The following is a 72,089-nucleotide window of genomic DNA, read 5'->3' as shown; positions in this document are numbered from 1 at the left end:
TCACATATTTCACTTGGAAGACATTGTCAAATCATGTTTTTGAGGACCTTCGGAAGCCGAAGGCCCCCAACACATACATATCATCAGACAAAATATAGATCAATATTGGTCACATGACAAACACATTCATTGACATAGTTCACAAAAACTTCACATTACAACCACATAATCAATTCACACATCACAAACTTCACATCACCAACATAGCTTACATAACCATTTCAAATAGCAATAACAAGATAAGTTAAAGTGTTTAGTTTACGAAAACAGCGTGCATGAGTTAAGAAACAAAGACGACCAAGCACCATACTCAGGGATAACCACCACTTGGATGGTTAGAGCTTTGACCGCTGCCACCACCAGGAGGAGGGTACGCGAAGAGGGACTCAACAAATCCAGTTCCTGTGGGTTCACACCCACTCCCACCCGCTTCAGGCCTAACATATGCAAGGATGCAAGTATCAACAAGTTTAATGCGAATATCAACAAGTTAAATACAAACATCAACAAGTTATGTATACAAGTGTATAAAACCATCGAGAGTTATCAAACGTACCATATCTTCAGGTGCAGGTATATGTGTCGGAGGGGTGTTGAACTATTGAGTCTCCAGTCCCTATTTAATAAATATTCAACAAGTTAAGTATACGGTTCATGTTTTGCTACTACACTAACAAGATGAATTGCTAGTTTAGAGAATGTTATTAAGAGAATTTGCTAAGATTAACGTACCGGAGCTGGTGTGGATGCAAACTGGCTCCATTGTGGTGGCGGTGGCATTGTTTGGTGTCATGCCCCGTTGCTACATTAACTGTTAAACATATGTGTTACTATTGAAGATGTTCTATTGAAATATAAGAATTTAGAGTTCGGATTATCTATACTTGCTTGATACATTGCTTGGTTATGTGCATTGCAAGCCTCCATAAATTCCCGTTGTTGTCTCATCTCCTCATGCAACCTCATAATCTCCAACTCCTGCTCGTTCGGTCGATGAGAGCACGAGCTACATGAAGACGAACCCGTCCTCTGAGATCTCATCGACGACGAGTCAATAAATCCGTCGAAGAGTGTGTATCTATAAGTGATTCGAAAATTGTGATTCTTGCATGATCAAATTAGTATCAACCATGTAATTTCATAAGTTAGAGCTTACTGTCCATGTGATTTTCCCCCACCACTTGCGTACACCACCGAGGGATCCACCTATTCATGTCGCCAGTCGAAGTTAGGGCCATGGCACCGAACCATCTCCTCCCCATATGCCACCTATACATCATTCACAAACTTACAAATGCAGAAATTTCTATACTTTGAACGTTTGTAATTTTGGTCCAAAACTCACCAGCCAATCTGTGGTCGTCTGGCTGCAGAGCTGGTGAGGTTTGTTAGGGTCTAGTCCTTTGTGGCCCTCCTGGTAGACCTCAATGTCGCTAGGATTTTGGCCATGTAGCTTCCTGTATAAACAAAAAACATTCATAAGCAATCATACTATTTGGTGATCGACATAGCTAGATCAAACTTACCATTCTTTTAGCTTTTTGGAGCATGTCGTCGCTGCCAAACTTGTGGTTAGAATTGGTTCCTCGACATTGCCTGTGATGTGTCGATGCTTTCTGGAAGCCTTCGGAAGCCCAATGTCGACACCAAGCATAGTATGCATCAGGCACGAGCGCCATCCATGGAACCATCACCTGCACACACAAGGTTACATATTGTATCAATTGCAACAATTAACAAAAAGAGTAAACAAATTGAATACTAACCTCACGATATTGATCCTCAGTCAAATATTTCTTTGAGGACCCTTCCTTTTTGTTCAAGGAGCCTGCTTCTTCCAGATGATTTTGAAAATACAAATTTGTAGCCTGAATTCTCACATAGTATATGGAATCCTTCACCATCTTCTCTACATTGTTTTGGAACACACGTTCAGCGTGCCCCATGTAATCCTCTCCGTCAGGAAACCGATAACGAAGCTACAACATAAAGAATACAAATACAATGGTATAAGTCATAGAATTAAAATATTAAGAAATAGAACAAAAACAATAAAGAATTCATACCCAAAAGTCATGATGCACATGTCCCCGTCTGTCGTTGTGGTCTCGTTCCTTTTTTAACTTGTACTCGTCCTAGGTACTGACGAGCACCTCATCCACGCTATCTCCATCTGACACCTTCACTATACCAGGGTAGTGAAGGCGACAAAGAGAACCCAATGTAAGGTTAACCTGAGTGTGGTGTCCCTTGTCATCAAATGATAGATCCTCAAAATTCATGCATTACACAAAAACATTAACAATACACATAATAGTTATATGAGACAAGTTAATATATTACACTCACCGATCTCCATGAGGCATGATTAAGATCCTATCAGTCTCTCGCTCTGTCGCGAGATGAGGCTTTACAGAGTGACTCTTTCTAGAGCGATGTGTGCGTGTCACTAAAGAGCCTCCTGAGGCATCATCTATCGGGTTGTCAGCCCACTAGGCCTGTTGGGCCCAATCGTCCCACACCTGTTGCTGCTCTCTGGTGGTCCCACTAGTCCAAGGGCTGGTGCTGCTTCACAGCCTGGTCCCATGTCGCGTGTTGTACCTTCTCATGGTGCTCCTCCTCCTCATTGTGCCGCTCCTCCTAACAGTGTTGCACCTCCTCATTGTGCTGCTCCTTAGTGTGCTGCTCATCCTGGTATATACAACTCAAAATTTAGATAAAGGTAAATATGTAAACAAATTTATTAGTACAAAATATGTTACCTCATCTCCATGTGTAGCGCTCAACAGCTCTCTACGTCTGCTGCTGCTCAAAGAACTACCCTGAAATTGGCTCAAGCCCTTAAACAACCCCTTCACCAACTTCTTCGATTTTGGCGGCATCCTACATCAGAATAAGAAATTATTCATTAGTGCAAAGTTTAGATGACATAATCCTTAAAAATTAAAAACAAATGAAAGAAAAAAAATAATTTACTTGTCAAATATCATCAAAATCAGGATCTATTTGTTCTCTTCTATGCAGAGGTCGCCATGTAACTTTTCTCCTAACAGGTTGTCTTCTCCGTCTCTCGGAAAAAGTTAAGTCGTTAATGTCTGCAACTAGTGAATCTAATGTTGGGGTAGGATCAATATGAAAACTAGTTGGCAAATCTTCTTCTTGAAACACCTCATCAACCTACTCAAGGTGCCCATATTGATATTCATCCTCACCAGGAGTGTATAGGCGTTCGCGGGGATTTACATTGTACACAACCCTCCATGTAGACAACTTTTTGCATGGATATGTCGAGAAATAAACTTGGTCTACTTGATGGGCAAGGATATATGTGTCGTGTCCTTGAAGCAATTTTTCAGGTTGGATCTGTGTCATCCCAAATCGGTCCTATAATACTTTGGGTCATACCATTTACACTCGAAGAAAACTAGCGCTAAAGGCTTATTTCCAGTAAATGTAATCTCGATTATATTTTTGATCTTTCCATAATAGCAGGCTTCATGTCCTTCTATGTAGGTTGCCCTAGTAACGACTCCACTATTTTGAGTGTCAGTCATAGGATGACTAGATTCAAAAATGCTTGAACGACATAGCTAGGGCGACCTAAACAAGGAAGCGATGATAGGTTTCTTCCAAATTAACCTAGCTACCGTACGTGTCGTCGTCCTTGTAGTTGTACTCTCCTTGAACTTAACTTCTCTCGTTACTTCCAACCAATTAAGGATTTGTATAAATCTTCACGACAGCCACGCCATTGCAATGCAAGAGAGTGCATTACTGGGATAGCATCTCAATCATCCAAGCCACGCGTACACAAATGGCCAAGGTCTCCCCTCGAGCTCGAGCTCTGGCCGTGGCAATAACCCTAGTCCTCCGTGTCGTCACCCTAGGCCTCCTCGCAGCGTCTCTCGCCGTCATAGCGACCAGAGATAGAACTCACTACGACCCGATCTATGTGCTTGGTACAGACCTTGGCCTCCTACCTCTTTATTCTGATGATGGTGTATATTCTGGCGGCCCGGCATATGACGTCAGCTTCCAAGATCTTTACACGTTTTGGTGAGGGTTTAATTTAATTTGCAGCAGCAATATGTTTGGGAAAATGTAATATAATTAATGAAACATATGGAAAAACACTTGCTTATTATTTTAGGCGTTATTCACATTCTATGTTGATCGATTAGGTCGGATTGAGTCGATTTAATTCCATAGCAAGTCAAAATACATCTCAATCTCACTCAGACCTTATTCATTTACACCAATCCAGGTCTAGATTAGCATGAATTGGAATTAAATCCATGTCACAATCTATACCCCCAAAATATTCTAAGTCTACTCAAAAAAAATTTACAATCCAAGGGTTTTTGATAATTTTTTAAACTATAGAAGGCATGCATGCATGGATTCTATCAATAGCTCATTATGTATAAAATAAATCCATAAAAATATTGCATAAATTTATATTAGAATCCATGATAAAAAAATAATTAGTTTAAAAAAATACATAAATTCAATGATAGATTTAATCATACCATGGGATTGAGTGTAAGGTATGGATTTACCTGATCTAGATCCGGATTAAATATTTTATCTCTTGTAACCGTACAAGGTCTCAATCCACTTCAATCTATACGAGATCCTTAATTAGACGACAATGGTTTCAGGTATGTCCTGTCCGTGGCTGCCATTGGCTGCGCCTGCACTCTGCTGGCGTTGATTTTTGTGGCCGCAATTGCTGTCGTCCAAGGCCGCCAGGGAATTGGAGGCACCAGTGTCGTAAGGATCCTCGTTTTCATCGACGTTGTAAGCCTTCCCTATACTTTTGTTCTTCCGAATTCGTACGTCATCGAGATATATATAATTCTTCTGCAAATAGTAGAATTAATTCATCATTACCATTTTTTGAATTCCTTGAAAAATGGAGTTGCCCTTTACTGTTTCTACGTAGTACCTGATATATAGATGAATGTGTCGTTGTTCAGGTACTTTGCGCGCTACTAACCTCGGGAGGTGCCGCCGGGCTCGGTCTTGTCGTGGACAACCAGCGAATCAACGGGAAATCCTTCGACTCTGCTCACAGAAAATTCTACGCTGCCTTCGACGCCTCGTGTGGTTTGCTCCTAGCCGCCGCCGTCTGCACCGTGATCATGGTCATGCTTTCAGTTTCTTCTTCCAAGTAGCTGGCAGAGGTTTGCACGTACGGTCATGTGGCATGGATAATTTTTGTTTCTCTTTATTATTTTATGCGTCCTGCTTTATGATGAGGATCGACAGGCCGGACAGAAACTATAATATATATGTTGTGTGTTGTCCGCGTGGACCCAAGGATCATGGATGGTCCTTAGGAAAATAAGATGGTTTTTAGTGCTTCGATCGGTTACAGCAATATATACTAATATATATTGTGGATTTGAGTTTAGAATTGTACGGGCGTTAAGGATGAAAACGGTCAGAAAATTCCGGTAATTTTTCGGTACCGTTTACCGGATTTTCCGTCCATTTTCAGATTTATCGGAATATATGAAAAACGGTACGAAAACGGAACAGTAAATGGTGAGATGTCTTTGCCTGCCGTTTTCGGATTTTTTCAGGAAAATCCGGTAAATACACGTATTTCCCGTATTCTGGGAAATCTTGTAATTTATCATATTTTCCTTTTTTAGAAACATCTGGTAATTTCTCATATTTGGTAAAATCATCTTATTGTTCACAAGTAAATAATTAATGTTAGTATGATTATCTTAATAGTCATTTCTTAAACCACATATCTCATAACTGATTGTATTTAAACATAATGTAATTTAAATAATTTGCATTGAAACACTTTTCATTTGTAAACATCATGTAATTTAACTTATGTATCATGTGCTTAAGACTTATGTATTGTATGGTTAGAACTTTTGAGTGGACATGTATGATCAATTGTGTGTGGTCAAGACTATGTATTGTGTATTTGTGTGATTGGGACTTGTACGTGGATATAATCGAATAATCGTGTGCTTAAGACTTATATATTGTGTAGTTAAAACTTATGAGTGAACATGTATGCTCAATAACCACTAGTTTTTCCATTGTCTCCTGGGTCGGATAAGTTTTAACCAACTCGTACCAGAAACAACTAGGTAAGTATCGAAGTACACATAACAGCCGTATTAAGTAAACGCAGTTAGTGTTTATGAACGGGTAATGACCACGACATTCGTATGGATAAGACTATGTATTATGCATTTATATTGAGACTTGTTTGTGGATGTAAATGAACAATTTTGTGTGGTTAAAACTCATTCAGTGTGAGTTTTTCTGATTTAAGTTATCATTTTCCGATCAATTCCGAGATATTTTGTCTAGATTTATATGTTTTCGGTATACCAGAATTTACCGATCATAATCCGTTTCCGACTTTCTCGTTTTCTGATTTCGACCGAACAAAAATTATACGGGTGAAATGGCGAGAGGGTTTTTCCGACTGTTACCAACCTTTTTCACCCTTAGTACGGGTCAAGTTGTTTGCGCTTATTGTTTAATTCGAGTATTTCATTGTATATGCATTGTGCTCATATTTGCTATGCCACTTGTAACACAAGTGGTTCTGGACCAATATATATCAAAGATCCTAGTTCTTCCTCCAATTCGATGTCTGTGCTTTTTTCACAACTCTCTCACCTCTCAACTGGGCTTGAGCTATGCTTGGAGAACTGGCCCGAGGCACAAGCCCATCTAATAGTGTTGTGGCTCGGCTCGGCTCGGCATTTAAAATCGGGTCCATGTCGAGCCTCCTGGCCACAACAGGAATTCAGGTAATTCCTGTCGGCTCAAAACCGATAGGAATTACTAATTCCCATCGGTATAAGGCCGGGCCAACGGGAATTAATGGTCGGGGTTTAGGCCGTCGGTAATTAACGTGTTAATTCTCGTTGGCATCTTAATTTCTGTCGGCGACTTAATTCCCGTCGGCTAACTCTGGCCCATGGGAATAATTGGAATAATTCCAGTCGGCCAACCCTGGCCCATGGGAATTATTCGAATAATTTCTGTCGGTCGCGCTTGGCCGATGAGAATTAATTGGCCCATGGGAATTATTCGAATAATTTCCATCGGCCGCGCTTGGCCGATGGGAATTAAGTGGCCCATGAGAATTATTCGAATAATTCCCGTCGGCTATGGGCAAGTCGACGGGAATTAACTGGCCCGTGGGGATTAGTTGTCAATTCTCGTCGGCTATGGTCAAGCAGTCTGGAATTAACCTTTCCTGCTGCAAACAAGCAACCAATGAGGCCTTTATTTCTCCATAATATTGTACACAACAACACATATAACATACTGTTGGGGACTTGTTCTCAAATGCTAAGAGTTAAGAACAAGGCAACATAAAATGTGTTAAATATAAAGGTCCTTCGTCCTTCAAGACATTATGTCCCTTCGGATATAATGTATTTCGGACGAAGGTCATGAAGGAAAAATCCTTCGTAAGCACCATAGATAATAAGGAGTTCATATGCAAAATATGAAGAGTAATATAAATATCATTATCAATTTATTCTTATTTGCGTTATCATATCCAGAATAACAAGCTATAAATGTACCTTCGGTTTGACGGAAAGTAAAGATACAAGACGTGATGCAAAAAGCGAATGCCAAGTCAGCGTGAACAGTACGGGAGCACTGTTCATCTATTTATAGGCACGGGACGCAGCCCATGTAAAATTACACCCATGCCCTTTACATTTGCTAATGACTCTATAGTAACCTATTGAGGTCTGAATAGCCTTTTCATCTTTAAGTCGGTTCCCCTTTTCTGCTGCCATGCCGAAGCTTCTCTGCACATAGCTTCGTGATCATCTTATCCTTCGTCATAATCGCCTTCCGTCTTACTCATGCTTCGTCCTGACCATACTTTTGTATACTCATAACCCGATTCCGAAGATACCTGTTCACATATTTCACTTGGAAGACATTGTCAAATCATGTTTTTGAGGACCTTCGGAAGCCGAAGGCCCCCAACAGTAGCCCCTCGCAATATTAATTTGCTGGAATGATAAATTCATATTGCGACATGGACGAAGGCTTTAAGCCGAAGGTCCGAAAAAAACACCTTCCCTTTGCTAGAATAGCAACAGTCATTGACAAGCGGGACCCTCCAGTTTTCAACGCACTAGGTGTATAAATAAGAGCTCACCACGAGTTTATTTGGCACGCTTTCTTGCCATCTGCTCTTGCTCACTCAACTTTTAGCCTGTGCGCAACAACACTTGCTTGGCTTTTTAAATTTTTAAGCTTCGGTTTCGAGAGCACTTTCCCAGTGTTTGCGAAGATGTCTGAGGATAAGAAAGCTGTTGGTGATTCGAAGCTGAGCCTTTCTGAGGAGATGCATCTGGGCTTTCTTCAATCAATATCAAAGACCAATACAGAGATGATTACTAGGGAGATTTTGGAGGGTTTATCTGAAGATACTGGTGACAGTGACAGTTATGATGTGGATAGTGGTGGTGAAGACTCCGAAGATCGACCTTGGCGACCAAGCCATGTTGTTTTTGGTAAATCAAGTATTAAAGAAAGCCATCTTGTCAATATGAGGGGCAGATATTTTCGGGACTTGTCTATTGTGAGGGCTGACGAAGGAGAGAAGACTTGTCCGACTCCCGAGGAAAATGAAGTCGTGATATTCCGAAGCTTCTTAAAGGCTGGACTGTGATTTCCCTTGAGCAGTTTTGTCGTGGAAATACTGAAGATATTTGAAATCTACCTTCACCAACTTACTCCCGAAGCAATCATAAGGATGGGCATCTTTGTGTGGGCCGTGAGGAGCCAAGGTTTAGAACCAAACGCAAAAAGTTTCTGCAACATACATGAGCTATTGTACGAGACGAAACCCTAGGGTAAAGAGCAGTATCACAACAATTTTGGCTGCTACAGCTTCGGCGCCCGATCTGGGTCATGCTGTCACGTGCCAACCTTTCGAAAGAAGTGACCCAGCGACTGGATGACAGAATGGTTTTATGTGAAGAATGACTTGAAAACACGGGAAGATATTAAAGATATCATTATGCGCCCTACCTGGCAACGCTTCGGTCTCCGGAGGACGAAGGTGGAAATGAATGAAGCAGCCGAAGAATGCCAAAGAGCCTTCGGCGTGGTTTGCTCTTTTATTGGGACAAGGGATTTGGTCCAAGAACACATTGCCTTCAGAGTATGGCCACTTGTAGAAAAGTGGGAAATGCCGAAGGAGACCATTAAAGAAACTGACGAAGGTGGATTAGTTAAGCTAAAATACACATTCCAATATGAAGATAAATTCGTCGAGCCAGATGACGACTTGGCTAAAAAGCATTGAGGCCATAAGTGATGAATTGCTTGGAGTATACTCAAAGGCCGAAGATACTGCATTATCAGCGGCCTTCAGAGGCCGAAAGAAAAAGAGACTCAACCGAGTATTTGATGTAATTGGGTTTGTCTACCCCGACTACCGTTATCCAACGCGGGGTCAAAAAAGAAAGAATACATCTTATGCGAAGGAAGTTGCTTCAGCCGCTCCTAGCGAGCCGATGCCGAAGAGGAAAAGGGTAAAGGTTCTCACACACCGGCCACGTTATATTGAACCGGCCACAGTGCCTGATTTTGTCGGTGAGACCTCTTCGGACCACCGAAGCTAAAGAACCAACTCCCCTGCCGACTATTGAAGGGCCGACCGAAGTGCCGGTGTCGGTGTTTTGGGTCCGACCGCACACCCGGGGTTGCCCCTCAAGGTGTTTTAGGAGTAGGACGGTGTCGCCGACTGTAGCTAAATGGTTCGTGCCAGATGCACGAGGAACAATGGACAGTGTTTATAGGTTCGAGCCGCTTTGAGATGTGTAACACCCTACGTCCTGGCGAGTATGCTTTATGTAATGGGTTACAAGGGAGCTCTCTAAAGCTAGAACGTAGAGAGTTGGGGTGGATGGCTGAGTAGTGGGATCGATCGTCTTGAAGGGGTGCCCCCTAGGCCTTATATATTCGACCGTGAGGCAATACATGTGGATGAGATAACAAACTGCACCTAAGAGATAGTGAACTGATTGAGTCTATCTTCCTATAGTTCTGCCGACTTATCTTCGCCTGGTTCCGTTGTACGGGGCTCCAGCGCGGGAAAGTCGGATCTTCTGTTGTGGTTGCTTGCTCAACGTTGTGGGGCCGTCCGGGCTTGCACCGATCCGGCCTTATGGCAATCTGCTTTACTGATTGTTCCTCCCCAGGCCCATGAAGGAGTGACCTTACGATCTATTGGGCCCTTGGGCCTTTCGTGAGGTCTTTTATCCTTCCAGTGGACCCGGGGGATATCTGTCCCCCACAAGCCCCCGATCTTTGGGTTGATTTTGAGATAATCGGCCCAAAGATCCTAGGTCCAAGCTTGTGGTCTTTGTTTATGACAAGAAATGCTTTCCGGGCAGTTTGGTAAAAATGATTTCTTACTGTCTCCTTCTGCTTTGATCACTCGAAAACTGGAGCTTTGTCTCATACTCATGCCTTGGAGATCGTCATTTCGTATTGTAGGACCCTGAACTTCATTGGGTGCACCGGAGGTGCACCCAATGGGTGTAGCCCCCGAGCTTCGAGTGGATTTTGGAAAATAATCCACTCGAAGGTCTTCATCAGAAATCATTTTTATTTTCCACTTGCACTTTGGTTGGAGGTCAGCCTTGTCTTTAATCTTGCCTTATGCCTTAGAAGTTGGCATTGTCTTGACTTGAAATGGTGATTCATGGGGTGCACCGAAGGTGCACACAATGGGTGTAGCCCCCGAGCTTTGAGTGGGTTTTTGAAAATAATCCACTCGAATGTCTTCATTTCGTGTCCTTTTGCTGAGAGTCATCTTTTCTTTTTTCGAATGCCTTAGAAGTCAGCATTATGTCATCGATATTATGCTTTAGAGGTCAGCATTATGTCATCGATATTATGCTTTAGAGGTCAGCATTATGTCATCGATATTATGCTTTAGAGGTCAGCATTATGTCATCGATATTATGCTTTAGAGGTCAGCATGTATTTTGTCTTTTGCGGCCGAGTTCGTGATCCTCCCATATCTTGCTAGGTGGTGCAATTTATTTGCTCTGCGACTGATTGGACGTTTGATGGACGTTCCCTGGCTAGTCTTCACGTCGCTTCTGTCGGTCAGATTTTGTACTTCACCGGCTATATTTGGCTTTCCTTTGATCCTTACTGATATCTCATTTTTGTCTTGAGGTATTCATTGCATGCCCTGCACGGATGTGATAGTTTTGAAAAATATACTGATAATTCCTGGGCATCCCCCCCCAATGGGTGTGGGCAAGGGACGGCTTGGTATGCTGAGTGTTTTAGTCGGCTGCTTCTGAGTAGTAATGTGATGTGATGGTGGGTGTAATCATATCGCCCGTGCAGTTGACTGGAGTCCCAATTGGTGTTGCGTTGCGTGAAACGGCGTCAGCCGCCTGACGTATCTTCAGACGGGTTGTTCAGTATATTGAATATTTTGCGACTGTTCAGTGACCGTGGTACGAGGTGAGCGGTTGCCTTCTTCTTCTATAAATAGTGCATTTGCCCCTCTGGTTTTTTCACATCTCTTGCTGTTCTCCGCTGCTTGCTTTCTTCCTCTCCTTTCATTTCCACCATGGGCAAGAGCAACAAACGCAAGCGCGAGCCGACTCCTCCATCAGAGGACTTCGGCGACTCGGAATACTCGGAGGAGGAGTTCTCCTCCGAGTCCGAGGGGTCTCCGGCTCCCGTCTCTCCCCCGGTGTCGTCTGACGATTCAGACGACTCCCAGGGGCTTGTCGCGGAGGTCTGGACTTATATCCGGGTCCGTCGAGCGCTCCGGGCTCGAGGGCTCGGATGAGTCGGAGTACTCCTCGGACGAGGAGGACTCGTCCGAGGAGGGCGGTGGCGGCGATGGCGGAGACGACGACGACGACGACGGAGGCGACGGTGACGACGGTGACAGTGACGGTGACGGCGGCAGCAGGGGCGGCAGCAAGGGCGGCAACGGCGGCAGCAGCAGGGGCAGCAACGGCGACGGCGGGCAGCAAGGGCAGTAACAAGGCCAGTGGCTAGATGCCACTGGTCTTTAGATGTTAGTATAGGTTAGAAGTAGTATAATGAAATAATGTAGTAGTATTTAGTAGTGTAGAGTAGTATAGTGTAGCGTAGTAGTAGTAGTAGTAGCAGTAGGGAAGTATCAACTCATAATGAGTTGATTTGTAAGTACTGTAACTTCCCTTAATGAAGAATGATTTCGTTTCCTCCTGTGTCGATTATTTTGCTTCGTAGTCAGTTGATCTCTGTCGTGATATTTATTGCCCGTGATGTTCTCTATCTGTTATGTTTGTGGCATAACTTAGAGTTCTTGAATCATTCCTCTGTTTGCCTTATTTGTGAAATTGATTCCTCTGGAATAGTAACTGAGTAACTCAGGCGTCATATCGTCGCTTTTAGGGGTGATGGCCGAGCTATTATTGTCAACATCTACGCTTTTGAAATAGCGTCCGGGTGATGACGAAACCACGCCAGCGTCGGGATTGATTGATGACCACGTCGGCGCACTTAGAGGTAACAGCCGAGTGACTTATGACGACGTTGGCGTTTTAGAGGTAACTACCAAGCGACTGAAAATGACGTCGGCGTTTTAGAGGTAACTGCCGAGCGACTGAAGACGACATCAGCGTTTTAGAGATAACTGCCGAGTGACTAAAGACGACGTCAGCGTTTTAGAGATAACTGCCGAGCGACTGGTGGTAACGTCGGTGTTTTAGAAATAACAGCCGAGTTAGAACGGGCTGCGTCGGCCACTTTGAGGATAATAGCCGAGTGATGATGTGGCATACCAGTGTTTTAGATGTAACCGCCGGGTGATGACATGGCACGCCGGTGTTTTATAAGTAACTGCCGGGTGCTGACTGGGCGCTTTTTGGAAACAATATCTGACTCGGGAATATCCCATAAGTACTGCGCTTTCAGCCGCCTCTGCTTTCCGCGCCCTAGTTCTTGCTTTCCTGCCTCCAGATCCTCTCTGCAATTCGGCTCCCGATCTGTTCGCCAGTGGAGTTGAGATGGCGCCCAAGCGAAAGGCCTCGAGTTCATCCGCTGCGGTGATTCCCCCCATCGACCCCAACAGCCAGTTGCCTTTCGCAAGTAACCATATGTCTGTTGTCTCCGAGCCTGACCTTCTTCATCTCGTGTCCATCGGGGTCCTTCCCCCGAGGGAGCTCTGTTCTTGGCGGATTTGCCACGGGGTCACTGTTCCGACAGAGGATACCCACGAATCCGTGATTTATGTTCCTTTTCTTCTCTGCGGTCTCGCTCTTCCTATTTCTCCCTTTTTCCGCGGCCTCCTTGATTTCTATCGTCTTAATTTGACCCATCTGAATCCCAATTCCATTCTGCAAATTTCCATTTACGTTCATTTATGCGAAGCTTTTCTTGGCGTCCTGCCACATTTTGGACTGTGGAAGTACTTGTATCACTGTTGCCCTGGGATGGCCGGGGGGCAGCATCAGCTGGTTGGGGGTGCTAGTTTGGAGATGCGCCGTGGGAGGAAGACTGACTATCTTGAAATCCCTCTCAAGGATAGTATCAAGGGATGGCGCTTGGAGTGGTTTATTGTTGAGAACCACGGAAGTTCTCTTCCCCCACGGTCGGGGAGACAGCCGGATGTTCGCACTCCGAGTTGGACCGAGTCCCCCACGGATCAGGAAGGTGGCTGAGGCAGGGGCTTTGCTAGCTGAAGTTGGACTGCTGAAGGAGAGGGGTCTGACTGCAGAGGCTGCGGTTGCTGATTTTGTCTTCAAGAACATTCAGCCGTTGAAGGACAGGGCATACCTGGCTTATCTGTACCGAGGTCTAGCTGACTCAACTCGGGTTACCAACAGAAGAATTCCCGTTGTAGATTTGGTGAACCGACTTGAAATGATTCTTAGAGGCAAGGTATCAAATGTTGGTGCCCCAGTGGCATACTCAGCCTGGAACCTACCTCCTTCCAAGGCCTTCACTCTTTTTGTGTCGAATCCACCTATCGCTGATGGCGGTTTGGGCCTTAGAGTGCGACCCTCTGCCGAAGAAGTTAGCGCTTTGGTTGCCTCGCTCGGGGAAATTCCTGATGATGAACGACAGGTCCTCTTTGAGGTGCCTTTGGATCCTAGTGATGCAGAGATAAGTGCTATGCTTGATATGCTGGCTGAGGACTCTTCTGATGCTGCTCCTGCTGGGACATTGGTGGTGGTGCCTCTCCCAGAAGCTGGTACAACCTTGGATATTTAGAGACCTGTCAGTGTTCGCCCGAGACGCCCTTGCCGAGCCAATCAACTTGATTCTCCTGCTGATGAGCAGAAAAAGAAAAAGAGACATCTTCGGCGAGTATCTAGTTTGGATCGGGACGTTGGTCCTTCGGTTCCTGCTGCTGAGGAAGTGCCTGTGCCTGAATTTACTGACGCTGACCCCAATGGGTGTGCTCCATCTGCTGCTGATCCCAATGGGGGTGCTCCATCTACTGCTGATCCCAATGGGGGTGTTGTTTGTGTTGCTGATGAAAACGACGGGGAGGAAGAAGATGAGGTCCCTTTGACTCGGAAGAACAGTCGGCAGTATGTCGCCAGTGGGGAAAGTAGTGGAGTTCCTTCTCCTGCTCTGTCTGCCCTCATTGGTCTACAAGAATTGTCCCTGGCGAACTTTGATCAGACTCTTGAAGATATGGTTCCAGAGGATCTGTTATCAGAGCCAGCGGATGATGGTGCGACGGATGTTTGTGCTGATGTGCTCGACGCCGGGTTGGGGTCATCCCGGGCAGTGTCCCGCGCCTCATCGACCTTATAGCGCGGTCTTGAGGGTCAGGAAACTGACTTGGATCGTCTTGTTCCCATGGAAGTAACTGAGGGACCCTCAGCCTTAGAGGCGGCTACTCCAGAGAATTTGGTCCTCAAGGATGGTGTTGACACTTACCCAGCCCCCGAGGGTGTTGCCGGGGATGATTCGGCTCGGGTGGGAAGCGTAAGCCACTGCCCAGCCCCCGAGGGTACTGCCGGAGATGATCCGGCTCAAGTGGGTAGCGCAAACTATGGCCTAGCCCCCGAGGGTGTCCGAGTGGGGTCTCCCTCTTGTACTTCCATGGATGTTCACGCAGGATCTCCTCCACACTCTAGTTGCATGGTGGTAGCCCAAGCTTTGGGATAGGGAGTCGCTTTAGAGGCTAGCGTTCCCGCCGACCAAGTTTTGGGCTCTGTTGATGGCACTGAGTTGGTTCCTGCTGGTTCATTGCGAGCTGCTTCGGGTGGTGACCCTATGCCAAGTCATCAATTGATCTCTCACGATTTGGGAGTCCCTTCGTTCTTCTCCAATCCTCCAGGTACTTGTGATATATTCTAGCCTGACTTTACACCGTATGAACTGCTGTCATTACACTCATCTATTCTCCATATCAGGCATTGGTGGACGGGATGGCTAGTCAGCTGAGGTTGCAAGGTGCTTCTGTTCCAGAAGGAGCTTCGTCTCTGGCACGTTGGAATCCGGTGTTGCTTCAACATCGTGTCTCTGACTTGGAGGCGACAAATGCTGGTTAGTGCTCTTTTGCTTCTCTTCGTCTACCTTATTGAACTGCTTTACACTTTGACCCTTTTTGCTTGATTGTCTCTCGCTAGATATGGCTCGGCAGATTTCCGTTCTTGAAGAAAAACATTCTCAAGGGCAGGCCGAACTGGTCCGGCGGTGTTTCTGATTTTGAGGAAAAGTATTCTCAAAGCCAGACTGAGCTGGCCCTAGGTCTCTGCTGCTCTGAGTGACGCTAACACGGTGAACTCTACTCTTCGCGCTCAGCTTGATTCTGAAAAGGTGATTTATGAAACTGTGCCTTGTATTGCTTGTGTTCCTATTGCTTGCTTGATGTTTGAAGGAGCTGATTCTTGTTTGTAGGAAGAAAAACGTGCCCTTGTTGCTTCTCGCGACAATCTTGACAGACTATATCGTGACTCTAGCAACTCGTTGACCATCCTAGAGAGGAGCCATCACTTTACCATGGAGGAGTTAGACAATCATCGTTGTAAGCTGCAGGAATCCACGGGTGACGTGATCCGTCTCAGGCAGTTGATATCGGCTAAGGATGCTGCTATCAAAGAACTGCGCGCTTCCAAGAAGTCCATCGCCCAGGAGCTAGAGACCGCTCAGTTGGCTGCCAAATTTGCTGAAGAAACTTCCATTACTCTGAGTGGCCAGCGCGACAGAGCCATGGATAAAGCCATTCGCGCGGGGCGAATCTTGATGAGGAGACCCAGCGTGGTTGTTCCCGACGATATAAGGGCCGACGTGAACGCTGCTCCTGATTCCTCAAGTCGCCCTTCTTCGTCGGTTGCTCCTGAGAAAGATATTGCAAAATAGAGAAATATTTGCGTGCTTTGAGCGCGCGGTTATCATGATCGGATATCTGTTAGCGGACACCAGTTCGGCATTTGAATGATATTGTTACTCTCCTATTGTTTTAGAATTCGGCAGTACGTAAATTTGCTGGAGTAAAATGCTGTGTGATGATTTTGAAACTTGTTTACGGGATATAGAGGTCACCCCTATATGAGTAACCGTAAGCATGTGAAATCGCCTTAAGTCGTTGTTGACTTAAATCGATTGCTTTTGTTAATAGGGCATAGTGGTCATCCCAAGTTAAGTAAGCGTGAGCATGTTGCACCGTCTTAAGTCGTTGCCGACTTAAGCCGATTGCTCCGTTAGCTGGGTATAGTGGTCACCCCGAGTTAAGTAAGCGCGAGCATGTCGCACCGTCTTAAGTCGTTGCCGACTTAAGCCGATTGCTCCGTTAGCAGGGCATAGTGGTCACCCCGAGTTAAGTAAGCGCGAGCATGCTTGCACCGTCTTAAGTCGTTGCCGACTTAAGCCGATTGCTCCGTTAGCAGGGCATAGTGGTCACCCCGAGTTAAGTAAGCGCGAGCATGTTGCACCGTCTTAAGTCGTTGCCGACTTAAGCCGATTGCTCTGTTAGCAGGGCATAGTGGTCACCCTGAGTTAAGTAAGCGTGAGCATGTTGCACCGTCTTAATTCGTTGCCGACTTAAGCCGATTGCTCCGTTAGCAGGGCATAGTGGTCACCCCGAGTTAAGTAAGCGCGAGCATGTTGCACCGTCTTAAGTCGTTGCCGACTTAAGCCGATTGCTCCGTTAGCAGGGCATAGTGGTCACCCCTGAGTTAAGTAAGCGCGAGCATGTTGCACCGTCTTAAGTCGTTGCCGACTTAAGCCGATTGCTCCGTTAGCAGGGCATAGTGGTCACCCCGAGTTAAGTAAGCGCGAGCATGTTGCAACATCTTAAGTCGTTGCCGACTTAAGCCGATTGCTCCGTTAGCAGGGCATAGTGGTCACCCCGAGTTAAGTAAGCGCGAGCATGTTGCACCCGTCTTAAGTCGTTGCCGACTTAAGCCGATTGCTCCGTTAGCAGGGCATAGTGGTCACCCTGAGTTAAGTAAGCGCGAGCATGTTGCACCGTCTTAAGTCGTTGCCGACTTAAGTCGATTGCTCCGTTAGCAGGGCATAGTGGTCACCCCGAGTTAAGTAAGCGCGAGCATGTTGCACCGTCTTAAGTCGTTGCCGACTTAAGCCGATTGCTCCGTTAGCAGGGCATAGTGGTCACCCCGAGTTAAGTAAGCGCGAGCATGTTGCACTGTCTTAAGTCGTTGCCGACTTAAGCTGATTGCTTCGTTAGCAGGGCATAGTGGTCACCCCGAGTTAAATAAGAATGCCGGTCAATCATGAACAAACTGAGTATTCTTGAAGCCCTTTTTTATTGATGACATATTTCCCATTTTACAGAGTACATTATCGTCCCGATAGCTTTTGAAATACAGCTAGGGGTAAAACTTCCTGAGGTGTTCTATATTCCAGGAGTTCCTAATTTCTATGCCGTCCATTTGAGTGAGACGATATGATCCCGGCCGAGTGACTTCTGCTACTATGAATGGTCCTTCCCATGAGGGTGACAACTTGTGTTGTCCCTCCCCCGTTAGAATTCGGCGGAGGACGAGATCTCCCACTGAAAAGGATCGAAATTCGATGTCATGAGATCCCAGTTCACAGGCCCACTTGGCTATTCGGCCAATGGCTTCCTTGTTGTGAAGAATATCCCCTATCGAAAAACCAGTGACTACTATGACTTTGTGGTCGTCAAAGTAGTGACGTAGCTTGCGGGCAGTTAGAAGTACTGCATATAATAGCTTCTGAACTTGAGGATACTTTTTCTTTGAGGGACCCAGAACTTCACTGATGAAATAAACAGGGTGTTGCACTAGGTAGGCATGTCCTTCTTCGGCTCGCTCGACTACCAACACGGTGCTCACCACGTGAGTCGTGCAAGAGATATACAGCAGCAAGTCTTAGCTGGTTGAGTTGACGTGGTTCGCCGCGGCGGCTTCAGCACTGGTGGTGTCGTCAAGAATTTTTTCAGTGCCTCTAGGGCTTCCTGTGCTTCTGAAGTCCACTGAAACTTATCCACTTTCTTGAGCAGCTTGTAAAATGGTAAACCTTTTTCTCCCAGCCTGGATATGAATCTGCTCAGGGCTGCCATACATCCGGTAAGTCGCTGAACTTTCTTTTGTGATCGTGGTGCCTCCATTTTCATGATAGCTTCAATCTTATCCGGATTAGCTTCAATTCCCCGGTGGCTGACAATAAATCCGAGTAGCTTTCCTGTTGGTACCCCAAAGACATATTTTTCGGGATTAAGCTTCCATCGATATCGCCGTAGGCTGTTGAAAACCAGCTGTAAGTCTTCGATGAAGTTTTCCGAGTTCTCCGTTTTGATTACCACATCATCTACATAGGCTTCCACACGCCTGCCCCAGTGATCGGCTAAGCATGTTTGAATGGCTCTCTGATAAGTCGCCCCAGCGTTTTTGAGGCCAAACGACATGGAGGTATAGCAGAAAGCACCGAACGGAGTGATGAACGCTGTTTTTTCCTCGTCTTCCTTTGCCAAGCTAATCTGATGATATCCGGAATAGCAGTCCAGGAAAGACAGCACAGAACATCCAGCGGTGGAGTCTACCACCTGATCTATCCTAGGGAGCCCGAAGGGATCCTTTGGACAATGTTTGTTGAGATCCGTATAGTCGACGCACATGCACCAATCCACTTTATTCTTTTTTAGTACAAGAACAGGGTTGGCTAACCACTCGGGATGTAACACCTCTCTAATAAACCCAGCCTCGACCAAGCGAGCCAGCTCAGCGCGAATGGCCTCTCTCTTGTCGGGCGTGAAGCGACGTAGTTTTTGCCGGATCGGCCTCGCCTGGGGATAGACCTTCAGTTTGTGCTCGGCCAGTTCTCTCGGGACTCCCGGCATATCCGCAGGTTGCCATGCGAATACGTCTCGGTTATCTTGCAGAAACTGGACGAGCGCGCCTTCCTATTTATCGTCCAGGCTGGAGCTGATGATGGCAGTCTTGCGTTCATCAGCGAACCCCAGGTTGATCCTTTTGGTTTCTTCAGTCGGCCGCATAGAGGTTGCGGCTTGAGCTTCATTTGCCGGTGGCGCAAGGTCTTCCTCAGGCTTAGAGTTTGCCGACGTTGAAGAAGTTGCCGACGGTTTGGTGGTGAGGGCCGCCTGGATGGCCAGTCAGAAACATTCTACGGCGCCTTGGAAGTCAGCGTGCACAGTTATGATTCCTTGTGGTCCTGGCATCTTCAATATCATGTACGTGTAATGCGGAATGGCCATGAATTTTGCCAATCCCGGCCTCCCGATAATGGCGTTGTACCCGCAGTCGAAGTTCGCCACTTCGAACCTCAGGAACTCGGTTCTGTAGTTCTCCGGAGTTCCGAAGGTGACGGGCATGTAGATGTGGCCCAGCGGGTATTCCCCTTCAGTCGGCACGATGCCGAAGAAAGGAGTATCTGACTCGTGGAGCTCTTTGAGGTGAACTCCCAAGCCTTGGAGTGTCCGGGGGAAGGTGACGTTGATGCTGCTCCCCCCGTCCACTAACACCTTCTTCACCCTGCTCTCTCGGATCACCGGATCGACGAGGAGCGGATATTTGCCTGGGTGGTCGAAGTTGAGCCATTAGTGAAGGTGATCGGGTACTCCGACCATCGGTACGGAGCAGGAGGACCGGTAGTCGCCACCAATATCTGGCGATCGTTGAGCTTTTGTTGTCTTCTGTTCTCCTGCGATCCGTGTTCGCCGAAGATGACGTTGACCTCCCTGTCAACGCGCGAGGAAGGCTCCACCTCCTCCCTCCTCCTGCTGCTGGGGTTGTCGTGGTTCTTCGGGTCCTCCTCGCGGCGGAGGAGGAGGTAGAGGTTGGAAGGGTCGGTCGTGCCCGACGGAGTGCTTGAAGTCCCTGCAGTTCCGAAGGGTGTGGCGCATGTCCTTGTGGTACGGGCACTGGGCGTCGAGGATGTCGTCCAGCATGCGCTCGCCTCCGCGAGGTCCTCCCCGGGCGCGAGAGGCAGGTGGTCCGGTGGCGTGCACTTCTTTGCGAGGTCTCTTCTCCCAGCGTTTGTCGGGTTGCTGGTTCGCGTCGCGTCGTGGTGTTGCCGGTGCGGACTTCGCTCCCCCGATGAGGTCCTGAGCTCGCTCGTCGGCGGTGATGTAGAGGTCGGCTTCCCGGAACAGCTGCTCGGAGGTAGTCGGCGCCTTCTGCAATATGGCTCGGACGAAGGCCGAGTCATTGGATCCTCTGTAGAAGTCCTCGATCACGGCCGCCTCCGTGACCTTGGGGATACGATTTCTCATGGTCTGGAACCTTTTGAGGTACGACCGGAGAGTTTCGTCCCCCCGGCGCTTGATGGATTTGAGGTCCCATGGTTGCGCTGGTTTGTCGGAGAGGGACTGAAAGTTGGCGGTGAAGCGTCGACTGAAGTCGCTCCAGTCGTCGATGCAGTGTCGGGGTAGATGTCGCAGCCATCGTAGTGCATCTTGCCCGAGGACAATGGGTAAGTATGCAGTCATCACGTCCTCGGACGCTCCGGCGGCTCGAGCGGGTGGTGGTGTAGACGGCCAGCCAGCCCCCTGGATCCTGCTTAGGTTCATATTTGTCGACATTGGATACCTTGAAGTTAGGGGGCCATTGAATGGCCCTAAGGCGTGGAGTAAGGGCAGACACTCCACACGTGTCTTCCTGTCGTCGGGGATGATGTCTGTCCCGGGGAGGGGAGTAGTTGTTGTGGTTCCTCGACCGTCCCCGGGTAGTACCGCCAGTCGAGGCCGTCGCTGACTCGGTTCTGGTGGCCTGACTCCGAGCTGGGATGCCATGATCCCTGTCGTACTCCATCCCGGCGGCGGATCTCGTTCTCATGTCGTCGTTCACGCGAAGCATTGATGGAGCTTTCGCGCGTCCCGGCGACTATTGATGGCGTGTCGCAGATCGTTCGGCGGGTGAGCAAGAGGTAGAAGATGGTTGGCTGCTTGGGTGAACAGTCGTCGATAGCCCTCGGCTGTCGGGAGTCCTGAGGGAGTCCATCAGCTATCCGAGCTAGTACCCCTCCGACTTCACTCGACGTTGTTCATGGCTCGAGCGAAGTCGGGATTCAGGTTACGCCCGAAGAGTGGATTTTCCCGGCATTGCCTCGCATCCTGCTCGGCTTGTTCCTAAACTCGTCGGCGATCACGCCATCTGGAGTTCCTTCGTTCTCTGAAGACGCGTTCCTCCGGAGTTTCTCCTATCTCTGAGACCTCGTCCCGCGAGACAGGCTGCTCTGGATCCCGCTCTCCGGCCTCGTGATGTCGCCGGATGTTTCGGCGCCGATTTCTTCGTCGACGGGACTCCCGCTGAGGTGGTTCTTCTCCGGGCGCGGTCGGCTCATCGTCGGAGACGGGGGGCGACTCCACTCTCCCGATGAAAAGAACGTCGGGGTAGAATGGTGCGGCTGTCGTGGTGATCTTCTTTCCGTTCTCCTTTGAGGGCGGAGGCATGGAAAGAACGACTTGCTTCCTCCTGGTCTCTTTCTTCCTTGCGATTGTGTCCATTCTTTCGTCGGGGAAGTAGACAGTGGAGTTCTCCGGGTCAGCAGGCCCTCGGCCCCTGGCTTGCTGAAGGCGATCTTTTTTCGGAGCGCTGGAGGCTGCGCTTTTTCTTTCCTTACTCCGATATTCTCGGAGTTTGTTGGAGGAGACTTCTTCTTTGGCGGATCTGCAATGCGTTGTAGAGTTCCCTCTTCATCTGCTACAGATGAGATTGTTCCAAAGCAGAATACAGATCCGGGACGGAGGGTGATCTTGCGGTGGAAGGTGACGGCCATTGAGCTAGCTTAGATCGGCGACACACCCCCTACCTGGCGCGCCAGCTGTCGGTGTTTTGGGTCCGACCGCACACCCGGGGTTGCCCCTCAAGGTGTTTTAGGAGTAGGACGGTGTCGCCGACTGTAGCTAAATGGTTCGTGCCAGATGCACGAGGAACAATAGACAGTGTTTACAGGTTCGGGCCGCTTTGAGATGCGTAACACCCTACGTCCTGGCGAGTATGCTTTATGTAATGGGTTACAAGGGAGCTCTCTAAAGCTAGAACGTAGAGAGTTGGGGTGGATGGCTGAGTAGTGGGATTGATCGTCTTGAAGGGGTGCCCCCTAGGCCTTATATATTGGACCGTGAGGCAATACATGCGGATGAGATAACAAACTGCACCTAAGAGATAGTGAACTGATTGAGTCTATCTTCCTATAGTTCTGCCGACTTACCTTCGCCTGGTTCCGTTGTACGGGGCTCCAGCGCGGGAAAGTCGGATCTTCTGTTGTGGTTGCTTGCTCAACGTTGTGGGGCCGTCCGGGCTTGCACCGATCCGGCCTTATGTCAATCTGCTTTACTGATTGTTCCTCCCCAGGCCCATGAAGGAGTGACCTTACGATCTATTGGGCCCTTGGGCCTTTCGTGAGATCTTTTATCCTTCCAGTGGACCCAGGGGATATCTGTCCCCCACAGCCGGCGACAGAGAAAATAGAAGAACCGAGGGCTGAAGATCCAAAAACATCGGAAGTTCTAAGTCCTTCAGCAGAAATTGGGGCAGCAATAAGCCAAAAGGGGCCAGCAGTGACCCCCAAAAGAAAAAGGATGGTTAACGTGCTGGATGTTTTGGAGACAATAAAGTCTTCAAGCACAACTCCGAAGAAAACTGTTGAATCTTCTGAAGTGCATATTGAAGCACCTGATGTCCGAAGTTTTCAAAACATCAATCTGAGACTGAAGCTGGGCCTTCAAAGCCTACCAAGGTGAAATCCTTGGAGGCAGAAGAAACAGAAATAACAGAACAAATTTCGGCTAAAGAAACTGGTACTGCCGCCCCCGAAGCTCCTTTCGAAGCCTTCGATTATATTTTACGTCATGCTTCGGGGAAAAAATTATCTGAAAAAGAAAAGCAAGAGGCCCAGTTTTACACCCAAAATTGAAATATCCGAAGGGGGCGTTGATTTTTGACGGCAGTGGGGAAGAAGACTTTTTGTATTGTCTCCCTGACAGCAAGGAGATTTCTGTCTGTCAGGAGATGAGCAAGAGCTTCGGATTCCCAACACTGGAAAACGGGCTCTCGATATTATCAAAAGACGAGCTAGCCGATAGCCTGGCGTATAATAGCTTAAAGGTGCGAAAATGAGGTCTTTGTATTATTTCTTGAAATCAAAATTTTTCATTTATTTAACTTATTGAAACCAAACTTTTTGCAGGGTCTTATACTTAGCAACGCCCTCAGGGCTCAGAAAGATGCTGAAGACGAAGGGTGCGTTATGGCCCTGAGCAACCTTCGTTCCGAAGTTATTGAACTAAGGAACGAAAGTCTTGAAAAAGATAAAATATTATATTCATTGATAAATAGAATAAAGGAAGACAAAGCTACTTTTAATGCTCAAGCTGAGGCTCAGAAGCGTGAATTGAAGATCTTCGAAAGCAACTAGCTAGAGCTAAAGAGGAGCGCACACTTGAAGAAGCAAAACGAGAAATCAGTGAACAATGGGCAAATCATTTGGAGAAAAATGTTGAAGAGCTTCGTGCATCTAAGAAAAGATGCTACGACAAATCTATGGAATGTGTTAAAAAAGTAAAAACCAGCTTCGCCAGCGTTGGCGCTTTTTCAAGTGAAGAGAAATTCATAAGGGGTGACCCCGAAGGTCCAATCGAATGGATCAGCCACGAAGCTGAGGCCTTTGAAGAAATTTTGAATAGTCGCGGAGACATATGCGCCTTTTCAGGTGCCAGGGGGATTGCTACCACTTTGGAGAGGAAAGGCTGTGAGCATGTGAAATTTTTTGGCACAATCCGAAGTTGCCTATCCTCGAAGATATAAAAGACCCCTCGGCCGAAGCAAGCCTGGTCGCTGGGAATTTTTTCACCGACATCTGGGATAATGGTGGCCGGGAAATGGCCCAAGAAATTATTCGAAAAAGCGAAAAAGGCATTCAAGATGCTAGAAAAATAGCCGAGGCTGCTGAAAAAAGTGCAGAGCCCGAAGGGCAAATAGGTATAGACTAGTGGTTTTTGATTCTTTGTTGTAATTTTTTGATTTCGAACTTGTTCATGGTTTGTAATATTCACAGTTTGTAATAGTAATATAGTCGTATCTTCTCCTCCCTCAGAACCTGCCGAGCCATCTGCGGACTCCCCACGCGAAGGGGGACGACGAAATTAGGAAAATGGCCGAAGCCATCATGGATAAAGTTGTTGATCAACTACTGAACAAAGCTGCAGAGATAGTTCTAAGGGAAGATTAGCTGTTATTGTAAAAAACATTGAGAATGTAACATTTGTTGTGTGTAATATTTTGTAACTTTGAATGTAATATATTATCTGTTTATATTTCTATTCTTTACGATGCATGAAACATCATATACATACCGTTTTTGAGCCTTCGGCGAAAAAAACACCTTCCCTTCTTTTCATGCTTCGTAAATAATATCTGTGTTCTCATGAAATCAGTAACCAATCCTCGTAAAATCAATAATCAATAAATCTTTCCATTTCAGAGTTTGAGGAAGGTATAACTCTTTAATAGCTATTTTTTGTGCCTTGTCACTATGTCTTCAAAACAATCTTCGAATATCAATATCGAGACTCCCTTCTTGCGTTGTTGATGCAATATGATGTATGATGTTATGCTATGCAAATGATGTAATGATGTGATGTTATGCAAAATGATATTTGCCGAAGGTCGATGTTTTTTCACTGCAAGCCTCCCTTAGGAGCTTCTTCGCCTTTTACTTCAGCGGAATCAGCGTTTTATTTTCGTTGTAAGCCTCCCTTAGGAGCTTCTTCGCCTTTTACTTTCAGCGGAATCAGCGTTTATTTTTCATTGTAAGCCTCCCTTAGGAGCTTCTTCGCCTTTTACTTTCAGCAGGAATTCAGCGTTTATTTTTCCGCTGTAAGCCTCCCTTAGGAGCTTCTTCGCCTTTTACTTTAAGCGGAATCAGCGTTTATTTTTCGCTGTAAGCTCTGCATTCCCTTCGGAATGACTTTGGAGCAGAAAACTTACACTGCGCTCCCTTAGGAACGACTTTTGCTGCTTCAAAGAAATTACGCTGCATTCCTTAGAACAAAATTTTTGATAATTCGAAGGTCCTTCTTGCCACCATTAAATTCTTATGCTTCGGCAACTTAAGCCTATGGAGAAGATATATTTTCATTATGGTAAAAAGCGAAACTATTACAAGAGATTAAAAAACGACAAAAAACACTTAAGCCTCCCATAATTGTTCCTTATTAAAAAGAAATAATACTGAATGCGAAAAACTGATGTCCGGGGTAGGATATCTGTCAGTAAATGTGCTTCGACTCTGGCACTAGTGCTATTGACTGTGCGAGCTTCGGACTCTTCTCTGAAAGTCCCGTTGAAGGTTGAGTGTGCTGACTCCCTTCTGGCTGCTGGCCTCGTTGCATTGGTGGTGGAGGTGGAGGTTGTTGCCAAGATGCTTGGGGGTTGGCTTGCCGAAGCAACAGAAGCTGCAGGGTGGTTGCCTACATATTCTGGAATATAAGGTGAATGGTACGAAGCAGTATGCATGACTTGCTTCGGCTGATTCTGCTGCGCTGCAGCTTCTGCTATCTCCTTTTGCTTCTGGATGGTAACAAGGGCACATCCTGGTGGTATGGCCCTTGTCCTCACCACAGAATAGACAATAAATTTTCCTTGGCTGATCCCCAAATCTTCCTCCGAAGCCCCTGGACGCCTCTGCCCCTTGGATGCTGGCGGGCGGAAAAGAGCTTTGCTGCTGCCCCGAAGCTTGCGAGGAGTACTGTGGCCTTTGCTATTGACTCCCTCTATCATCACTCTGAGCAGAGTTGTGAATTGACCTGACGTGCCTTGGATGGAATCTTCATCCGAAGCCCCTGGTCATTTCAGAGAAACCTGTATGCTTCCTCCCTTCTTTGGCGGAAGTCATTATCAGCTCGAATATACTCGTCCATCTTCTGGAGCAGCTTCTCCAAAGTTTGAGGAGGCTTCCTGGCAAAGTACTGAGCTGAAGGTCTCGGCCGAAGCCCCTTAATCATGGCCTCAATGACAATTTCATTGGGCACTGTTGGTGCCTGTGCCCTCATACGCAGGAACCTTCGGACATACGCCTGAAGGTATTCTTCGTGGTCCTGGGTGCACTGGAATAAAGCTTGAGCAGTGACTGGCTTCGTTTGACACCCTTGGAAGCTGGTTATCAACATGTCCTTCAGCTTTTGCCATGAGGTGATTGTTCCTGGCCGAAGAGAGGAGTACCAGGTTTGTGCAACACTCTTGACAGCCATGACGAAAGACTTTGCCATGACTGCAGTGTTACCACCATACGAAGATATGGTTGCTTCATAGCTCATCAAGAATTGCTTCGGGTCTGAATGACCGTCGTACATGGGAGCTGGGGTGGCTTGTAAGACTGGGGCCAAGGTGTAGCTGCAGTTCTGTTGACAGAGGAGAAGTATCATCAAAGCAAAATTTTCATGATGGAAATCTTCATACCAGTCGTCCTCATTGTAGAAGCCCTCCTGATGAAGCTCTTTGCGCGGAGGCCTTCGGTTTCTGGTCATCTTGAGCAAGATGACGAACTTCTTCAGAGGCTTCGTCTATCTGCCTTTGTAGGTCAGCTAGACGAGCCATCTTTTTCCTTCTTCCGTTGGACCTGTTGATGGAGCATCTCCAAGTTTTGGATTTCTTGATCCAAGTCGTCCTCCAGAGGCATTGGACTAGTGGCCTTCCTCTTCTGGCTTCGAGGCCTCCCTAAGAGAAAGGACATCCTGATTGGGATCCAGCGGCTGCAGAGTGGCAGCCCCTGTGGCTGAAGCTTTCTTCGGCGGCATGACGAAGGTGATGCCTTGCCGAAGGTGTTCAAAACTCAAAAAATGGACGTGAGTTCACCCCACGGTGGGCGCCAATGTTGGGGACTTGTTCTCAAATGCTAAGAGTTAAGAACAAGGCAACATAAAATGTGTTAAATATAAAGGTCCTTCGTCCTTCAAGACATTATGTCCCTTCGGATATAATGTATTTCGGACGAAGGTCATGAAGGAAAATCCTTCGTAAGCACCATAGATAATAAGGAGGAGTTCATATGCAAAATATGAAGAGTAATATAAATATCATTATCAATTTATTCTTATTTGCGTTATCATATCCAGAATAACAGCTATAAATGTACCTTCGGTTTGACGGTAAGTAAAGATACAAGACGTGATGCAAAAAGCGAATGCCAAGTCAGTCGTGAACAGTACGGGAGCACTGTTCATCTATTTATAGGCACGGGACACAGCCCATGTAAAATTACACCCATGCCCTTTACATTTGCTAATGACTCTATAGTAACCCATTGAGGTCTGAATAGCCTTTTCATCTTTAAGTCGGTTCCCCTTTTCTGTGGCCATGCCGAACCTTCTCTGCACATAGCTTCGTGATCATCTTATCCTTCATCATAATCGCCTTCCGTCTTACTCAAGCTTCGTCCTGACCATACTTTTGTATACTCATAACCGATTCCAAAGATACCTGTCACATATTTCACTTGGAAGACATTGTCAAATCATGTTTTTGAGGACCTTCGGAAGCCGAAGGCCCCCAACACATACATATCATCAGACAAAATATAGATCAATATTGGTCACATGACAAACACATTCATTGACATAGTCACAAAAACTTCACATTACAACCACATAATCAATTCACACATCACAAACTTCACATCACCAAACATAGCTTACATAACCATTTCAAATAGCAATAACAAGATAAGTTAAAGTGTTAGTTTACGAAAACAGCGTGCATGAGTTAAGAAACAAAGACGACCAAGCACCATACTCAGGGATAACCACCACTTGGATGGTTAGAGCTTTGACCGCTGCCACCCCAGGAGGAGGGTACGCGAAGAGGGACTCAACAAATCCAGTTCCTGTGGGTTCACACCCACTCCCACCCGCTTCAGGCCTAACATATGCAAGGATGCAAGTATCAACAAGTTTAATGCGAATATCAACAAGTAAATACAAACATCAACAAGTTATGTATACAAGTGTATAAAACCATCGAGAGTTATCAAACGTACCATATCTTCAGGTGCAGGTATATGTGTCGGAGGGGTGTTGAACTATTGAGTCCAGTCCCTATTTAATAAATATTCAACAAGTTAAGTATACGGTTCATGTTTTGCTACTACACTAACAAGATGAATGCTAGTTTAGAGAATGTTATTAAGAGAATTTGCTAAGATTAACGTACCGGAGCTGGTGTGGATGCAAACTGGCTCCATTGTGGTGGCGGTGGCATGTTTGGTGTCATGCCCGTTGCTACATTAACTGTTAAACATATGTGTTACTATTGAAGATGTTCTATTAAATATAAGAATTTAGAGTTCGGATTATCTATACTTGCTGATACATGCTTGGTTATGTGCATTGCAAGCCTCCATAAATTCCCGTTGTTGTCTCATTCCTCATGCAACCTCATAATCTCCAACCTGCTCGTTCGGTCGATGAGAGCACGAGCTACATGAAGACGAACCCGTCCCTGAGATCTCATCGACGACGAGTCAATAAATCCGTCGAAGAGTGTATCTATAAGTGATTCGAAAATTGTGATTCTTGCATGATCAAATTAGTATCAACCATGTAATTTCATAAGTTAGAGCTTACTGTCCATGTGATTTTCCCCCACCACTGCGTACACCACCGAGGGATCCACTATTCATGTCGCAGTCGAAGTTAGGGCCATGGCACCGAACCATCTCCTCCCCATATGCCACCTATACATCATTCACAAACTTACAAATGCAGAAATTTCTATACTTTGAACGTTTGTAATTTTGGTCCAAAACTCACCAGCCAATCTGTGGTCGTCTGGCTGCAGAGCTGGTGAGGTTTGTTAGGTCTAGTCCTTTGTGGCCCTCCTGGTAGACCTCAATGTCGCTAGGATTTTGGCCATGTAGCTTCACTGTATAAACAAAAAACATTCATAAGCAATCATACTATTTGGTGATCGACATAGCTAGATCAAACTTACCATTCTTTTAGCTTTTTGGAGCATGTCGTCGCTGCCAAACTTGTGGTTAGAATTGGTTCCTCGACATTGCCTGTGATGTGTCGATGCTTTCTGGAAGCCTTCGGAAGCCCAATGCGACCCAAGCATAGTATGCATCAGGCACGAGCGCCATCCATGGAACCATCACCTGCACACACAAGGTTACATATTGTACAATTGCAACAATTAACAAAAAGAGTAAAAAATTGATACTAACCTCACGATATGATCCTCAGTCAAATATTTCTTGAGGACCCTTCCTTTTTGTTCAAGGAGCTGCTTCTTCCAGATGATTTTGAAAATACAAATTGTAGCCTGAATTCTCACATAGTATATGGAATCCTTCACCATCTTCTCTACATTGTTTGGAACACACGTTCAGCGTGCCCATGTAATCCTCTCCGTCAGGAAACCGATAACGAAGCTACAACATAAAGAATACAAATACAATGGTATAAGTCATAGAATTAAAATATTAAGAAATAGAACAAAAACAATAAAGAATTCATACCCAAAAGTCATGATGCACATGTCCCGTTGTCGTTGTGGTCTCGTTCCTTTTTAACTGTACTCGTCCTAGTACTGACGAGCACCTCATCCACGCTATCTCCATCTGACACCTTCACTATACCAGGGTAGTGAAGGCGACAAAGAGAACCAATGTAAGGTTACCTGAGTGTGGTGTCCCTTGTCATCAAATGATAGATCCTCAAAATTCATGCATTACACAAAAACATTAACAATACACATAATAGTTATATGAGACAAGTTAAATTACACTCACGATCTCCATGAGGCATGATAAGATCCTATCAGTCTCTCGCTCTGTCGCGAGATGAGGCTTTACAGAGTGACTCTTTCTAGAGCGATGTGTGCGTGTCACTAAAGAGCCTCCTGAGGCACTATATTACAAATTGGTAAGTATAAATTATATGAGAGGTTATTCTATAAATAATTATCTCCACTTTAATCTAAGTTATAAATTGATCATTGATCATTTTCTATTACAATGATAAGCAGATTAACAAGACTAACCAACGTAAGTTAAATAAAGATCTAATTATTAAAGAATGAAACATGGTATACTAAATATTGTTATTGCATAGTAAATGTTTATACGAGACTAATGCAACTTGAGCGGATCAAATCAGAGTTACGGATTGTGAGTTATGAATTTCCGAAGGTTTTATGTGCCTAACATAAGATTAATTAAGAGATCAATTTTAATACAATTTTCATGTTAAAACAATATTACATAGTTATAGACAATATTAGTACAAAATTATTGGAACTGGAATGGACCAATTTGGACCTAATATGAATTTTCTAGGAATTATACAAGTTCTAGTAATTATTTTACATTAACAATCATTTTAGAAATGAATTTCTCAGATTTTACTATTGGATGTACTGCGCACCAAATAAACAGAAACCCAGGGTTAGCGCCGAAAAAGTCCCCCTGACTCAGATTGCGCCAGCCCTGGACCGCAGGTTGATTAGTCCAAAAAGCAAGGGTTCTTATGCAAAACCCCCTAGCCAAAAGGGTACGGTTAACACTGGCCGTGCGATTAAGTGTGGACGTGTGAGATTAGATCTAGCCTATCCCAAACCGGTACGCTTACTTGTCCACAGGATCTAAAATCAACGGCGCTGATTTAAATCGATGTTGAGCCACTAGGATCGCTCATTCGCGGATCAGTGGCTCGGATTAAAAATGCCCAACCGGTATCCTACTTCTAATCACGACCGTCGATTTTGAATCAAATGGCCCACCGTCATCGTTCCTGTGCGACCGAGCTGAACGGCGGCGCCGCCCGATCCGCGACGGCGCCCTCACCGGCGAGTAATTACCAGGTGACCCTAACCCTATTCTCCAATCCAGCAGGGTCTACACGATGGTTACAACCTAGTGAACTGGAAAAACCGAGATTTACCGGTAATTACTTGACGTTGAGGGCCGGCCACGGCGCGCGCCGGATCTTGGTGTCGCTGCGTCCGCGGTGAGGAATTCCCGAAGCTCCACTTCACCACCGCGCCCAATGTCGCTGTGTGTCGGTCCTCTGTGACCTACGCGAGGTCCGGCGTCGATGGCGACGGTCTGGCTAGTAGAAGATGACCCAGACCACCGACAGCAGTGTGGTGGACACGAGGGTACGCTGGTGTGGCTGACCGATGGGGCCACGGTGTCGGCGCCGGGTCGCTGCGGAAGGCTGGGCCATGGAGGAGGGAGTGAGGTGAGATGGGCCGATGAGGAAATAAGATAGTTGGGCCGCGATGAAGGACTCGGCCCAAGCACGGACTTATGATTTTTCCTATTTCTGTTTTGCATTTTCTTTTCTATTTTCTCTTTCAAATCCCACTCTAATTCAAACACATGTCTTGAACTTCAAATTTTCCAAGTTTCCAAATAATTCCTAATGTGAATATAAACTCTATTGTATACAATACTTCTTTTATTCTTTTCCCTATTATGTATTTATGAAAGGAATAAATGGTTTCATTAAAAATTCCCTTCTATTTTCTATTTCCTTTTGATTTACAAAAAAAATTAAAATCCAAGATAAAGTTTAGGAAAGAAAATTTTAATACATACTCAAAATCAATTATGAAGCAATATGTATATTTATTTTAATTGATTTATTAGTTTGGTTGATGTTTGAAATATGAAATCTCTCATTTTGTTTTCTTTCTTTTTAGAAAAAATAGCATTTTGAATGTGGGATAAGAAGTAAAAGTTACTTCAAAATTAAATATTCTTGCAAATAGATGCTTATGATGCACCATTTAATGTTATGTATCATCACTTAGTTGAATAGAAAACTTTTCTGTTACTTATTTTCTAAGATAATTCTTGGTTTCAAAATTCAGTCCTCAAATTTCAACACTCTAGTATAATTTGAGATATCTGAATTTGCTACTTTATTTCTTCATATATTTATTTTATTATTTTTTTCACACAAATTTTGGGCCTTACACGTACAGTAAGGAAAGATATGCATCTAAAATGAACCTTATTAAGGGTCTTTCCTCTCAGTCTACCACTAGCTTGTTTCACCATTCTAATTCACGGGATCTCCGATCACATAGAACAGGTTACCACTATGATAAACTTTAGGTGGGTCTCAGGCCCATCTCACTCGATGCACTATCTATCACACTACGTGATAGCCCCTTAGTAAATTGATCTGCCAGATTTTTAGACATATGGACATAGTCCAAAGCTATTACTCCGGAGTTTCTCAATTTCCTGACAGATTTTAAATGCCTCTTTATGTGCCTTGTCGACTTCATATTATCCTTAGAACTGTTTATCTTGATTATCACAGTTCATAGAAATAGCCGGCACAGGTTTTTCAACCACCGATAAATCCATAAAGAGTTCACAAAGCCACTTAGCCTCAACTGAAGCGGTATCTAATGCTGTGAGTTCTGCTTCCATAGTCGACCTCGTTAAGATGGTCTGTTTGCAAGACTTCCATGAAACAATGCCACCTCCAAGTGAAAACACATATCCACTTGTGGCATATATCTCATCAGCATCAGATATCTAATTTGCATCACAATAACCCTCTAGTACTGTTGGGTACCCGGTACAATGGATGCCTAAACTCATAATACCTTTTAGATAGCGCAGAACTCTCTCAAGAGCATGCCAGTGATCATCTCCCGGATTTGAAACAAACCGGCTAAGTTTGCTCGCAGCAAACGAGATGTCAGGCCTCGTAGCGCTAGTTAAGTACATGAGTGAACCAATTATTTGAGAATATCTCAATTGATCCCTGGATATCCTTCGATTTTTCTTCAAAAGCTTACTAGGATCATAAGGTGTTGGAGCAGGTTCACATTCCCTATAACCAAAGCAACTTAAAACCTTTTCCATATAGTGGGGTTGCAAAAGTGTGACCGCACCATTGCCTTCTCTTAGTAGCTTAATGTTAAGAATAACATCAGCTTCTCCCAAATCTTTCATTTCAAAATTATTGGACAGGAAGTCTTTTGTCTCTCTAATCACATCAAGGCTCGTCCCCAAGATTAGAATGTCATCACATACAGACATAAGATTACTCCCTCGCCCCCACCATACCGATAATATACACATTTGTCTGCTTCGTTCACAACAAAGCCGACAGATGTCAAAGTTCTATCGAACTTTCATGCCATTGCTTAGGTGCTTGTTTTAGGCCATATAAAGATTTCAATAACTTACACACCATGCCTTCTTGACCGTTTGCTACAAACCCAGCTGGTTGATCCATGTAGATTTCTTCATCTAGCTTTCCATTTAGGAATGTTGTCTTAACATCCATTTGATGGACGATAAGACCATGAGAGGCAGCCAGAGAAAGTAGCACATGAATTGTGGTCAATCGGGCCACGGGTGAATAAGTATCAAAGAAATCCTCACCTTCTTTCTGTGAATAGCTTTTAATTACAAGCCTCGCCTTGTACCTTTCAATAGTACCATCAGGCCTAAGCTTTTTCTTGAACACCCATTTACTCCCAATCGACTTGCACCCATAAGGACGCTCAACGACTTCCCAAGTTTCATTAGACATAATAGAATCCATCTAACTCCTTATTGCTTCCTTCCAAAAGTTAGCATCAGGAGAGGAATATGCCTCTTCAATAGTACTTGGGGTGTCATCCACAAGATATACAATGTAATCATCACCAAAGGACTTTGCAATCCTTGGTCTCTTACTCTTTTGAGTTGATACATTGTCATCTTCCACATGATTATGTATATGGGATTCCTCGGTGTGTTCTACCGGAATAAAATGCTCATGGGGTATCGTTGGTTCATCACTAGACGTATTATGTGTAGCTTTCATGGGAAATTCGTCCTTAAAGAACGTAGAATCTCTGGACTCCATAATAGTACCAACCAACATGTCCGATACTCCAGAGTTTATAATTAATAGTTTTCGATCCTAATTTGCGCTTCTAATTTGCGCTTATAATTAATAGTTTTCGATCCTAATTTGCGCTTCTTGTTAATTGGCACATTCACTTTAGCCAAATAACCCCAGGTGCGCAAATAGGAGATATTTAATTTCCTCTTTTTCCATTCCTCGAATGGTGTGATTTCTTTGTTCTTTGTGGGAACTTTATTTAGGACATGACACACTGTCAAGATCGCCTCACCCCACCATTTCTTAGATAGTCCCGAAGTCTCTAACATGGCGTTAACCAAATCAGTTAGAGTACGGTTCTATCTCAGCAACACCATTGGATTGTGGTGAGTATGGCGGTGTCCTCTTATGAATAATACCATGTTCCACACAAAAATCAGAAAAAATCACCTGAAAAATATTCTCCACCACGATCAGACCTTAACCGTTTAATTTTCCTCTCGAGTTGATTTTCCACTTCAGCTTTGTAGGTCTTAAAATAATGAAAAGCTTCGTCTTTTGACTTTAAGAGATACACATAACAAAATCTAGTAGAATCATCGATAAAAGTAATAAAATATCGTTTACCTCCCTTAGTCAATATTCCGTTCATCTTACATAAATCGGAATGTATTAAGTCTAGTGGTGCTAAGTTCCTCCCCTCTGTAGCCTTATAAGGCTTGCGAGGTTGCTTAGATTGCACGCACACCTGGCACTTAGAACCTCTGACTAAATCAAATTTAGGGATTAAATTTAAATTTGCTAACTGCGACACATAACCTAAATTGATGTGACAAAGTCGTGAATGCCAAATATACGACTCGTTCGAAATCACATTGTTCACAGACTTATTACAAACATCATGCAAAGATAAGCGGAACAAGCCTCCACTCTCATAGCCTTTTCCAACAAATGACCCATACTTTGACAGTATACATTTATTGGACTTGAACAAAAGTTTATAGCCATCTCGACATAGAAACGAGCCACTAACAAGATTCTTTTTAATGAAGGGGACATGCTACACGTTCTTCAATAGCACCGTCTTTCCTGAAGTAAACTTTAGAATGATTGTACCAACACTAAGAACATGCACATGTGATCCGTTCCCCATCGCAAGGCTCCAGCCCCTTTGCACTGATAAGAAGAAAACAAAGAAATATCAGCACTCACATGAATGTTAGCACCAGTGTCAGCCCACCACTTAGGGGATTGACACACTGAAAGAACAGTAGGTAAAATATTACCATACCCCGATGTTCCTTCCGCGGTCTCGCTAACAACCATATTTGTTGTTTTCTTCTCTTGAGCTGGTTATTTCTCTTGCTTGAATTTGTGGTCTGGACAAGCGCTAGCCCAGTGATCAGTACTCCCACAAACAAAGCAACCAACTCCTTTATTCTTCTTTTTAAATGAGGCTGCCTGCTTGGGCTTCGTGGCATTCTGCTGCTTGTTCTTCCTTTTATTATTATGTGACACATTGGAGTTCTTCTTTTGTACCATATTGGCACTAGTGTCTTTTGCTCTCGCCCTCTCCTCAACATCAAGAGACCCAATAAGCTTAGCCACGCTAAACTCTTGTCTCTTATGTTTTAGAGTGGTAGCAAAATCCGTCCAAGAAGGTGGCAACTTAGCGATAATACCGCCAGCCACGATCTTGTCAGGCAAGACACATGGGAACTGTTCGAGTTCCTTAGCCAATGCATGTATTTTATGAGCCTGTTCAACTACAGGACGGTTCTCAACCATCTTGTAGTCAAACAACTGCTCCATGATGTACAACTCGCTACCAGCATCAGAAACACCGAACTTCTCATCTAATGCATCCCATCACTCTTTTGCAGATGTGCACGTTAGATAAGAATCAACATACTTGTTGGCAAGAGCGCCAATCACGGCGCCTCAAAACAGGTTATCGGCAACGTCGAACATTCTCTCCTCAGGAGTGAACTGTTCGGGTTTCCCCTGTGCGACGTGATAGCAGTTCATTGCAGTCAACCACAGTATCATCTTACTATGCCACCTCTTGTAAAATGTCCCATCAAAAGGTTCACTTGGTTTTAACGCAACAACAAAACCACTAACAAAAAATGTCTAATATCAGGTTTTTGAATTGTTAGAGAAATTGGCATTTTCAGTTTTAATTTAATCCAGAAAATCACAGTGATGTATGTGACGACATGTATGTGCATATGTTTATTACTACTCACATAAGCAGTAAACAACAATAAAATATGCACAAATATAAAGAACATATTGTACCCTGCGGAGGGACCGATGCTCAAGGCATCAGTGGCTCCATTCACATGAGACATCTCGTGTGTATGTTCGATGTAGTCGTACACAGTCGACGCAGAGAGATGTACGTAGTGCAGTCCCTCGAACGGCACCAGCGACAAGGAACCTGATCAGCACTGGATGAGCGAATGAAGCGAGCAGTCGCGAGTACGCTCCCCAAAAACCTGATCGCCCGCACACCCGTGCAAGTGTCTCTCTGTGGACAGCGATTTCAGAGGCATGCTCTCCCACACTGTCTGTGCTCTCAGAAGGTGGGATGGGGATGGGTTGGACGCAATGTGTCTGAGAATGTCGTGTGTTCTCTCGTACTGTTGTCGTGACCAGAAGCAGCCTCCCCTCCTCGTATATATACACGTGTAGAGGGAGGCCAACAGACAATAATGGTCGCCATCAGTGATGTCCCTTAATAGCTACCATCAATGACAGTAATGGTCGCCATCAGTGATGTTCGTTAATAGCTGCCAACAATGACTGTAACGGTCGCGATCAGTGACGTCCGTTAATAGCTATCATTAATGACAGTAACGATCGCCAGCAGTGACGTTCGTTAATAGCTGCCATCAATGACAGTAACGGTCGCCATCAGTGACATCCGTTACTCTAGGCAAAATGTGCAACGGTTAGGAAGGAATATTCGGACCAAGGTCCGATCTACCATGGCCTTGGCCCGGCCTGGCCGGCGGCGCGCGCGCGTTTGGCAGTCCTTCATCATTTTCTCAGTTTCTCAATAAATGTACCAATAGTCCACCTATTTAAGTTGAGTGAATTGTCCCTTGAACTTCTGGTATGGTACTAAAGTACTAGTACATTGTAGCATTAAAGTGGGCCTCTAGCATTGACTATTAATGAATATTAATATGGGCCAGGCCCACATTAATTCAACACATACATCTATGCATTCTTCGATCAACTTTAGTGTATTTATGGCCCACCCTCAACTCCAAACCAATGCTTCCTGACAAGCAAACCAGAGTTGCAATGGTTAGATGAGGGGAGCATGTACTCAGGCGGCTAGGGTTTAATCCCTGTAATGTTTTTACAGTAAACTTTGCTTAATGTAATAAAGTTCCTAGAACCTAGTTCAAAATGTGTCTTCAAAAAATATTTTGCTGATGTGGTCAAAGACTCTCTAATAAAAGGTGTTAATCGAGAGCCTATTCGTATGCCTAAACCCTCCTAGGTCATCCTTGATGCTCGATCTTTAAGTGTCTCTTCAAATGATCCCCTGCTTCTCTTCTGTTAGGTGCACTTCCTATGCATCATACCAAGTTGTGTGTCAATTTTCTCTTGGTGGAGCATTAAGGAGATCCCTGTAGAAGACCAATTAGATACTGCATGTGTTGGGCTTGGGTCAAGATTGAGGTTTATTATTCTTCTCATTTAACTTTAAAATTGTTACAATAGGCTAACAATAACAATGTCAAACCTATGTTCATTCCTGGAGTTACTAGGTTCAAGTTTAGGCACGATTTTCCTAAGAAGTCATCTACTTTGAGCCCATCAATCTTTAATTCCTTTGGGGAATGCTTCAAGGCCATTATTAGTGGCCTATAGGCTTGGGATACTAGGGAAACTAAACTTGCCTTTATTGTTCCTTACCCTAGCTCATTGGACCCTTAAAGTCAAAGGAGACTTCTTTCAAGACACCCTTGAACCTTCTGAGTACACAAGGTTAAGATGTGCCCTTGTGCCTCGGGTTTGTGCTGAGTGATTGTCAAGGAGTATCGTCTTCGAATGAGTCATGTGTATTAATTGGGGCATGAGTGTCTGTGCAACATGTCTCTTACATTATGATGCACAGGCGTGGAGTCCGAAGGCAATGGTTGATAGTGAAGGCGAAGGTCATGTGGGTTCATGCCGATAGATTGGGAGCGATGAAGGACGAGCGCTAGGTATTGATTTAGGGACTGGAGAAGCCGGATGACTAGCTATGATAGCTTATAATATATATATATATATACAAATATGGCCGCCAGAGGTTAACATGGTCATCGGAAGTCAAGGTGTTTCTGGTTGTGATTTATATTAAATATAAATATATACTCCCATACAAAAGATGACAATCAAATTCAATTTTGAAAAACAATCATACAAATATGACAATTTTTAGGTGCATGAGCACTGAAAGACAAAATCCTTGGAATTGTCTTTTACTTCACATGCATGCATGCAAAAATTATCATTTTCTAATAAATTCTTCTAGTTTGAGTTTATATCCCAATTTTTGTACATAAGTATATATTTTTATGCACTTTGGATATACCAAATTTCATAAAAAATACCAAACTTTTTTGAATTGATTTATATGTTTTCACCTAGGAATACCGGACACATCAGCGGCTTTGTCGAGAGCTTTAGACACTCAGCAAAGTCAAAAAAAACACTCGGCAAACTCTTTATCGACTGTGACTCTCGACAAAGAGAACTCGTGAACTGTACATCGGCAACGGCTTCTTTGCCGAGTGCCATTTGGTGCTCGACAATGAAAAGTCGCCATGACGGCAACAAGTGTCTATGTTATTAAAAGTGTAGATGCTGCCATATGTTTTCTCGTGTTAAAAGTGTACTGATGTTTGAACCATACCTTATACTTGGGGTTTGCACACTGAAGATAGTATGTTGCGATTTGCGTGCAATTTCAATATATATCTATTATCTACAATCTCTATCTATATCTTCCCCTACAAAAATCACTTATATCTATCTATATCTATGTCTATATGATCAATATCTATATCTAAATCTACTTCCATATATCTACATCTGTACCTATATCTATACATTTATAAATAAATAAATAACTATATTCCTAAATTTAATTTTAAATGGTAAAGATTTCTTAGTCCTTCATCACTCACCACCTTCCAATTTCCAGTACGATTAGATAATAGACCCAATGCCCAGTGTGTTTGTAGTACAAGTTTATGCATCTGTATGTGCTATAGAATATTGTTCATGAATTATATGGAATTAGAGTTAAAATAAATAAATAAACAGATGTCTATAAACCCTAGAAAGGAGAATTAATTAAAACTAGAGCACACAAGATCATGCTTGGATATTCACATTTTAATATTCGTATCTAAGGAGATAATTAATGCATGTGACAAAACCACATTCATTTGTTTGCTAATTGATTGTACATTCTTCTATATAAAAGGACATGTACACTAGCTAAAATGGAGAACAAACACAAATACACATACTCCTCCCCAGCGCACACATCAGTAGGGAATTCGATCTATATATCCTCTTCTTCTCATGGCGGTGTTCAAGACGACAATCGTCCTAGTCCTGGTTTTTGTGGTCCTGTCTTCAACATCTCCGTGCTACGAAGCCGGACGAAGCTGTAGGCACCATCACCAACCCTACTTTACTTATTTCTACAGTATTATTCTCCTTCTCAAGACTGACTGACGAGTTACTGTATATATTATTTATTAACTATGATGTGTAGGCATTGGTGGCTGCGATCAGCAGCTAGATGCGACACCGTGCGTGGACCCTCTCAAGAACGACGCGGACCACTGCACGACCGCGACATGCGCCTTGCAATGCCTATCCGCCAAGCACAAGACCAAGTCGGCCTACTGCAAGCATGAGGGCAGCAAATACGAGTGCTGCTGCCCGCCATGAGAGCAACCAAGCTAGAGCAGCGGTTGTGTGATACACTCAATAAAATAAATAAACTGTTTGTTCAATAATAAAAAGATGGAAGGGATATTGACTTTATCAAACACTAGCTCGATCGCATATGCATGGATGGCTCGCCACTGAGCTTTTCAAAATGAATTGTGGTATGGGGGTGTTTGGTTTCTAGGGAGTCTCTCTATTTTATTCCATTTTAGTCCTTAAATTGTCAAATACGAAAACTAAAATAGAATTTTATTTTCGTATTTGGTATTTTAGAAACTAAAACAAAATAAAATGGAGGACTAAAAAATTGTCCCCAGAAACCAAACATCCCCCCCTATATATGCACATGAAACGTTTACCTTATCGACATCTGTGATATCCTGGCTCCAGGGGACGATGATATTCTGGCCCAAGGCTTAATAAAATTAATATAATACTCATACCAACAAGGTGCATCTTCTTTTTCGGAAGTGTATCTCGAAAGAAGCCTCCAAGTTAAACGTGCTTGGCTTGGAGCAATTTGGATGGGTGACTCGTGTTGGTCCGCGAGGATGGTCTATGGTCCTAAAGGGCTGTCAAGAATAAGTACTGCCGGTTCAAAAGTGGACGTGGTGTTACAAACGGTATTAGAGCCGAGCCTCGCGGTTTGACAGGCATGTGTGGTTAGGGGTTCATGTATATGGCACATGGCACATGTGGGTCTGGAGTGGTCACATGGCATGGCATATGACGAGACTAGACATATAGACGTGGCCAGGAGGAGAGGTTCTTGGCTTGGGGTTGGCTGACGAGGACGTCGGTCTTCTAAGGGGTTGGATTGTGATATCCTAGTCCTAGAGGATGGTGATTGTGACAACCCTCCCAAGTTATCGAGCCCACATGCATTAATCCTTGCCATTAACAGCCTCAGATGGCTATGCATGTGTACCATGTAACTTAACAAGGCTATCGACTTCATCAACTTGAACTCATCGTCCCAAGGATCTCCCACATTCATGTATATTACAGTAACCACATTCGATACACACACTTTGGAGATAGAGCAAAAGACTTTGCAAACATACTTTATATTTCTAAAACTCAAGTTTTACAACATAAAAATAGTTATAATAATTACAATTCCTGATATACTCAAAGTGCATAACTTATTACCATAGCAAGAAGGTAGAACCCTTCCAAAGTTCACACATAAACCTAACTAATCCTCCTTCAAGACTGGAAGCATCTTCCAGCCACAGGGACACCTAGAAAGCTCATGATTACCTGCAACAACATGAGTTCGAAAACCCTAAGTACGAAGTATACTTTCGCAAGTCTTACCCGACTAAGGAAAAAGACTCTCAAGGGTATGCTGGATTTGGGAATGAAGGAAAGGCTTTTAGCAAGAATCGACTTTAATAGTTTGCAGAAAAGCTTACTAAAATGAGTCCTCACTTTCAACATTTTAATGCTAGATTAAGTATTAATAGACCTTGTTTGCATCTAGTCTAATTTCATCATCACCTTAATCAATACAACATGATTTTTGCTCATTATGATTCCATCCATGACTTAGATTGCAGGTCAGTGACCAAGTCTCCATTATCCGAGGATATAATGGTGACCCAAATCGATTTACCAAGCTGGGGATCCCTAACCACACAACATATGTAGCACTTAACCCTTGCATATGCCAACCCGCCCCTGCTATCTCAAGACCAGACCGGGTTCACGCCAACCGAGAGCACAGTTACTCCACCGTCCATCCTCTTGCCACTGAGGGTACATGCTACTCTCGCCATCTCTCCACTCCCATTGCATGGTAGCCTTTCTGGTATTTGTCAAGCTGAGACTAGGCTTACCCTGTCCCATACCAGGGCATGTGGCTAGTTAATATAGTCCTCGATCAGCAGGCCTACATTCCCTATAATTCTTAATCAACCTGTGCAGAACATCACCAGTTCCTAGCCCAAGTCTCGATTTAAGTACTTCCATCCTTAGGATTGTTTGTGTTCCTTAGGATGATTAAAACATCATAGGGAACCTTGCATTAGATCTCCCAATGATCCTGGTAAAAATATTCTTGTAGGTAGATCCATCCTTCCTCAGGATAAACCTGAGCTAGGCATTAGTGCAAAGAACAAACTCTATCTGCAAGATTTACCTCTAGGTAGGGCTAAGCAATTTTTGTAAACAATATTTGATACTTCCAAAAAAGTATATATAACAGGAATGAATATCAAGGTAGTCAATGCATCAAATAGTTTCCAAGCAACATCTATAAACTTAATGCACATTTCACTAGAGTTAAAGTGTATAAAATTCTTTTTAAAAATACAAGGAAGGAGTTTCGTGCACCGGGGCGTGGCTTATTGCAGTGAAGAGGTTCCAGATCGTTGCGGTAGAATTCAACCAAACGTTGCGGTGAGCATCAACGACATACCTAGTCTTCAATGCTTGCGAGGAATCGGTTAGAGAAAGTGCTAGTTGAAGGGTCTACGGTAGGATTGTCTTCAACGCCGATCCACGGCGGCGCGACCCCATTCCAAACATCAGGCAATAGTAGAGTTAGAGAACTCACTTCGGTGAGCTTCACTGTCTTACGGAGAGCACATAACACACGTTACCTTTGTGTGTAATTGCTTCGAGTGTCTTGGCCACGGTGAGGTGAACATAGGTGGCTGCGGTCACCACTGGCACAGGAACACGACAAGCAAGCTCTGGGACAGCGCACTCAGGGTTGGGAAGGGAGTCATCCTCGGCTTGAGCACAGAAACAATATGCTCACATGAGGAACACAGGTTAGAGCTTGTGGGCAGGAAAAAGACTCCACAACCCAAGCAACTCGGACTTCAACCAAACACAGAGGAGAGGAGTTCCTAGCGCTAGCATAACAGGGTTACACACGTGGCTTTCATGCTCAAGCACCACACCAGCCTATAGGCACAATAGGCCTCTCAGCCCTGGCCAGAAAATAGATTGGGGAGGAGAGCAGATAAGGATTCAGCTGGTGGATAACACTAACCGCACAGGGCTGAGATATTTTCAGAATGGGGGGGGGGGGTGAGATCTTTAAAGCCTTAACTATGAACTGCATCTATGCTTCAACCCATGCAACTAGATACAACACAGTAGGCACTGAACCTGGTTTGTTTCTCAGTACCAATATCAGTTTTGTCCAGTTATTCAAATAGGAGCTAGGACAGATAAGGCTCGCTGCCCACAAATATCTTCTGTCCAAGAATACAGACAGAAGAAGGGCAGGTAAACACTACTTTACGGATAGAGAATAATTGATACCAATTTGATACTTATCAAAGGGTGAAGCCACTAGAGTTTCTGATGTCCAGTTCATTGCATTCAAGAACTAGCAGATAAGGTTTTTATGTACACCAGACAGTCCAAAATTGGATATTTCAATGGGAAAAACTCTAGAACCCAAGTTAGACCCGACATCCTTATCTCCATCCATGTCACGATCCATAGCATCGGATGGGCACAATAGAGAGGAATAAAGCCTCTTTAGTTTACTAAATCTAACTCTGAATTTACTCCATCAGCCCTGCTGCTCCCTCTGCATACCTCCCTGTTTAAGCCCCTCTATCACCCAAATCCCCTCGACAACAGACCCATCCATCTTGACCAAGTTTATTCCCCATCCATAGCTCTTTCACTTTGGTATAGCACCCCAAGACTGGTAATACACAGAACACAAGTTGTGGTACCCCAAAGTTGGGCAAAATACTGAAATGTCCACTTTCAGATGTCTGAAACAGCTCTGCACCCAGTCTGACAGGGAGTTTTGTAACACTATTATCTCCAAATTACACACAGTAACAAGACCAATTATTTGCATAAACTTGTTCACCTTACTGTGGTCTCCAACGTTGCTATGGAAAGTTTAGTCCAAAAGGGAATGGATTAATCACAAAAGTGCTCCAAACTTGGCACCAAATACTGCCTTTCAGCTTTCAGCTACTGAACCCAAATTCAGACAGTGCAAACCCGACATTCCACCTTTTAACCAGTTTTACTCCATTATTCATATAGAACCACACAAGGCTCACAATAGGAGACTTACTCACCAACTAAGGCTATCCAAGTTTTCTATAATTGTCCCTGACCAAATATACATGGATCAAATTCTAGAGGGCCTCAAACTGGACAACTTGCTGAATTTCAGTTTCAGCTAACTGAACCAACTTCAGTTAAAGCCAACCTGACAGTCCACTTTGAGTAGCTGTTACTCCAACTTTTGTATAGGATCATGTCCCTCACCCTTAAATAAAGTTATTCAAAATCATATAGTATTCCTTTCCTCTACAAACATCACAGCCCAAAACCTTATAGAATAGCCACAAATAGGCATGAAAACTGCTATCAAAACACTGAAACTCGGTTTCAGTTACTGTTTCCAATCTGAAAATTCAGAAATACAGCAGCACCACTTGGAACCACTCTTTTTCCTGGGTTCCAAATGTTGATAAGGGCAACTTGCTTAATAAAGTTTATACTCCTATAGTTCCTCTACAAGTTTGATATAGTAACCATTAACCAAAACCTCTTGGATTCCAAAATACAATAACCCAAAGTTTGCTCCAATTGCTGAAATTCAGAATCTGAATTTCACTAAGTCTGTAATCTACAATTTCTGACAGCTCTATTTTGGACCCGTTTTACTCCAAGTTCCAAATAGCTTCAGGGATAAGTGTCTTAATCAAACTTATACTCCTCATTTAGCTCTATAATTTTGTTATAATGATCATAACCTATAACCCTATGTATAGAGAAATAGAGAGCTCCAAAGTTATACCAAACCACTGAAATTCAGGCCATGCATTTACATTAAGTCTGAAATCTGACAGCTCTAATTTGGACCACTTTTTCAGCTAGTTGCATATAGTTTTAGGGCTAGTACACTTAATAAGCATTGTTCTCCAACAGTCACTTTACAAGTTTGTTATAGTAACTCCTTACCAAAAGTCCATAGATCAAAAGTTATAAGGGTCCAAAAACAGCTATATGAAATTGTTTTCAACCCAATTCAAACTGAACCCAAGCTGAACTTTTGCAAATTACTCCAAATGTCTCCACATAACTTGGAATTCTCCAAATTTGAAATTTGTTCACTTTCCAAGTTTTGGTATATGAACTTTTAGCTAAATCCTTCTAGATCTTGAATTCCTCTTTTGGGCTTGTTTTAGGGTTTCAAATGTGGCTACTGTTTCTTCCAGCAATTCATCCCTCTGATCCCTGCACCTAGAGCAAAGTTACTCTCTAGCTCAAGATCAAATATGTGATACACATAGCTCATATCCAAAATGTCCTGGTTTAGAATTTTCTTTACTTAACCATATATTCCAAGCAAGACCACTCTATGCTCTAAGACTTACCTTTAACACTTAAAACTCCAAGTCAATTTGCTACTTGTTTAAGAGATGACCTACTCCTGTTTAGCTTAAGCCAAGTCCTTAAACTAAACTCTAAACCCAACACACAACATCACACTTTTGAAAAAGTTTAACCTAGTGAATGCATTCTAGGTATATCAAACAAGATAATCAGAGCCACCTCCTTCAAACCCTAGCCACCCCTAGCCCATAGCAGACGCCAGGAGATCTCATGGCAAGCTCATCCTTCATGGCTATACCTACACCTTTGCTAGGGCAAACTATAGCTGAGAAGCTAACCAAGTCGAACTATGCGCTCTGGAAGGCGCAGGTTCTTCCCATCCTTCGTGGCGCACAACTGCAGGGCTACATTGATGGCTCTGCCAAGGCGCCTGAAGAGCAGATCGACGTCAAGAACGGTGACAAGACAGTGAAGGAAAGCAACCCGGAGTACATCCGGTGGGCTGCCTTGGAGCAGCAGGTCCTCGGCTTCCTCATCACCTCCATGTCCAAAGAAGTCATGGGTCAGGTATCATCCTACACCACGCCCCAGGAGGTGTGGAACATGCTGGAACAGACCTATCCAGTGCAGTCCCGGGCAAGAACAGTCAACACCAGGATTGCATTGGCCATGACTCGGAAAGGTAACTTGTCAATTTCTGAGTATGTTACAAAAATGAAGGCACATGCAGATGAGATGGCATCTGCTCGGAAGCCCATTGATGAAGAAGAACTAGTCTCCTACATCCTTGCGGGACTAGATGAAGAATACAACCCTGTGGTCTCTGCCCTTGTTGCACAGAAGGATTCTGTCTCAGTTGGGGAGGCATACTCGCAACTCCTCAATTTTGAGAGCAGGATGGCTTTGCTGTATGGAGGATCCCAGCCATCGGCTAATGTTGCTGCTCGTCGTGGTCGTGGTGGTTCTGGCCCGCGTGGCCGGGGTCGCAATGGCCGGTTTAATCCTGGTCGCAGCAGCAACAGCAATGCGCCAAGAGGGCGTGGTGGTCCAGGAGGGCACATATCTGATGGGAACACAATAACCTGTCAGGTTTGTGACAGAACTGGGCATTCTGCCCGCAAGTGCTGGTACCGATATGATGAAGACAACTATTCCAACTCAAATTCCAAGAGTGCAGCAGCAGCAATGCACAGCTATGGTGTCGATACAAATTGGTATACCGATACAGCTGCAACGGATCATCTCACGTCTGAGCTGGACAAATTGACCACTCATGAGAAGTACAAGGGGACAGATCAGATTCACACTGCAAGTGGTGCAGGTATGAACATATGCAATGTTGGTCATGCTGTTATTGATACCCCTACTAAACCCTTGCATCTCAATAATATCTTGCACGTCCCAACAGCACAAAAAAGTCTTGTTTCTGTTCATCGTTTCTCATCTGATAATCATGCCTCACTTGAATACTTTCCAAATCATTTTTTGATTAAGGATCTGGACACGAGGAAGGTTCTTCTTCAAGGTAGATGCAGAGATGGTCTTTATCCCCTTCCATCAGACAGTTCTTGGCGGGGGGCATTTGGCGCCATCAAGTCCTCTCCATCTCTATGGCACAATCGTCTGGGTCATCCATCATTGCAGATCATTCGAAAATTAGCCAATAATAATCAGATCATATGTTCTAGTGAGTCAAGTAGTCCGTCTGTCTGTGACGCTTGTCAACAAGGCAAGAGTCACCAATTACCTTATCCAGTGTCAACAAGTGTCTCTACCAAGCCTTTACAACTCGTTTTCTCGGATGTATGGGGCCCAGCCCCCGAGTCCGTTGGTCGAAAAAAATTCTATGTCAGTTTTATAGATGATTTTAGCAAATTCAGCTGGATTTATTTGCTGAAACATAAGTCTAAAGTGTTCCAAAGATTTACTGAGTTCCAAACCATGGTTGAGCGCCTATTTGACACCAAAATTATTGCTATGCAAACAGACTAGGGAGGCGAATATCAGCGCCTAAATTCTTTCTTTACTAAACTCGGCATCATTCATTATGTGTCCTGCCCACATGCGCATCAGCAAAATGGACCTGCTGAACGCAAACATAGACATATTGTTGAAGTTGGGTTGTCTATCCTTGCTCAAGCATCCATGCCGCTTAAGTTCTGGGATGATGCTTTTGCCACAGCTGCATACCTCATTAATCGCACCCCCACGAAACTTCTTGATTACTCTACACCTCTTGAGCAGTTGTTCAAACAGTCCCCTGACTATAATTTTCTTAAAGTTTTTGGCTGTGCATGCTGGCCAAACCTGCGGCCCTATAATACTCGAAAATTGGCTTTCCGCTCTACAAGATGTGTCTTTCTAGGCTACAGCAATATGCACAAAGGATACAAGTGTCTAGAGGTCTCTACTGGTCGTGTCTACATCTCTAGGGATGTTGTGTTTGATGAGCACATTTTTCCCTTTGCTGAACTTCATGCAAATGCTAGAGCACGTCTTAGAGCACAAATTAATCTCCTGCCTTCTACCTTATTTCCTTCATCCAACCTTGACAATAGGGGCATTTTTAATACAGCTGATCACACTTTGCCTGATGTTACTGAGGCTAATGCAATTGATGATGTTGTTCCTAGTGTGGTCTCTGATGTCAGAATGCAGGACATAGGTACTGAGCAGCTTCAAGTGCATGAACAAGAGCAGGTTCAGCCCAAGAGTGCAACAAAACAATATATGAAACCACCTATCACTACCACGTACCAGAGACGAGAGAAGAACATATCAACTCCACCTTCAGCTGCATTACCAGAAACTGCCACAACACCTTTTTCTTCTGCTGTTCCTTCACAGGAACCTACTGCAGCTCCTTCACCATCGTTTCAAAGTGCTTCAGAATCAGAAGAACATGTGTCTCTCATGGAAGGAACTGAAAGTGCTTCAGCTGCAGGTGGTTACATAGATCTGAGACCTCGTACTCGGCTTTAGAATGGTACAATACAGCGCATCAAGTATGGCTGTTTGGCTGCCACAAGTGAGCCCCAAAATTTAGCAGAGGCCTTGGGTGATGAAAACTGGAAGCATGCAATGGATGCTGAATTTGAGGCCTTGGCTAAGAACAAGACTTGGCACTTCGTTCCACCAGAAGGAATCAAAAATATTATTGATTGTAGATGGGTGTACAAGGTCAAAAAGAAGGCAGATGGTACTCTGGATAGATACAAGGCTAGATTAGTCGCTAAAGGCTTCAAGCAAAGGTACGGGATTGACTATGAGGACACATTCAGTCCAGTAGTGAAGGCAGCCACTATTCGGGTTATTCTCTCTCTAGCTGTTTCACAAGGGTGGTCACTACGACAACTTGATGTTCAGAATGCGTTTCTTCATGGCATTCTTGAGGAGGATGTATATATGAAGCAACCACCAGGTTACGAAGACAAGCTACAGCCACACCACATTTGCAAGCTTGACAAGGCCATTTATGGTCTGAAGCAGGCACCTAGAGCCTGGTATTCCAGACTCAGTGACAAACTATTGCAGCTAGGTTTTCAAGCATCCAAAGGAGACACCTCTCTGTTCTTTTACATCAAGGAAGGTATCACCATCTTCTTGCTTGTATATGTCGATGACATAATTGTTGCAAGTTCATCTCAGGATGTTGTCTCAGCTTTGCTCAAGGATCTGAAAACTGATTTTGCACTAAAAGACCTTGGCCCACTACATTATTTTCTTGGAATAGAAGTGCAGAAGGTAGATAATGGTATTCACCTCTCGCAGAGAAAGTATGCCTCAGATGTTCTTAGTCGAGTTGGTATGATAAATTGCAAGCCTACCACTACACCACTCTCTACTTCAGAAAAATTAAGCCTTCACAATGGTGAACCCCTTGGGCCTGAAGATTCAACACGGTATAGAAGCATAGTAGGTGCCCTACAATATCTAACTTTGACTCGTCCGGATCTCAGTTTTGCAGTGAACAAAGTGTGCCAATATTTGCATTCACCTACAACAGATCACTGGACAGCAGTCAAGCGTATCTTAAGGTACCTTCGATACACTCTTCACCATGGGTTGAAGATTTCAAAGTCACCTTCTCTGCTGGTCAGTGCCTTCACTGATGCAGATTGGGCTGGAGATATTGATGACAGGCGCTCTACAGGGGGATTTGCTGTTTTTCTGGGCAGTAATTTGGTATCCTGGAGCGCTCGCAAACAACCAACCGTGTCAAGATCTAGTACTGAGGCTGAATACAAAGCTATTGCAAATGCCACTGCTGAGTTGATGTGGATTCAGTCTCTATTGAAGGAATTGAAAATTTCTTGTCCCCCTACAGCAAGAATCTGGTGTGACAATATTGGAGCTACCTATCTCACAGCCAATCCAGTCTTTCATGGTCGTGTTAAGCATGTTGAAATTGACTTCCATTTTGTGCGTGAAAGAGTGGCAAGGAAGCTCCTGGATGTGAGAGTGATTTCTACAAATGACCAGATAGCAGATGGTTTTACAAAAGCGCTGACAAAGAAGAAGATGGATCTGTTCAGAGACAATCTTAACTTATGCAAGTTATGATTGAGGGGGGATGTTAGATAATATTAAGAATGTATCTGTAAAGTAAGGAAAGGGTGATGCGCCCGTGTAAAGATAGGAAAGGATCTGTTCAGTTATAGATATAATCTGAGGCAATCAATCAGATCTGTTATAGATAGAATCCAATCAATCATAATCTGTTTTGATTGATTTGATTGATTGTTGGCGCCAGCCCCTTTGTAATCTGATGATGGTATTCCATCTCCTATAAATACATACAGGCGGCCTACTACGGTAGGTAACAAACGCTTCCCAATATAAGTGAATTGCACACCTCTTCCCATTAGCTTAAGCTTTTGGGTTGAATTGGTTGGTGCATGCAACTTAATATGGTATCAAAGCCAGAGGTCATGAGTTCGAATCCTGGCTAGCGCAATTAAATAAAATAATTGTTGCTCGCTCCTATTCCACGTCTGAGACCCAAGAGAGGCTCAACGTGAGGGGGAGTGTTGGAATATAATATAAGTGAATTGCACACCTCTTCCCATTAGCTTAAGCTTTCCAGGAAGGCAAATCTTGCCTTCTGTCGCGTGGCGCACCGGACAGTCCGGTGCACACCGGACAGTGTCCGGTGCCCGATTTCTTTCCTTTTTCAGCGAAGTCGACCGTTGGCAGCCAGAGAGCCGTTGGCGCACCGGACATGTCCGGTGCACACCGGACAGTCCGGTGCCCCCTTCTAGCCGTTGGCTCGGCCACGTGTCCCGCGCAGATCGCGCGGCCGACCGTTGGCCCGGCCGACCGTTGGCTCACCGGACAGTCCGATGAATTATAGTCGTACGTCGCCGGTGAATTCCCGAGAGCGGCCAGTTCGCTCGAGCCAGCCTGGCGCACCGGACACTGTCCGGTGCACCACCGGACAGTCCGGTGCTCCCAGACTGAGCAGATTCTTGGCTGCTCGAGCCAAGACATTTCCAATTGGATTTTTCCTGTTTCCAGCACTTAGACACAATACATTAGTCCATAAAACAATGTACTAAGTCTGAGAAACATACCTTTATCCTTGGTTTGTACTTTGTCCACCATTTTACATTTAAGCACTTGTGTTAGACACTAAATCACCAAAATACTTAGAAATGGCCCAAGGGCACATTTCCCTTTCAATCTCCCCCTTTTTGGTGATTTATGCCAACACAATATAAAGCAAGTAGAACAAATACAAAACCAATTCAAATAAGAACTCAAATTGTTTTGATTCAATTTTGACATATATGGATCACCCTTTGCCACCACTTGGTTTGTTTTTGCAAATCAAACTCAAATTTCTATCTCTAAGTCAAACACACATGTTAAGACATAAAGAGAGTCATTTCAAGAGAAATTGATTCAAGATTTCAAAAACTCCCCTTTTTCCCATAATCAGCACTTTTCCCCACAAGAAGCCAACTTTTGACAAGAGAGATAATAAAAGAGTTTTGACAAACCAAAAGCTCTATTCTACTATTTTCAAAATCTCTCAAGTGGTAGCTGATCCATTTATCACTTTGGCCTTTATTTTCTCCCCCTTTGGCATCAAGCACCAAAACGGGATTAATCTTGGCCCTAGAACCCCATTGCCTCACCAAAATCTTCAATAAGAATACAAAGGCAATAAGAGTACATGAGATGAACTTGGAATAAGTTACCCTCTCATCGGAGTGCAGTGGAAGTCTTTCATGGTCCAAGTCCACCTTTTCCCTTTCAAACCTCCTTTGAGACTAAAACAAGCAAACTCAAGCACATGGTTAGTCTCAAAGGGTCAAGTTGTAACACATCTCCCCCTAAACATGTGCATCACTTTGCAACGGACTTGTGAGGTCCAGGGAGTGTTTGTACAACTTGAGCATCATTATTAAGCAACAAAATGCATAAGGAACATGATCAAAGGCATATACACATGTATGCTATAAATCAATCCAAGTTCCGCGAATCTAAGACATTTAGCTCACTACGCAACCTGCAAAAGGTCTTCTCATCGAGAGGCTTGGTAAAGATATCGGCTAGCTGGTTCTCGGTGCTAACATGAAACACTTCGATATCTCCCTTTTGCTGGTGGTCTCTCAAAAAGTGATGCCGGATGTCTATGTGCTTTGTGCGGCTGTGTTCAACAGGATTTTCCGCCATGCGGATAGCACTCTCATTATCACATAGGAGTGGGACTTTGCTCAAATTGTAGCCAAAGTCCCTGAGGTTTTGCCTCATCCAAAGTAGTTGCGCGCAACACTGTCCTGCGGCAACATACTCGGCCTCAGCGGTGGATAGGGCAACAGAGGTTTGTTTCTTAGAATTCCATGACACCAGGGACCTTCCTAAGAATTGGCACGTCCCCGATGTACTCTTCCTATCGACCTTACATCCAGCATAGTCGGAATCTGAATATCCAATTAAGTCAAAGGTAGACCCCTTTGGATACCAGAGCCCGAAGCAAGGCGTAGCAACTAAATATCTAAGGATTCGCTTCACCGCCACTAAGTGACACTCCTTAGGATCGGATTGAAATCTAGCACACATGCATACGCTAAGCATAATATCCGGTCTACTAGCACATAAATAAAGTAATGACCCTATCATTGACCGGTATGCTTTTTGATCAACGGACTTACCTCCTTTGTTGAGGTCGGTGTGTCCGTCGGTCCCCATCGGAGTCTTTGCGGGCTTGGCATCCTTCATCCCAAACCGCTTCAGCAAGTCTTGCGTGTACTTCGTTTGAGAGATGAAGGTGCCGTCCTTGAGTTGCTTCACTTGGAACCCAAGGAAGTAGTTCAACTCGCCCATCATCGACATCTCGAATTTCTGCGTCATCACCCTGCTAAACTCTTCACAAGACTTTTTGTTAGTAGAACCAAATATTATGTCATCGACATAAATTTGGCACACAAAAAGATCACCGTCACAAGTCTTAGTGAAAAGAGTTGGATCGGCTTTCCCAACCTTGAAAGCATTAGCAATTAAGAAATCTCTAAGGCATTCATACCATGCTCTTGGGGCTTGCTTAAGTCCATAGAGCGCCTTAGAGAGCTTACACACGTGGTCGGGGTACCGTTCATCCTCGAAGCCAGGGGGTTGCTCTACGTACACCTCCTCCTTGATTGGCCCGTTGAGGAAAGCGCTCTTCACATCCATTTGGAACAACCTGAAAGAATGGTGAGCGGCATATGCTAGCAAAATACGAATGGACTCTAGCCTAGCCACAGGAGCAAAAGTCTCCTCAAAGTCCAAACCTGCGACTTGGGCATAACCTTTTGCCACAAGTCGAGCCTTGTTCCTCGTCACCACCCCGTGCTCGTCCTGTTTGTTGCGGAACACCCACTTGGTTCCCACAACGTTTTGCTTGGGGCGAGGCACCAGTGTCCAAACTTCATTACGCTTGAAGTTGTTGAGCTCCTCTTGCATGGCCAACACCCAGTCCGGATCTAGCAAGGCCTCTTCTACCCTGAAAGGCTCAATAGAAGAGACAAAGGAGTAATGCTCACAAAAATTAACTAATCGGGATCGAGTAGTTACTCCCTTGCTAATATCACCCAGAATTTGGTCGATGGGATGATCCCTTTGGATCATCGCTTGAACTTGGGTTGGAGGTGCCGGTTGTGCTTCTTCCTCCATTACTTGATCATTTTGTACTCCCCCTTGATCACACTCCTCCTGTTCATCATCTTGAGTTGGGGGATGCACCATAGTTGAGGAAGAAGGTTGATCTTGCTCCTTTTGTTCCTGTGGTCGCACATCTCCTATCGCCATGGTGCGTATTGCGGCCGTCGGAATATCTTCTTCATCTACATCATCAAGATCAACAACTTGCTCTCTTGGAGAGCCATTAGTCTCATCAAATACAACGTCACTAGAGACTTCAACCAAACCCGATGATTTGTTGAAGACTCTATACGCCTTTGTATTTGAATCATAACCTAACAAAAACCCTTCTACAGCTTTGGGAGCAAATTTGGAATTCCTACCCTTCTTCACTAGAATGTAGCATTTACTCCCAAATACACGAAAGTACGATACATTGGGTTTGTTACCGGTTAGCAGCTCATACGACGTCTTCTTGAGGAGGCGATGAAGGTAGACCCTGTTGATGGCGTGGCAAGCCGTGTTTACGGCTTCCGACCAAAAGCACTCGGGGGTCTTGAACTCTCCAAGCATCGTCCTCGCCATATCGATGAGCGTCCTGTTCTTCCTCTCTACCACACCATTTTGTTGTGGTGTGTAGGGAGCGGAGAACTCGTGCTTGATCCCTTCCTCCTCAAGAAACTCCTCCACTTGAAGGTTCTTGAACTCGGATCCGTTGTCGCTCCTTATCTTCTTCACCTTGAGCTCAAACTCATTTTGAGCTCTCCTTAGGAAGCGCTTGAGGGTCCCTTGGGTTTCAGACTTATCCTGCAAAAAGAACACCCAAGTGAAGCGGGAAAAGTCATCAACAATAACTAGACCATACTTACTCCCTCCTATGCTTAGATAGGCGACGGGTCCGAAGAGGTCCATATGTAGCAGCTCCAGAGGTCTTGAAGTGGTCATCACATTCTTGCTGTGATGCGCTCCTCCCACTTGTTTACCTGCTTGACAAGCTGCACAAGGTCTATCTTTTTCGAATTGCACGTTAGTCAAACCTATCACGTGTTCTCCCTTTAGAAGCTTGTGAAGGTTCTTCATCCCCACATGTGCTAAGCGGCGATGCCACAGCCAGCCCATGCTAGTCTTAGCAATTAAGCATGCATCTAGACCGGCCTCCTCTTTTGCAAAATCAACTAAGTAAAGCTTGTCGTCTAATACACCTTTAAAAGCTAATGAACCATCACTTCTTCTAAAGACAGACACATATACATTTGTAAATAGACAATTATATCCTATATTGCATAATTGACTAACAGATAGCAGGTTATATCCAAGAGACTCAACTAAAAACACATTAGAGATAGAGTGCTCATTTGAAATAGCAATTTTACCTAATCCTTTTACCTTGCCTTGATTCCCATCACCGAAAATTATTGAATCTTGGGAATCCTTATTCTTGACGTAGGGGTGTTGGGGCGAAGGCAAAGACGCCACCCTTCGCTCGAGGCCTTCGCTGCAGTCGCTGGTCTGACGGAGGCAAAACGGCCAAGAACACCCTTCGCTCGATTCGGCACCAAACGAAGGCCTGCGACGGCGTCAACCCACAGCGTGGCCTCGTCCAGCTCAGAGGCCCACGTGTGTTCCGGCCCATTGTAACGGGCCCTACGTGGCCGCCGCGTGTTACGGGCCTAATTTGTAGAGGCATCCCTGTAATTACAGTATGTAACCCTTCTTTATGGGAATATTCTAGGGATAACCTAGGTAGCTGAGGGCACATGCGTCCTTAGCACAAGGCGCTGGGCGCTCAGGTACCTATAAATACCCCCGCACAGTGCCCGTGAGAGGCCAGATTTAACAGAGTTTTTGCCATCTTGTGCGTAATCCTGTTAACGTCACTGTTCATCCTCGTTGGCTCCCCTTACAAGTAGAGAGCAAGTGCCAACAGGAGGTGAACATCTTCTTCTCCCCCGTCATATGGTTTGTGCATCCGCTGTCGATAATCCAGCTTGAACCCCCGGATGCATAAACCTGCAAGGCAAATTTAGGCTTGGGACTTAGGTACCCAACTCTTGTTGGGTCCTACAAGGTTAGTCACAATTGTCTTAGGGACCCAAATGCAAGTTTTATCAACCTTGCATTTTGCCCCTAATTTCCTAGCAACTATCTTCCTATCCTTTCTACAAATATCAAAGGAAGCATTTAAAGCATGATATATTGTAGAAGGTCCATTCATAACTTTCGTAGGAACATGAACAATATTCTTTCTAGGCATATGATGAATATTTTTCCTAGGCATACCTCTACCATGCATATAGGAAGAACTGGAAGCAAACATAGCATAAGAATCATAGGCATGTGAATCAAAAGCATTACAACTCCTATCATCATGAACATTTCTAGAAAATTTTCTATCATGGTACATGAAAGCATGGTTCCTTTTATCATTACTCGCCATAGGGGCCTTCCCTTTCTCCTTTGTGGAGATGGAAGCCTTATGGCTTGTTAAGTTCTTGGCTTCCCTCTTGAAGCCAAGCCCATCCTTAATTGAGGGATGTCTACCAACCGTGTAGGCATCCCTAGCAAATTTTAGTTTATCAAACTCACTTTTGCTAGCCTTAAGTTGGGCATTAAGACTAGCCATTTCATCATTTAACTTTGCAATAGTAGCTATGTGTTCACTACAAGCATCAATATCAAAATCTTTACATCTATTGCAAATAACAACATTTTGGTGTACCTAGGATTCTCACGAATATTGTTTACAAGATGAGGATCAAGGACAGTAAAAGACTTAGCATTAGGCGGACGACGTCGTGGTCCGTCCATCGTGTGCTTCCATAGCTTCTTATCTTGTTGACAAGGGTCTTTAGCCGGTTGTACGTTTGAGTTGGCTCTTCTCCCCTTATCATAGCGAATCTCCCGAGTTCGCCTTCCACCAACTCCATCTTGGTGAGCATTGTGACATCATTCCCCTCATGAGAGATCTTGAGGGTGTCCCAGATTTGCTTGGCGTTATCCAAGCCGCTCACTTTGTGGTATTCATCCCTGCACAAAGAAGCTAGAAGAACAGTAGTAGCTTGTGTATTTTTATGAATTTGCTCATTGATAAACATGGGACTATCACTACTATCAAAATGCATTCCATTCTCAACTATCTCCCATATGCTTGGATGGAGAGAGAACAAATGAGTGGAATCGAAGTCTCGGTGCTTAGGATTGCTTTGAGTATGCTTGGTGTACTCCTCCATGCACCTAGGGGTCCCTTTTATAGCCCCAAGGCAGCTAGGAGCCGTTGAGAGCATTCCAGGAAGGCAAATCTTGCCTTCTGTCGCGTGGCGCACCGGACAGTCCGGTGCACACCGGACAGTGTCCGGTGCCCGATTTCTTTCCTTTTTCAGCGAAGTCGACCGTTGGCAGCCAGAGAGCCATTGGCGCACTGGACATGTCCGGTGCACACCGGACAGTCCGGTGCCCCCTTCTAGCCGTTGGCTCGGCCACGTGTCCCACACAGATCGCGCGGCCGACCGTTGGCCCGGCCGACCGTTGGCTCACCGGACAGTCCGGTGCACACCGGACAGTCCGGTGAATTATAGCCGTACGTCGCAGGTGAATTCCCGAGAGCGGCCAGTTCGCTCGAGCCAGCCTGGCGCACCGGACACTGTCCGGTGCACCACCGGACAGTCCGGTGCTCCCAGACTGAGCAGATTCTTGGCTGCTCGAGCCAAGACATTTCCAATTGGTTTTTTCCTGTTTCCAGCACTTAGACACAATACATTAGTCCATAAAACAATGTACTAAGTCTGAGAAACATACCTTTATCCTTGGTTTGTACTTTGTCCACCATTTTACATTTAAGCACTTGTGTTAGACACTAAATCACCAAAATACTTAGAAATGGCCCAAGGGCACATTTCCCTTTCAGTTTAGCTTAAGCCAAGTCCTTAAACTAAACTCTAAACCCAACACACAACATCACACTTTTGAAAAAGTTTAACCTAGTGAATGCATTCTAGGTATATCAAACAAGATAATGCAAGTGCTTATGATGACATGCCAACATTTTAGTTATCGTAACACCAGGGGCGTTACAGTGATATCCTAGCCCAAGGCTTAATAGAATTAATAGAGTACTCATACCAACAAGGTGCATCCTATTTTTTGGAAGCCTATCTTGAATGATCCTCTAAGTTAAACGTGCTTGTCTTGGAGCAATATGTGATGGGTGATCGACCGAGAAGTTTTCTTGGGTGTGCATGAGTGAGGACAAAGTGCGCACAAAAGACTCGTGTTAATCAATGAGGATGGTCTATAGTCCTAGTGGGCTATCAGGAGTCAGTAATGTCGGTCCAAAAGTGGACGGGGTGTTACAAATGGTATCAGAGCCGACCCTCGCGGTTTCACGGGTGGGTGTGGGTTAGGGGTTCGGGTATATGGCGCATGGCGCATGTGGGCCTAGAGTGGTCACATGGTATGGCATATGATGACATTAGCCACACAAACATGGCCAAGAGGGGAGGTTCCTGGCTTGGGGTTGACCGATGAGGGTGTCGGTCTTCTAAGGGGGTGGATTGTGATATCTTGGCCCCACGGGATGGTGATATCCTGGCCCAAGGCTTAATAGAATTAATAGAGTACTCATACCAACAAGGTGCCTCTTCTTTTTTAGAAGCATATCTCGAAAGAACCTCCAAGTTAAGGGTGCTTGGCTTGGAGGAATTTGGAATGGGTGACTGTTGGGGGCCTTCTTCTTCCAAAGGTCCTCAAAAACATGACTAACAATGTGTTTTCATGTATAATCTTGATTATCACAAGGTGTGGGGGACAGATATCCCCCGGGTCCACTAGAAGGAGAAAGACCCTTGCATGGGGCCACAGACCAGTTGCTCCACAAGTTCGTCTCGTCGTGGGCTGGACAAAGACTGCAAGTGAAATGGACTGACCCAAGAAGGCAATGGGCACGTGCCCAGATCATCCGTTGGATTACACACAATCTCAAGGAACCGTTTGTTTTTCCTACGCCCGGCGCCCTCGAATGTCGTGGATGGATCGGGATGGAGTCGGAGGGTTTTCCTTAAGATAAGATAAGTTAGTTCACTATTAGCTAGGAGATATGCTAGAAGAATGTGATCACCGTGTACGTAGGGAGTGTCCCATGGTCGTGTATATAAGGCCCAGGGGGAACCCCATCATTTTCATCTCAATTAGCCCCTCTCCATTCAGGAGACGCCACTTGTAACACACCACACATGCAAAGCCACCCTAGGAAGTAGGGTATTACACCTCTCAAAGCGGCCTAAACCTGCAAAAAAATGTCTGTCTCTTTCTTTTACTCTCTCGTGCTCCTAGCACGAACCATCGAGCTACGATCAGCAACACCGTCCTACCCAAAAGCACCACGAGGGTATCCCCGGGTGTGTGGTCGGACACTAGACACCGACAGCTGGCGCGCCAGGTAGGGGTGTGTCGTTGATCAAAGCAAGCTCAATGGCCATCACCTTTAAGAACAAGATCACTCTTCGCCTAGGAGCTATGTTCCGCTTTGGAACCATCTCATGCATAGCGGACGAAGAAGGGGCTCTACACCGTGTAGCGGATCCACTCGAGAATAAGCCTTTCTTGGAATCCAGAGGGAAGCCAGAGCAAGACTGCGGACAGCGCCCCCGCTCGCAGCTCGAGGGAAGATGATCCTTCGCGGACCGAGGTTCGGGAGCCCTCGGGAAAAGAAAGACCAGTCAGTCGGGGTTTCGCTTACCCGAAAAACTCTGTTGTCCACCTCGCCCACTAAGGAGTGGACACGAATCACTCGGAAGAAGGAAACAAACATCCCGAGTCAGGGAAGGAGAACACGTCAAGCCACCTTTCTAGTACCTTTGCCCTCAAAGGAGGACGGGAAGAACACTGTCGCGCCGGCTCCTTTCTACCCTGACATCCTCTTCATCCAGGGGATATTGGAGTCAGCGCCCATTTCCGACGATGAGCCTACCATGCAAGGGAGGAACCTCCCCAGCGTGATGCCCAGCGACGGAGAAACAGACGCCAGAATGTGCGGCGATATCATGAAGCCGGGGAACGGGATCCGGCGCATCCCGTGTCCCGAGACAAAGCCTCAGAAGTGGGAGAAACGCCCGACGAACTAGTGCACCGAGAAAGGCGTAACTCCCGCCGCCGCGATCGCCGATAGGCTCAAGATCGGGAGCGAGAGCTAGCCGAACAAGGCGCTAGGCTTCGGCGAGAGAACCCTCTCCTCGCTCGAAACCTGTACCCCAATTTCGCTCGAGCACTAAACACATCGAGTGAAGTTGGAGGAGTACGGGCACAGATAGCCGACGACGTCCCTCTATCAGATAATAAAAATGGATTTTTAAGGATCCACTCATAGTAAGCTTTTCTGCAAACAGAGTCTTTGAATTTTGATGAGCTTTACCTTGGTTCCCAAAAGCCAGCATATCCTTGAGAGTGTTTTTCCTTTGACGGGTAAGACTTGCGAAAGTACACTCCGTACTCAGGGTTTTCGAACCCATGTTGTTGTAGGTGATGAAACGACGGAGTTCTGCTGTTTCTGTTCTAAGGTGGTGCCGAAGCAGGAGAAAGATCACTAAACCTGTTTGCGGGAGGATGTTTTGCCTCCCAGTAATGTAATAATAAGTTCCGCACTCGAACACCCGGTTATATAATAAGTACTCTTTCTATATTTTTATATGAATGTAAATTATGTTATTGTAATCCTTTCTTCTCATTCTCTACTCCGATTATGTGTAATGTCTGCGTGATGGGTTAAGCGCTCTTGGGCGATATGATGAAGATACAGATAACCAAACTTGCCAAGTCATTATGCGCACCTGCATGACTGTCTGAGGTCCTTAGGACAAGGACATCTGTAGGTGGGCCTAATACCTTGGGAGGTTCCGTCACAGCTGGTATCGGAGCAAAGCCCGTCTCTTCGGACATTACATAGTACTTCAAAAGATTTTTAAAATACTTACCTTGAAACATTCTTTCATTCTTATCTTGCCACTTTCTGGTAGTAACTTAACTTTGGAGTCGAGTAACAGAGTGCCAAATAATAGTATACGTAGGAGGTAGGGGATCAACAAAAAGTTGATTCTATAATCATTAGGTCATGCATGCATCATGTTTAAACTATACTAAATAATTCTTTCCCTCTTATGGAGATATGGTGCGTACCAAGACCACCCAACGAAAAGCAACCGAACCTCGAGATGTACCCCGGCACCAGTTGGCTCCTAGACATGAGGGGAGCAACAACGGAAGCAACGATCCAATAGGGGATCTAGAGGCCAGGGTGGAACGACTCATGTTAGAGGTACGTCATGGAAATAGGGAGCGTGCACGAGATAGCCGCCGCATAGCTGAGCTGTCAGCGGAGGTTAATCGCTTGCAGCAGGAAATTGCGGAACGAGACCCGGCTATTGACTGGGTCGTAAATTCGCGCTCTTGCGCCTGGGATTCTGAGGCAAATGCTCTAGCCCGGGTAGCGGAACTAAGCGCATCCCTGGAAAATCTGCAAGCGTATTGTAACACCCTGCATGAAGAGGTGTGTGTGTTATACGACCGGCTGCATCGAATGTACCACCAGAGGTTGCAGCAATGGGAGCCGGACCTGATGGGGAGTTGGACCTTTTTGGAGCCCCTCCTTCCATGAACCTCGCAGATGAACATTCTCCCGAGGCTGGCAGTGGAGTAGGAACGGCCAAGGACGAAGATAATTAGAGCAGTGTAATTTAAGTAGTGTCCTTATGTAAATTAAATAAGGAAGTTGAGTTGTAACAGTGAGTATGTATAATTATTACCAGTTCAGCATAATGTAATAAAGGTGGTGTACTTTCGGCATGTAATAATTCAGGATGTTTTTCTTCCTCAGATGCCATCAAGAACTCGTGCTCATGACGGAGCGGGAACTTCCCGCGGCGGGAGGAAACTCCAAACCCGCCACCTGTACCTCCTACATTGGCCGAGGCTATCGCTGCCTTAGTCAATGCTACCGCTGACAACACACGTTTCATGCGTGAATTGGCGGGAAATCAATTTCAGCAACATGGAGGCAGAGGTCAACCTCAAGGGCCACGAGACACCACATACTTGGATTTTTCTGAAACCCGGCCACCGCTTTTTGTTAAAGCTGGAGAACCTCTGGAAGCAGATGAATGGGTACGGGTTATGGAGCAAAAATTCGGACTGATCCGATGTACTGAAACACAGAAGCTCCTATTCGCCGCCCAACAATTGAGAGGTCCTGCCAGCACTTGGTGGGCAAATTTTTCAGCCATTCAGCCTGCAGGACATCTGGTCACATGTGCGGAATTCAAACAGGCGTTCAGGGAACATTATGTTCCGGAAGGGGTTCTACGATGAAGCTGGAGGAGTTCATACGTTTAAAACAAGGGGGGAGACTCAGTAATGCGATATTTCAACAAGTTTAATCATCTCTCCCAATATGTTATCGATCAAGTGGACACGGATTTGAAAAAGAAAATTTGCTTCATGAGAGGGTTGAATGATCGACTCCAGCGCAAGATGGCCACATGTCTGGATCTCACCTATAGTAGGGCTGTAAGCACAACACTGTCAGTGGAAGCTAAGAATTCGGGACAAGGAAAAACCAAGAGATATGGGGGGTGAAGGATCATCTCAGGGGTTTGAAAAGCGGACAAGGTTGGTAATTCGTCCCTTCAACCCAAATCGTTCTTCTCCTCGTCCACCCACATATCCCTTTAAGCAACCAGTGTTCATCCATCCCACTCCTACCCCCGCCAAGAACAATCAGCCGAGTGCCCTTGGTGCTCGTTTCCCCGCCCTACCCAGTTCCTCAAGTGGCTGCTTTAATTGTGGGAAGTCTGGACATTTTATCAAAGATTGCCCTTACCCAAAACAAAATAAATCAAATTTCAAAAAAAACTTCTAGGAACACAGCTCAAGGAAAGGGAAATGTGGTCAACCCTCCAGCGGGCAAGAATATGAAGAAAACTGGGCGAGTTTATTACATCAAAGTGGCGACTACCCCGGAAGGAGAACCGATGATGATGGGTACGTTTCTCGTTGCCAACCATCCCGCTGTTATCCTTTTTTATTCTGGTGCATCACATACATTTATGAGCAAGACTTTTGTTGAGAAGCATTGCATACGTAGTACTAAATCAAAAGAGGGTTTTGTTATTCACTCACCTGGGGGTCAAATATTTACTAAGGAAGTAGTCTTCCACGTACCCGTAATATTGGCCGGACGTGAGTTCCCTGCTAACATGATTGTTATAAATGGACAAAAAGTAGATGTAATTCTAGGCATGATCATAATTCAAATGTAACATTAATCCCAAAACCGGGTATAGCAATAGCTATACTACCCAGTAGTTCATTTGTTTGCAAGGTGTGGGATAAACAATACTAGAGAAACCTATTGGGTCCCATCAAATTAACTTGAGCATGTCACAGTGATTACGAGAGAACATTATTAGGTGGAGAGAAAAGTGATCAAGGGCACAACTTACCTTCAACGAGCTCCTGCTTAGTATTCCACCTACTAAGTATCGAGATCCTCGGTCGTTTGCTCATCTACTCGCAGCAATACAAGCAAACATGGTATAGAAGAAATTAACATCACACCAAACATCATAACATAATGTATTATAATATCTATGCATAGTAACAAGACCACCGGTTCGAGAACCACTAAATTCGGAGTTACGGTTAAAGAGTAACGATTTTCCAAAGATTTAGGTGTTAGATATAAAACAAATTAAGTAAAATTTTATCTTATGTTTCATAACAAATAAAATTACCAGATGATAAACAATATTAATATGAATTCTATGCGACTAGAATGGATCAAAAAGGAGTTTAAATGAATTAATTATGAATTAACTAAGTTTCTGGGATTATTTTCATACAAAAAAACATTCTCTGCACTAATTTATTCCATTTTATTTACTGTTGGGCTGTGGGTTTAAAATCCATAGAGTACATGGGCTATGTCGCTAAAATCTTGGGCCTGTTTTATATTTCTTTTAATAGTGCAAGGATGGCGGGTTGATATCCTAAAACCCTAGGGGCTCATCTAGAAATTTCCTCGGTCGAAGGGGTATCCTTTGCTCTAGACCATGCGATTACGAATCCACAGACCAGGTTTGATCTCCTAATCTCACGAGCTGTCATACCACACTGCTCGTCAGATTCGAGATCGATGGATCTAATTTAATGATTTGAAGTGATACGCCAAGATTTGATCTGGGCCATTCCCCACATGATCTACGGTCGAGGGCCAACACTTGCCAGATCTAATCCTAGCCCTTGCATCGAAGATCAAAGATTTACCGAAGCCCTACCCAAGTCGGCACCAGAGACGGTGATGAACCCTTCACCCACGGCGGCGCCATTATCGCGCACAGTCCGCCGATGCCTCAGCACCCAATCTCCATCGATAGCCCACGAAATACATTGCAGAGGTTAGTACGAACTTGGTTCCGAGGTCTTTACCGATGAGCGTGATGGCGACTGCCGCGGACCACGGTGCGACGTGGTTCCTCGTCTCCGGTGAGGAATTCCCAGGCTTCAGAGGTGAGTCCTATGTGGTGATGCTGCCGAGATTCTCCCCTCCGGCACGGTGACACCCACCAGCGAGTAATGAGGTCTCGAGCGTCAGTGACAAGGGGAAGTCCCACGGTGGCGCGAGCGCGACGAGCCAGCGGTCCGGCGGACCCACTCGATGGTGAAGACCGGTGTTCAGCTGATGTTGTTGGGGAAAGATTACGGGCACACGATGGAGGAGGAAGGGCACGACGACCACGGGTTCAAGCTTTATCCCTCAGCACCACCCAAATGACCCCCTCCCCCCTGCAAAGCGCCCGCCATTGTCGTGTTCGGTTGACACCGGTCCCGTGAAGGGGATGACCCATCCGACGGACGAGCCCCACGCGCCAGCGGTTGAAACTTGTGCGCGCACTTGAGTGACCGACGTGTGGGCCCGGTTTGTTAGTGTTTCCTCAGATCAGCGTGCACGTCGTCTGTTTCGCGAGCGTGGGGAGACCGACAAGTGGGCCAAGGGTGTCGATGCCGACCCATTCACTTGGGCTGTGCTGAGAGAAAAGTGGGTCGTGCGTAAGGGGAACAGTACTGGGCCGCGCCTCAGTTTTGGGCCTAGAATGGTTTTGGAAGCCTTCTTTTATTTATTTTTGTTTTGAATTTCTTCCCGAAATTTCAAACTCTAGTATTTGAATTAAAACTTGTTTATGAGTTCACACATACGTTAAATGCACAAATAAAGTACTAGTATGAAGAATTATAATTATTCAGATATATTTTTCTTTGTAATGTATATTCTTTTCCATTTCTATTTCATTCTCTTTTCTTATTTCTCTTTCCATTTCCAAGTTCTATTTTTCAAACTTAAACTTGCCTCATGAACTTGAAGTCAAATGCAAAAATTTAAGAACCTCAGCATGAAATGCATATTCCAGTATTTATTTATTTGTTACTTGAGTAATTTAATTCTATTATTTGAATATGCAAAAAGAAAAGAAACCAAATAATATCTGAAGGTTCCATAATCCCAAAACACCAACACATAAATATATTTATTTATTTTATTATTTTTCTTTTATAAAAATTTTGGGCTTTACAGTTTTCTCGTGTTAAAGGCGTACTGATGTTTGAACCATACTTTCTACTTGGGGTTTGCTCACTGAAGATAGTATGTTGCGATTTGCGTGCAATTTCAAAAGTGTTGCGGATATATCTATTATCTACAATCTCTATCTATATCTTCCCCTACAAAAATCTCTTATCTCTGTCTATATGATCAATATCTATATCTATAGCTCTATATCTAAATCTACTTCCATATATCTACATCTGTACCTATATCTATTCATTTATAAATAAATAACAATATTCCTAAATTTAATATTAAATGGCAAAGATTTCTTACTCCGTCGCTCACCACCTTCCAATTTTCAGTACGATTAGATAATGGACCCAATATCCTGTGTGTTTGTATAGTACAAGTTTATGCATTTGTATGTGTTATAGAATATTGTTCAGGAATTATATGGAATTAGAGTTAAAATAAATAAATAAAATGATGTCTATAAACGCCACAGATAGCTAGAAAGGAGAATTAATCAAAACCAGAGCACACAAGATCGTGATTGGATATTCACATTTTACTATTCGTATCTAAGGAGATAATTAATGCATGTGACAAAACCACATTCATTTGTTTGCTAATTGATTGTACGTTCTTTTATATAAAAGGACATGTACACTAGCTAAAATGGAGAACAAATATAGATACACATACTCTTCTCCAGCGCACACATCACTAGGGAATTCGATCTATATATCCTCTTCTTCTCATGGCGGTGTTCAAGACGACAATCGTCCTATTCCTGGTTTTTGCGGTCCTGTCTTCAACGTCTCCGTGCTACGAAGCCGGACGAAGCTGTAGGCACCATCACCGACCCTACTTTACTTTATTTTCTACAGTATTATTCTCCTTCTCAAGACTGACTGATCACTGACGAGTGAGGCAGCATGTGCAGGCATTGGTGGCTGCGATCAGCAGCTAGATGCGACACCGTGCGTGGACCCTCTCAAGAATGACGCGGACCACTGCACGACCGCGACATGCGCCTTGCAATGCCTGTCCGCCAAGCACAAGACCAAGTCTGCCTACTGCAAGCATGAGGGCAGCAAATACGAGTGCTGCTGCCCGCCATGAGAGCAATCAAGCTAGAGCAGGGGTTATGTGATACACTCAATAAAATAAATAAACTTAACGTTTGTTCAATAATAAAGAGATGGAAGGGATACTGACTTTATCAAACACTAGCTCGATCGCATATGCATGGATGGCTGGGCACTGAGCTTTTTGAAATGAATTGTGATATGGTTTGACTATGGGGGTGTTTGGTTTCTAGGGAGTCTCTCTATTTGATTTCATTTTAGTCCTTAAATTGTCAAATACGAAAACTAAAATAGAGTTTTATTTTCGTATTAGGTATTTTAGAAACTAAAATGAAATAAAATGGAGGACTAAAAATAGTCCCCAGAAACCAAACACCCCCTATATATGCACATGAAACGTTACCTTATCGACTATTGTGACATCCTGGCTCCAGGGGACGGTGATATCCTGGCTCAAGCCTTAATAAAATTAATATAATACTCATACGAACAAGATACATCTTATTTTTCGGAAGCCTATCTCAAAAAAACCTCCAAGTTAAACATGCTTGGCTTGGAGCAATTTGGGATTGCTGACTCGTGTTGGTCTATAAGGATGGTTTATGGTCATAGAGGGCTGTCAGGAATAAGTACTGCCTGTTGAGAGCCTTCCTCTTCCGAAGGTCCTCAAAATCGCGACTAACCATATGTTTTCAATATGGCATGGATCGTTACTAGGGAGCTTTGGCTTAAGGATGAAGGTTTTCTCTCATGGTAGGGTAAAGATGTAGCCCGAAGGTAGTAAGAATGGACGACGAAGCTATAGCCGAAGAGCTTTGGCTTGATGTGACGACGAAGATCAAATATGATGATAACCGAAAAGAGACAAAGACAATTCAATTCTTAATGATTCGTGTTATGCCTATAGGTGATTGTCAAGGGCATAAATGTAATTTTACTCGGGTTGTGTCCCGTGCCTATAAATAGATGAACAGTAGCACCGTACTGTTCACACTGGATTGTAATTGCTCTCGCGTCATCACCTTCGAACAAGCCGAAGGTATCAATGTAATGTAAATTTTGTTATTGTTCATGTGTACATCATGAAATACATATGTGAATGAGCCAATGGATTGCATTCATTATATCTATGTATTCTAATTCTCGTGAGTGATGAAAATATGTCCTTCATGACCTTCGTCTGAAGATCATTATATCCGAGAGGAGATAATGCTTCGGAGGACGAAGGTCCTTAATCTTTAACAATTGTGTTGCCTTGTTCTTGATTCACAACATTTAAGAACAAGTGACCAACATTGGTGCCCACCTCCGGTGAACTCAAACGACCACCTTCGGCAAGCATCCACCTTCACCATGCTGTCAAAGAAGACAACATCACCAGGGGTTGCCCTGCAGCCACTGGACACAAACCAGGAGACACTCTCCGTGCAAGAAGCTAGGAGCCAAAAGAGAAAGGCTACTAGCCCAACACCTCAAAAGGAGGAGCTAGACCAGGAGATCAGGGAATTGGAAGCTATTCACCAACAGGTGCAAAGGAAGAGGAAAAATATGCTTCGGCTCACCGATCTTCAGAAAAAAATCGACGAAGCTACCGAAGAAATGTGTCACCTCACTCAGGATGACCAAGAACGAAGGCCTCAACATAGGGAGCTCTGTCAAGAAAGCCCAATCAATGATAATGAATGGTACGATGACTTTCATCACGGTAACTTTGCTTTTGATGATGCTTCTCCTCTAGCAGCAGAGTTGCAGGCTACCCCGTGGCCACCATCTTACAAGTCAGCTCAGCTCCCCATGTATGATAGATACTCATATCTGAAGCAGTTCCTGATGAGCTACGAAGCAACCATATCTTCATATGGGGGCAACACTGCTGTCATGGCGAAATCCTTCGTCATGACAGTTAGAAGTGTGGCTCAAACATGGTATTCTTCTCTTCGACCGGGAACAACAACGTCATGGTAGAAGCTAGAAGATATGCTAGTCACTAGCTTCCAGGGTTTTCAGACGAAGCCAGTCACTACCCAAGCCCTGTTCCAGTGCATGCAGGACCATGACGAGTACCCATAGGCATACGTCCGAAGGTTCTTGCGACTGAGAGCTCAGGCGCCTACAGTGCCCAATGAGATTGTCATTGAGGCCATGATTAAGGGGCTCATACCAGGACCAACGACGCAATATTTTGCAAGAAAGCCAACACAAACCTTGGAGAAGCTTCTCCAGAAAATGGATAAGTACATCAGAGCCGATAATGACTTTCGGCAAAGAAGGGAAGAAGCCTACAGATACTCCAAGATGACCAAAGGCTTCAGAGGAAGACTCCACCCTAGGCATGTCAGGATGATCCATAACCCTAGCTCAAGCGACGATAGGGGAACCATACCCAAGGGCAGCAGCACACTCTCAATCATCAGGGGCACATCAAAGTTCTTTCAGGCCACCAGCTCTGAGAGGCAGAGGGGGCATAAGCTTTGGAGGAAGATATGGTAATCAGCCTAGGAGACTGTTCTGCTTATTTTGTGGCGAAGACAAGGGACACACCACAAGGACGTGCCAAGTCACGATCCAGAAGTAGAAGGAAATTGCTGAAGCCGAAGCACGGCAGAACCCGCCGAAGCAGGTCTTACATACTGCTTCGTGCTATTCTCCGTACATCCCGGAGTATGTGGGCAATCAACAGCCTATGACTTCCGTTGCTTCGGCGAGTCACTCCCAAGCTTCCTGGGCTCAGTTGCCACCACCACCACCACTGGCGCCTGCCTTGGTTCATAATCAATAGCCAGAAGGGCATCGTCAGGCACATCAATAGCGTGACCTTCGAGGAGAGTCCGAAGCTCGCATAGTCAATAGCACTGTGCCCGAGTCGAGACATATCTACTGAAGGTGGCACAGCGTTTTGACCAAATAGTGCCTTGATCCAATGCATTTTTACTCTTTTTTGCCTTTACATTTTCTCTTAAAAAGACAATACAAGAAGATCTAACCTTCAGTTGATGTAATAAGCCTGTGGTGACACCATTGAGTGTAACAAAAACGGATCAAAAAGCTCCAAAGTCGTTCCTAATGGAATGCAGAGTAAGTTATGAAGCTCCAAAGTCGTTCCTAAGGGAATGCAGAGCTAAGATACCACCTAAATAAAAAGTGAAGAAGCTCCAAAGTCGTTCCAAAGGGAATGTAGAGCTTAAATGCCACCTAAGTCAAAGGTGAAGAAGCTCCAAAGTCGTTCCTAAGGGGATGCAGAGCTTAGCTCCAAAGTCGTTCCTAAGGGAATGCAGAGCTGAAAACCCACCTAAGTAAAAGGTGAAGAGACTCCAAAGTCGTTCCTAATGGGATGCAGAGTCTAGGTATGTACTTGTGTGGGTTTTTATCTTCGGCATAAACATCATTTTGCATCATACCATAATATCATCTCGCATAGCATCATATCATACATCATTTTGCATTAGCAAAAAGTCGTGGAGAAGGAAAATTGCTCCTTCGAAAAAACCTTTCGGACCATGATTGTGTTGTAGCACAAAATATGCTTTCAGCAGACATATTTATACATAGGACAAGCATCTTTGCCAGCAGTATTACTATGCAGCAATTGTGGCAAAATGTGCAATATTGAATCGACAGAAGGGAAATCTTTTTCTCCGTGAAGGATGAAAAGAAGGGAAGGTGTTTTTTCACCGGCAGCTCAAAAACAGTATGTACAGAAGTTTCATGCATCACAAAGAAATATATTACATCAATATACACAAATTGTTTACAAGTGTTTTCTGCAAGACTAAAAATCATGCTCAACAATTTGGAACTAGCAAAAATAAAAGTTCTAGTCTTCCTTCAGGACCTTCTCGGCAGCTTCGTTTAGCAGCTTGTTGACAACTTCATTGGCAATTTTGATGGTCTCGAGTGCCTCTTTTAGGAATGGATCAGCTTCTAGATTGTAAGGCTTCGGAGGCAGAGATAGTTCAGCTGCACCGAAGTATATGTTTGTTAGTTCTGAAGCTAAAACATATTACGAAGCTAAAATATAACAGATGTACCTATAAGCCTAGCCCGCTGAGCAACCTCTTCAGCCCTTCTCGCCACTTCTGAAGCATCATGTGACTCATTTTTGTTCTTTTAATGGCTTCATCAGCGACTTCTCGACCGCCCTTCAGCCATATCTCGGAGTTTCCCACCGAGGGTAGCAACTTCGGCTTAAGGATTCTTGATGTCATCAACTGAGAAGGCGAAGTTCGGCTGAGCCACAGCCTTAGTATGTTCGCAACCAACCTTCTCCAAGATAGATGTGGCCCCCGCACACCAGCAAAGGCACAGAAATCTCCTCGATCACTTAGAATTTCGTCAAAAGCATCGGCTTCCCCGCTGATCCACTGGACAACTCCATCAGGGTCGCCGCGGATGAATCTCTGCTCATAGGAATATGCCCCAACCCTAGCAAAGCTGTCCTTTAATTTCCTAGCGCATTCCAAGGATTTTTCATAACATCTTTCTTTGGATGCACGAAGCACGTGTTCATGAGATAGGGTCTCCCATTCCGGTTATGGTGGGTACAAGTGTGGTCACTGTACAGCGGCGGCCGGGTCACTAGAGCATTGTATGCCAATGACAGTGGGCCCTGATCTGCTGCCAGGGAATCAATGGGGACGGTCGACGTGTGTGGGAACAGAGTGCTCCTACATGTCGTGTGTTTAGGTTTACCTTGCAAGGTTAAAACTCGATTCGAATTGTCTGCTTCTCGCAGCTAATGAGACTGCTTGATCCATTGTACTGCATTGAGTAATAAGTGGAAATGAGGTTACTGGCAAAAGATGTTGATTGATATAATGATTAGTACCATGTATGAATAGTTAGGTACTCATCCAGTCTAAAAATATTGCTCTAGAACTTGAAAAGCTAAAACTTCATTTTAGACTCAGCTAGTGCTTTTGGCAAACTAAACCCCTCAACCAAACAACTTCATGGTATAGAGGTGGAGGAGTAGACTCCTCACACCGGATAAGTCTAGGTGAGTATTAGTATACTCAGCCTTGCTTGTGGCATAATTTTTATAGGTACCTTTGAGGAGGGTATGATTTCTGGGTTGACTTGGTCGTCCACCTTGCCACCGGGCTGGACAGTCGAGTGGAACCCCACCTCGGCAGGTGATGATCAGGAGGAGTGATGGTCCAGGCTTCGCCTCACTTCTTGTTTATTGTTAGTTAAGTTCCGCTGCAACAAGAATAATGTTTACTATTTGCAAACTCTGATGATGTAATAATCCTAATTACTTATTTAAATTTGTGGTATTATTCTTTATTGTATTTCTCTGTGTCTCACCTTCGTGTGAGCAAATGATACTCGATCCTTGGTAAGTGGCTTCAATCAGACTAGATCCGAGGGATTGACAGTTTATTCCGTCTTTAAGTGTGGGTCATTGCCCTTGAGGTGAGATTAAGGCACTTAAGCTAGAATATTCTGGGCAGTTCCGCCACATGCAAAGTATATTTTTATTTTTTTCTTTTCCCAACCAAACATTTTGTGGTTTGTTGCTACACTATATAGACTTACATGTTCCATTTTTTTTCCAAATTATCAAAGTGTTTGATATACCTTTTAGATTTAGTTCACTTAATTGAATTTCTTCGGATAATTCAGATTTGAAGTGCAAGTCACTCGAAGAATGGAAAGCGGTGAATGC

General features: G+C 44.6%; 2 long non-coding RNA genes and 1 other non-coding gene across 3 annotated transcripts; all 3 read left to right on the top strand.

Moving 5' to 3' along the window:
- The first annotated feature begins 39,817 nt into the window (after nucleotides 1-39,817).
- Nucleotides 39,818-40,463, top strand: LOC103654596 (uncharacterized). The gene is made up of 2 exons (XR_566199.3): nucleotides 39,818-39,995; nucleotides 40,104-40,463. It is a non-coding gene; the product is annotated as an uncharacterized lncRNA (long non-coding RNA).
- A 5,903-nt stretch (nucleotides 40,464-46,366) lies between these two features.
- LOC111591413 (small nucleolar RNA Z247) lies at nucleotides 46,367-46,505 on the top strand. The gene has a single exon (XR_004858047.1). It is a non-coding gene; the product is annotated as a small nucleolar RNA Z247 (small nucleolar RNA).
- A 19,200-nt stretch (nucleotides 46,506-65,705) lies between these two features.
- LOC103654594 (uncharacterized) lies at nucleotides 65,706-66,634 on the top strand. The gene is made up of 2 exons (XR_566198.4): nucleotides 65,706-66,178; nucleotides 66,277-66,634. It is a non-coding gene; the product is annotated as an uncharacterized lncRNA (long non-coding RNA).
- Nucleotides 66,635-72,089: the final 5,455 nt, after the last annotated feature.

This window comes from Zea mays, chromosome 4, assembly GCF_902167145.1.
Source record: "Zea mays cultivar B73 chromosome 4, Zm-B73-REFERENCE-NAM-5.0, whole genome shotgun sequence".
Classification (NCBI taxonomy): Eukaryota; Viridiplantae; Streptophyta; class Magnoliopsida; order Poales; family Poaceae; genus Zea; species Zea mays.
The sequence above is the reverse complement of the archived record's forward strand: the minus strand, read 5'-3'. Positions and strand labels throughout refer to the sequence as shown.